Source organism: Rutidosis leptorrhynchoides, chromosome 7 (assembly GCF_046630445.1).
Source record: "Rutidosis leptorrhynchoides isolate AG116_Rl617_1_P2 chromosome 7, CSIRO_AGI_Rlap_v1, whole genome shotgun sequence".
Taxonomy (NCBI): domain Eukaryota; kingdom Viridiplantae; phylum Streptophyta; class Magnoliopsida; order Asterales; family Asteraceae; genus Rutidosis; species Rutidosis leptorrhynchoides.
In genome coordinates this window covers 12,490,436-12,551,383 of record NC_092339.1, presented here as the reverse complement: position 1 = coordinate 12,551,383, position 60,948 = coordinate 12,490,436, and the positions used below count along the sequence as shown (strand labels likewise).

Here is a 60,948-nt window from a genome sequence, read left to right as displayed (position 1 = left end):
ATATAAATGGTAATTATTAAATTAAATTAATAAGTTTTAAATACAAATTCTAATAATTAAGGAAATTTCGAGTGCATTAAATGCACCTTAACGTATACCCCGTGACATACGTTAGCAAAATCCTTTTTTAAATCATTGTTGTAATTATTGTCATTTAACACTAATAAAAATGAAACTTATCTAATAAGATACTCTCATTAATAATTAAATCAATGCATAAAACAATTTTACACTAAGTTGGTATATGGAACTTATTTTCAAGAACTGATTTTCACTCTTATTAAACATGAAAACGAAACTCAAATGAGGTCCCTTTGAAATTCAAATTCCATCAAGTCAATTAAGCATTCTTGTAAAATTCCATGATACAAAAATTTGAAATCGTGCAAATGATTTCCATGGAAGTGAACTCTGCTTGTTTGGCCAAAGTGTTGTATTCATTTAGAGATCGCTCTATGCCTCTATACCACCAGGAGTAACCATCATCGTAAACATATCAAGGGCGATAGTATTCTTATAAACTTGATCATCAATACTACCGCTATAATCATTTTCATGGTCACGCAATATTGCTTCCACCACTACCACCTTCCCACCGTCTTGTAGCGCTGTCCAACAGTTCTTTAGAAGCTTGATGCAATAGATGTCATTCCAATCGTGAAGTATCCACTAATAAAAACAAAATTCATCGTATATTATATTATATTATAGAGTAAACTATATCGTTACCGAGTATAATTTACTACTCGTATATTATAAGATGCTAATTAACCTTATAATGTACTAACCTTCATGAAAATAACATCACCTTCCGGAACACTCTTAAACATATCACCTCCAGCTTCACACCTATAGAAAATAACGTACATATAGACCAATATTTTTATAAAAAAAAAAAGTCTGCGCGAATTAGTTGAATTGAATACCTGGAAATGGAGGTGCATCTTTGATGACGTGGGGTAGGTCAAAATTGATTCCCTATTTCCCTTAATGTTAGGATACTTGGAAACAATAAGCTGAAGGTTTGCTCCTAATCACCACCTACATCAACTAACTGTTTTGCTCCTTCAAATCCTCTGTACTTGTCATGAATGATCTTCATCACTATCATCGTATGGTTATACATGCTCGTGTTGAATTTCTCACCAAAACTCTTGTCTTTTGCACAGTATTCAAATAGACTCATCCCATGGGCCCTTTCAAATGGGATCCCACCCTCAACTATTGCATCTTTCATATGATACCTATATATAATATATATAAATATAATTAAATCATAGGCGTCTTCGGGTATGGCCAATATGGTCAACCGCCCATGGCATAAATGTTTAGCAGAGCCCGAAACTTTGAATACATATATATTTTTCGCAAAGTAGTTAAGTAAATTAAATTAAAATTGTCAAATAAACTCAATAAAAACTAGAAGCTTCTTGGAATAAAACACTTTGATACGGCTGTGTTGAGAACTTTTTTCATAGTGGTAAATTTTAGTATTATCTTTTTATATGTATTAACGAAATTTTTCGTGTATAAAGGCGAATTATTATTTTCGCACAGTGCCTTGTAAATTGTTGAGACGACCCTAAATTGAATAAATAATCATAAGTAAAATGGTGGTAATGCAAATAGCAAGATATATAGAAGATGGATGGATAACGTCAAGTACTCACCAACAATCGACAACTACTATATCGTAGCAAACAATAAGTGATGAAGCCAAAGATGTCACATCTTCATTTTGGACAAAGTAATTGGAAACCTCATTCATGCCATATAACTTGATACATTTTCCATCTTCATCGGTTACAACATTCGATGTAAGAATCGATTGACTAGCAAGAAAACGGAGAATACGTTCAATTAAAACAGGGGTTTCAGGGGATTGTTTAGAGAGACTAGAAGCAAGATCATAACAAGAGAATTGACCACCTGGTTTCTTTGCCATTATCTCAAACAGATCAAGTTCAACCGTGGTTTTTATCACCATCGTAACAAGTATTTGATGGAAAAATGATCACAACGGGCAATCTACAAAACGGAAACAAACATCCGTTTGACAAGCATTTCCCGACCCATATGAACCTGTGAGAAAACTAACAAATAAGGTATACCACAATCACCACAAATCAGCCCCAATTCTGTCCCAAATCAGCAAATACAAAATAATTGAGCACACACAATACACACGAGACTTTTTACGTGGAAAACCTCTCAAAATCGAGAGTAAAAACCACGGGACTCGTAAGCCACTTAATGTTTCACTATCATCAACAAAGAGAACAATACAATAGGTCTTCTCTAGATCATATAGAGGTATACAACATCATCATACTCTTGAACTACAACAATCAACAAGTATATAAACAACCTAAAAAGACAAAAGAGGAATTATCTCACCCAAAAATCTGCTCTCTGTTCCAGCAGCAAGAACACGACCTACAGACCTTATTAGACAAATTCAACAGTTGAAAATGTTGGCACTGATGTCAGGAAGACACAGTCCAAACAGTGTGAAGATTCAACGGTCGGATCTCCGGGGATCGAAGGTTTTCTGGCCTGCTGTCACTGTAGACGGGAATTGGGGTTTTGACTCTTTTTCTTGATCTCTCTTGCACTCTTGATAATGAAAACAGCTGCAACTTGATGTTTTAAGATGCCCTCCTATGCTTGACCAAGTCAACCAAGCAATGGGCCTAATTTTGTTGGGCTTGGGCTTGTTAATACTTACTCATATTTGGAAACCCAATAACAAAACCCAACAAATCTCCCCCTTTCCAATTATGAGGAAGGAATCGCCATCCCGGCGATCGAGCAACATACCTTGAGCTTCTCACTTGCTAAAGCCTTTGTGAACATGTCGGAACCATTATCATCGGTGTGAACTTTATCAAGTTTAAACGAACCATCTTCAAGACGTTCTCTAATCCAATGATACCGCACATCTATATGTTTTGTCCGCTTATGATACATAGAATTTCTAGCCAAATGAATCGCACTCTCATTATCACAAAGAACCACATATCGTGATTGCTTAAACCCAAGGTCTTGTAGAAACCTTTTCATCCACAATAGTTCTTTGCACGCTTCTGTTGCTGCCATATACTCAGCCTCGGTTGTAGACAATGCAACACACTTTTGTAACCTTGATTGCCATGAAACTGCTCCCCCTGCGAAAGTCATCAAATATCCAGAAGTGGATTTCATGTTATCTTTGTTTCCTGCCATATCTGAGTCTGTATAACCAACAAGCACCGGCTCTCCATTTCCGAATGTGATACCTAACTTTGAAGTACCTCGTAAGTATCTCATAATCCATTTAACCGCTTCCCAATGCTTCTTACCCGGATTTGACATAAACCGACTAACAACACTTACCGCATGAGCTATATCTGGCCTAGTACACACCATAGCATACATCAAGCTACCAACTGCTGACGCATATGGAACTATATCCATCTCCTCAACATCCTCCTTTGAAGTAGGACAATCTCTTTCTGTTAGCTTAAAGTTGTTTGTAAGAGGGGAACTAACCACTTTAGCATTCTTCATGTTGAATCTACTTAGCACCTTTTCAATGTATTGCTCTTGTGATATATGTAACGTCTTAGCACCTCTATCTCTAGAAATCCGAATGCCAAGAATCTGTTTTGCTGGCCCCAAGTCTTTCATAGCAAAAGACTTGCTCAATTCTCGCTTCAACTGCGCAATTCTTTTAATATTTTTACCAACAATTAACATATCATCAACGTATAACAACAATATGATGAAATCATCATCACCAAACCTCTGAAAGAAAACACAATGATCTGAAGTTGTCTTTCGGTAGCCTTGCTTTCCTATAACCGACTCAAACTTCTTATACCACTGTCTCGGTGCTTGCTTCAACCCATATAAACTTTTCTGAAGTCTACAAACATAATTTTCTTTACCCTTAACCCGAAAACCTTCAGGTTGCATCATGTAGATTTCCTTATCCAAATCACCATGAAGAAAAGCAGTCTTGACATCCATCTGTTCAACCTCAAGATCAAGACTAGCAGCTAATCCAAGAACCACTCGAATAGATCCCATCTTCACAACCGGTGAGAAAATCTCATCAAAATCAATACCCTTTTTCTGGCTGAATCCTTTAACGACTAACCTAGCTTTGTACCTTGGTTGTGAAGTAAGTGAAGGTTTTTCGCATGCCCGAGAGACATATTAAATTAACGTGGCTAATATGTTTTGATCCAAGTCGGGTCATACCCAATAACAAGCTTACCGACACCTTATTTGTATTTGATTTTAACGATTGGTTCATTAATCAAATACGCGACACTTGAACTTTAAGAAAAATGGTTTTCTTAAATATTACTTGATGTGTATTTATATAAATTATGGAATAATTTATATAATATGGATTTAATTATTTATAGGTAAATAATTAATAAGTTTATGTTACATTTTATATAAATGGATTATATATATTAAGATGTACATAAATAAAATGGAAGTTTATAAAAGAATGTTATAAAATAAACTAATTCTTTTATAAAACATATTCTATAATATGTGTTGAGTAAGTGGCATTGGAGTCTAAAATACATCCACTTTGACTAGCCATTTGAATGGATACTTGCATTTTCAAGAAGCATAAGTATCTAGGACTTCTTGGAGACTCAACACACTTTGAATACACATCAAAACACTTCAAAAAAAACTGCATAAACTCTCACAAAATACAGCTGCAGGCCGTGGGGTATTAAGGGGTTTAGAGGCTTCATAATTTGATTTTTGTAAGCCATATTCAAGTGTTATTAAATCCTAACCAAAGTACAAGGTGTTGGTTACAAGTTTGGGGTATAATCTCTTGAGGTTTCATCCATTTGAAGCTCCATTCAACATCATCATCTTCATCACTTTCAACTAGCTTGGAATAGGTATAACATCTTATTCTTGCTTGTAGTTTGTAAGCTTATTTCTCAACTTGATCCTTTTTCTTGGGATTTAACTTTTATATGGTTAAAGATATACAAGTTTCAATTGGTAATTTTACATGCTTCCGCTTTGAATGATTCTTAAAAGGTTTTAAGTATTATGAAACTTGTTAAATCCCAACAATGGTATCTAGAGCCGAAGTTGTTGAAATATGCTTCGAGATGATCTATTAAACCCACTATATTTTTGCATTTTATGAACATGCATGATAGTAGAATGCAAAAATTTTCGGGTTTGGGTGGGGTTCATATTATGGCCGAATTATTGAGTCCCAAAAATGGGTTTTGGGCTCTTTTATTTGGTCTATATTTTGTTCATAAGTTGTTGTTCACAATCATAGCCAAGACCTTGTGGTTGTATGAATGTTTGTTTGGTTGATTTATTAAATTTCAATATGGTTGTGATTATTCATGCAATTTGGTTTGTAATAATATTCATTTGGTTATGTAATTTATTTTATATTTGGTATGTAAAATAGATTAGGTTGTATTTTCATTTTCTAGACAAAATGTATTAGGATATATTTTGTAAAATGATGAAGATGATGAAGACTTGAAGAACACATGAAGAAGCATTTGGATGCAAGATTAAGTGGGAGATTTTAAAATCTCCTACTTTGTGTTATTACCCTTAACCGGTGGCATTTGTTTTCGGCTAAACAAATGTCTACCAAAAATGGCTTGATTGTGAACATATGATTTTGCATGCGTGGTTGTTTTGTATGATTATGTGGATTGTATGTTTGTATGCTACAAGTTAATCACACAAGTTAACAACAAACTAAAATGGCAATTTAAATTGGTTAAAATTGACATTATTAATGACATGCAAAACGTCAATTTAAATGGTTAAATTAAAAACGGCTAAAAGGACACTAATAATCGGTTATTAAGAACATGATAAGGATCATACATATAAAATGGTTTATATCAAAGTAATAAAATTGGCTTTATTACATAACATGAAAATGGATTTTCAAATAAACCATACACTAAATGCATGTTGGTGTATGGTGCAAAAGTTTTCTCAAACTAGAATTAATGAAAACTTAAAATCCCTTATTAACAAGGCAAACAAGTTAAACGCCATCCTTTTGTGGAAACACTTAGACGTATTAGGAAACTCTTGATGGGATAAAGGTCACCTAACCGTCATGAGCGAACTAATATGAATAAGGTACACTTCGCATACATGTGGGATAAAGGTCACCTAACCACTTGTATGTTAAGTCTACATGTTTACACAAGTAGGACGACTTGATTTGGGAATCATGAACTTAGGGTCACCGAAGCATGATGAACAAATAGGCGTTGATGGGATAAATATGCCATGCAAAAGGATTGCATGATCCCATAACTTAGAAGTTGCAAAAGGATTGCAATTGTCATATAATGACTACCTAGCTAAATCAAATAACGGGATAAAGGTCACCTAACCGAAATTTGATTTACCGTTGGATTCTAATATTTAATAAGTCAAATAAAATTTAAAAGGGTATTGAATGTTAAATTAAAATCGATACTTAAACGAACTTTGTTAATTTTGTAGATGGCCGCCAATAACAACAACAACATTCCAAACGCACCACTTAACCTGAACCACCTATCATTAAGGTCTCTCTTAGAGAAAGACAAACTCAACCATACAAACTTTATGGATTGGTTCCGCAATCTTCGGATTGTCCTCAAACAAGAGGATAAAATGTATGTGCTTGAGGATCCCATTCCCGATCAACCGGATGAGAATGATGTGGAGGCAATGGCCTCTTACGATAAGTATTGCCACGACTCCCTTCAAGTCTCATGCTTAATGCTTGGGACTATGATACCCGAACTCCAAAAGGATTTCGAGCACCATAGTGCATACGACATGATAACGCAATTGAAGGAGATGTTCCTCCAACAAGCGCGTGTCGAGCGCTTCGAAACAGTTCGGGCGCTACATGCTTGTCGTATGGACGATACCCAATCGGTTTCATCTTATGTACTCAAGATGAAAAGCCTTATCGATCGTGCTAACCGACTTAACCTAAACATATCCAATGAGTTAGCCACCGATCTTATCCTTAACTCCCTATCAAAAAGGTTTGATCAATTTGTAATTAATTACAATATGAATGGGATGGATAAGAGCATAGGTGAGCTTCACGGTATGCTTAGAACGGCGGAAACTAGCATGGGTAAAAGGGCTTTACCCGTGTTAGCAATCGATCAAGGTGGGTCCAAAAGTAAGACCTCTAAGCCAAAGGTGGCTAAGAGAAAAGGACCCGCCTATCAGGGCAAAGGGAAAGGGAAGATGGTTACCCCAACCATCAACAAGGCTAAGAAGCAAAAGGTAGCCGAGAAGGCAAACCCCAAGGAAGACCCATGTTTCGGTTGCGGTGAGATGGGTCATTGGAAACAAAACTGTCCGGTTTATCTTAAGGAGTTGAAGGACAAGAGGGATGCAGGGCAAACCTCAGGTAATATATATATGGTATATATAGAGCTTAGTATTACTTCTTCTAATACATGGGTATTAGACACTGGATGTGGAACTCATATTTGCAATTCATTGCAGGGGTTCAAAAGAAGTAGCAAGCAAACGGGAACATCAAGTCTCTACATGGGTAATGGAGCCAAAGTGCCAGTGAAGGCTCAAGGAGACTTTATGTTAAAGCTTCCAAGTGGTTTGGAACTTATTTTGAAAGATGTTTTGTATGCACCCGATTTATGTCGAAACATTATTTCCATTTCTCGTTTGAAACAATGTGGTTTTAATCTTAATTTTGTTAATGATGATATCCATATTTATTTAGATAATGTATTCTATTTCAAGGCTTCACCTTCAAATGGAATTTATGAATTGGTTCATGATGACACATCATCTAGTAGCTCAATGTACCATACAAGCACCAAGAAACTCAAAAGGGATTTGAGTGATTCCTACTTATGGCATTGTCGCCTTGGTCACATAAACAAGAACCGAATACATACACTTCAAAAGAATGGACTTTTGAAATCAAATGAAATGGATTCGTTTGAAGTATGTGAATCTTGTTTACAAGGCAAGATGACTAAAGCACCTTTCAAAGGGACCTATGAAAGGGCTAAAGATTTATTGGGATTAATACATTCGGATGTATGTGGACCCTTTAAACCCATGACTAGGAATGGTGAAAGATACTTTGTTACTTTCATTGATGACTTTAGTCGTTTCGGATATGTCTACTTATTAAGACACAAGGACGAAACGTTTGAAGCATTCAAAGAATATCAAAACGAAGTACAAAATCAACTCAATAGGACAATTAAGGTACTTCGTACCGATAGAGGAGGTGAATACCTAAGCGATGCCTTCCAAGATCATCTTAGGAGTTGTGGGATTATCTCACAACTTACTCCACCCGGAACACCCCAACTTAATGGAGTTTCCGAAAGGAGGAACCGAACCCTAATGGATATGGTTCGATCTATGATGGCAAGAAGCTCGTTGTCTCTATCATTTTGGGGTTATTGTCTAAGCTCCGCGGCTCGTATTTTAAATATGGCCCCAACCAAGAAAGTGGAACGAACTCCTCACGAGATGTGGTTTGGTAAACCTCCATCTCTATCATACTTAAAGGTATGGGGATGTGAAGCTTATCCTAAGCGTTACGTCCCTAATAAGTTGAATGCTCGATCCACGAAGTGTATCTTCATAGGATATCCCAAGGATGATATGGGATACTATTTCTATGATCCATCCGAGCAGAATGTATTTGTTGCTCGGAAGGCGGAATTCCTTGAAACTAAGTTCCTAATGGAAGGAAATAGTGAAAGGAAGATAGATCTTGAAGAGGTTCAAGATCAAGTAGATGATACACAATTGGTTGACACTAGCACTCAACATGAAAATGTTGATAGTGATCAAATAGATGATCAAAATACACAAGACATTCGTAGATCTGGTAGGATTAGCAATCCTCCTGAGAGATATGGGTTTCTCATAGATGGTTGCTATACGGTTGATTTGGATGAACCAACAAACTACCAAGATGCTTTATCAAGGATTGATAAAGATAAATGGCAGGAAGCCATGAACGCCGAGATGCAATCCATGTATGAAAACCAAGTGTGGGAACTTGTTGAGCAACCTCCTAGCTCTAAGCTAGTTGATTGCAAATGGCTTTTCAAAATGAAAACCGACATACATGGAAACTTGGATACATATAAAGCTAGACTTGTAGCAAAAGGTTTCACTCAAACTCAAGGGGTTGATTATGATGAAACTTTCTCGCCAGTGGCAATGCTAAAGTCTATTAGGATATTATTTGCCATTGCTGCTCACTATGACTATGAAATATGGCAAATGGATGTCAAAACCGCTTTCCTAAATGGATATCTTGAGGAAGATGTTTATATGGTACAGCCCGAAGGTTTTGTTGATCCGAAAAATCCTAAAAAGGTATGCAAGTTAAAGAAATCAATCTACGGATTGAAACAAGCATCTAGAATGTGGAATCATCGTTTTAATGAAGAGGCAAAGAAATTTGGCTTCATTAAAAATGGTGATGAAGCTTGTGTATACAAGAAGGCTAGTGGGAGCTCTAGAATGTTCCTTGTGCTATATGTGGATGATATATTATTATTTGGGAATGATATAACCACAATGCAAGATGTCAAAACTTGGCTAAAGAGTTGCTTCGCCATTAAGGATCTTGGAGAAGCACAATACATTTTGGGGATAGGGATCTATAGGAATAGATCCAAGAGATTGATAGGTTTAAGTCAAAGTACATACATTGATAAAATCTTGAAAAGGTTCAAGATGGAAAACTCCAAGAGAGGTTTGGTACCTATTCAAAAGGGAACCGTTCTCAGTTCATCTCAGTGTCCTACCACAAAAGATGAACAAGAAAGAATGAAGAAAGTCCCATACGCATCTGCTATTGGGTCTATCATGTATGCAATGATATGTACTAGACCGGATGTGTCATGTGCTCTAAGCTTGACAAGTAGATACCAGAACAACCCAGGAAACAGTCATTGGATTGCTGTTAAAAGTATATTGAAATACCTTAGGAGAACTAAGGATATGTTTCTAATATATGGGTCTGGTGAGGAGGAACTCGCTGTAAAAGGTTACGTGGATGCGAGTTTCCAAACTGATCGAGATGATTCTCGATCACAATCCGGTTATGTCTTCACGTTAAATGGAGGTGCGGTCTCTTGGAAGAGTTCGAAACAGGAGGTTGTTGCGTTATCCACTACAGAGTCGGAGTACATTGCCGCCTCACTGGCAGCTCAGGAAGCTGCATGGATGAAGAAATTCATCGACGACTTAGGAGTGGTCCCTTCCATTCAGGATCCTCTTGAGATCTTTTGTGACAACGAGGGTGCGATTGCTCAAATCAAGGAACCTCGTGCCCATCAAAAGACTCGTCACATTGAGCGGAGATTCAACTACATAAGGGATGAAGTTGAAAAAGGAAAGATATGTATTCGCAAAGTTCATACAGATCATAATGTTGCGGATCCACTCACGAAGCTTTTACATGGGCCAAAACATGAGGGACATGTTTGTGCATTAGGGCTTCGATATTCTAGTGATTGGATATGATCTATTTTATGTATTGTACCGGAACGAAATTATTCAAACTCATTAATATAACTATGGTGTTAATTTATTTGAGTTATGTTCCTATTTTGCATATTTCATCCATGAATAAGCAATTATTCTAAAATTCCGTAGTCGATCACATTTGTGGGAACAAGTGTGAGGTTTAGACTATTATGAACTCGGATTGGTATACATTCATAGGTTGAATGTGGGGCAAGGTTGCAACCAAAGTTCATATATATTTGTGGGAAACAAATATTGGAAGACCCGCTCTCAAGAATTACTGTATAGAGCCTTTGTGGTTGATCACATGTAATCTTGAGTAAAGGCGAATGTATTGTATCCTCTGACCTGAGATACATATTGGGTTCTAATATTCACCAAGTATTATGCCTTGATTCTTTCCTTCGCTATTCTGAAATATGGTAGTACATAAGGAAGAACTCAGGTATATTACAAAGTGTATATCTAGGACGTATGTAGTCAAGATGGAATTTGTCCCTCTTATTCGTTGAGAGTCAGATGTCTAAGGCCTGAAAAGTTAAATCTATAAGAGAGTGATCACTCTGTATCTCTTGGATTTAACATGACATCTAGGATGAAAGGATATAATGAAAGATTCACCTACATATATCAGTTCGAGTAGGGAGCTCGAAAGGGATGATGTTATTGAATGGCACAAAGTCATAACATATTAGGGGTGATGGACGGTGTGTTAGGCTGTATCCATCACTTGCATTAATTTCTTATGTTTCTCGTGCAAGTGGGAGATTGAAGGTTTTTCGTATGCCCGAGAGACATATTAAATTAACGTGGCTAATATGTTTTGATCCAAGTCGGGTCATACCCAATAACAAGCTTACCGACACCTTATTTGTATTTGATTTTAACGATTGGTTCATTAATCAAATACGCGACACTTGAACTTTAAGAAAAATGGTTTTCTTAAATATTACTTGATGTGTATTTATATAAATTATGGAATAATTTATATAATATGGATTTAATTATTTATAGGTAAATAATTAATAAGTTTATGTTACATTTTATATAAATGGATTATATATATTAAGATGTACATAAATAAAATGGAAGTTTATAAAAGAATGTTATAAAATAAACTAATTCTTTTATAAAACATATTCTATAATATGTGTTGAGTAAGTGGCATTGGAGTCTAAAATACATCCACTTTGACTAGCCATTTGAATGGATACTTGCATTTTCAAGAAGCATAAGTATCTAGGACTTCTTGGAGACTCAACACACTTTGAATACACATCAAAACACTTCAAAAAAAACTGCATAAACTCTCACAAAATACAGCTGCAGGCCGTGGGGTATTAAGGGGTTTAGAGGCTTCATAATTTGATTTTTGTAAGCCATATTCAAGTGTTATTAAATCCTAACCAAAGTACAAGGTGTTGGTTACAAGTTTGGGGTATAATCTCTTGAGGTTTCATCCATTTGAAGCTCCATTCAACATCATCATCTTCATCACTTTCAACTAGCTTGGAATAGGTATAACATCTTATTCTTGCTTGTAGTTTGTAAGCTTATTTCTCAACTTGATCCTTTTTCTTGGGATTTAACTTTTATATGGTTAAAGATATACAAGTTTCAATTGGTAATTTTACATGTTTCCGCTTTGAATGATTCTTAAAAGGTTTTAAGTATTATGAAACTTGTTAAATCCCAACAGTAAGCTCATCTGTCTTCACTTTGAATACCCATTTGTTTCTCAAAGCTCTCTTTCCTTTAGGTAACTTCACCAGCTCATAAGTATTGTTCTCATGCAAGGAATTCATCTCATCTTGCATAGCTTCACCCCACTCTTTCTTATGCTCATCTTTCATTGCTTCTGAATAACATTCTGGCTCTCCCCCATCAGTAACTAATACATACTCATCAGCAGAATATCTAACAGAAGGATGACGGTCTCGGGTAGACTGCCTAAGTGGGACAAATGGGGGCACATCTGGTACTGGAATCTCTACCTGCTCCGGAGCATAATCATCATCAGTACCATGTTCATCATTATGAACATCATCTCCAACATGTTGTGGAGTAACTGGATCCAAATCAACAAGATCAGCACTAGTTTGAGGAACTGAATCTGTCTTCTCAACATCTTTTAACATCTGATCTTCTGTAAAAACAACATCTCGGCTTCGTACAAGTTTCTTCTGAACTGGATCATATAACCTGTACCCAAAATCATCTTCACCATAGCCGAGGAATACACATGGCTTAGTCTTCATATCAAGCTTTGACCTCTCATCTTTGGGAACATGAACAAAAGCTTTACATCCAAAAACTCGTAAATGACGGTAAGAAACATCTTTGCCGCTCCAAACCCTGTTAGGAACATCAAAACGCAAAGGAACACAGGGGGTTAGATTAATAATATGAACTGCCGTATTTAAAGCCTCACCCCAAAAGGAATCGGACAACCCTGCATGTGAAAGCAAACATCTAACTCTCTCAACCAAAGTTCTGTTCATCCTCTCTGCTAAGCCATTCAACTGAGGTGTCTTTGGTGGAGTCTTTTGATGCCGAATACCATTCTCCTTACAGTAAGCATCAAATCTGCCAATGTATTCACCGCCATTATCAGTCAGAATACACTTGAGTTTCTTTCCCGTTTGCCTTTCAACTAGTGTATGAAATTCTTTAAACTTTTCAAATACTTGATCCTTTGACTTTAAGGTATAAACCCACACCTTCCTGGAATGATCATCGATGAATGTAACAAAGTAGGAACATCCACCAAGTGTCCTAGTCTTCATAGGCCCACAAACATCCGAATGAACTAGATCAAGTATGTTCTCCATTCGAAAAGGAGAATGACTCTTAAACGCAACTCTGGTCTGTTTCCCTGCCAAACAGTGAGAACACTTACTCAAATCAATACCACTAACACCCGACAACACATTCTTCTTGAACAAGATAGACATCCCCTTTTCACTCATGTGGCCAAGTCTTTTATGCCACAACTCATTAGAATCAACATTGTCCACTGCGTTAACAATGTTCTGGATGATCTTCGGACGCGTGATGTATAATCTTGAGTCTTTCTTGCCTCTTCCCACTATCATAGAACCAAGAGTTAGTTTCTAAATACCATTACCAAAACCGTTATAATAACCATCATCATCAAGAATGCCTGTTGAAATAACATTAAGTCTCATATCCGGAACATGTTTTACATTATGCAAAACTAACTCCATTCCCGTGTCAAATTTCAAACAAACATCTCCAATACCAACGATCTTTGATAACCCGGCATTACCCATCCTAGCAAATCCATAGTCACCTGGAGTGTAAGATGAGAAGTGATCTCTACAAATTGCAACATGACATGTAGCACCACTATCAACAATCCAACTCGTGTCATCATGAGTAAGATTGATCATATCATAATCAATACAAACAAAGAACTCATCTGTGATAGCGTTAACTTCAACCTTATCATCATCACCACCATCACTTTTCTTTTGTTTATTCTTGTCATATGCCTTTTTCTTCTCATTCTTCAACTTTGGACAATACCACTTTGTGTGCCCCTTTTCATGACAATTATAACACTCAACGTTAGCAAATTTGCCTTTGCGTGAGCTGCTACGATGATTGCCTCTTTTACCCTGACCTCTACTATGACTTCTCCCCCGCGTTTCTGTGACCAAGATATCTGACTGTGAAGAGGAACCTTGTGACTTTCTTCTCATCTCTTCATTCAAAATACTACCCTTAGCCAATTCCATGGTGATAGTACCATTCGGTGCAGAGTTGGACAAAGATGTCCTAAAAGTCTCCCAAGAGTCCGGTAATGTACCAAGTAACCAGAGACCCTGAATCTCATCCTCAAACTTGATACCCATACCTGCAAGCTGATTTATAATACCCTGATATGCATTTAGGTGATCTGTAATAGGAGTCCCATCATGGTACTTCAAAGCCATCATCTGCTTAATTAAGAACAACTTGTTATTCTCAGTCTTTCGTTCATATAACTGCTCAAGCTTTTTCCATAAGGCTTTAGCATCAGTCTCCCCAGTAATATGATTCACAACATTATCATCAACCCACTGCCGAATATACCCACATACTTGTCTATGCAAAATTTTCCATTGAGCATCAGATTTTTCCTCAGGTTTATCCTCAGTAAAAACAGGCAAATAATAATCTTTCACATAAAGAAGATCCTCCATTTTACCTTTCCAAACATGATAATTTGAACCATTTAAACTAATCATTTTACTTGTATTAGCTTCCATCTTTCACACAAGTCAAATCAAATAACCTAGCTCTAGATACCAATTTGATGGGAAAATGATCACAACGGGCAATCTACAAAACGGAAACAAACATCCGTTTGACAAGCATTTCCCGACCCATATGAACCTGTGAGAAAACTAACAAATAAGGTATACCACAATCACCACAAATCAGCCCCAATTCTGTCCCAAATCAGCAAATACAAAATAATTGAGCACACACAATACACACGAGACTTTTTACGTGGAAAACCTCTCAAAATCGAGAGTAAAAATCACGGGACTCGTAAGCCACTTAATGTTCCACTATCATCAACAAAGAGAACAATACAATAGGTCTTCTCTAGATCATATAGAGGTATACAACATCATCATACTCTTGAACTACAACAATCAACAAGTATATGAACAACCTAAAAAGACAAAAGAGGAATTATCTCACCCAAAAATCTGCTCTCTGTTCCAGCAGCAAGAACACGACCTACAGACCTTATTAGACGAATTCAACGGTTGAAAATGTTGGCACTGATGTCAGGAAGACACAGTCCAAAAATTGTGAAGATTCAACGGTCGGATCTCCGGGGATCGAAGGTTTTCTGGCCTGCTGTCACTGTAGACGGGAATTGGGGTTTTGACTCTTTTTCTTGATCTCTCTTGCACTCTTGATAATGAAAACAGCTGCAACTTGATGTTTTAAGATGCCCTCCTATGCTTGACCAAGTCAACCAAGCAATGGGCCTAATTTTGTTGGGCTTGGGCTTGTTAATACTTACTCATATTTGGAAACCCAATAACAAAACCCAACAGTATTCCCCCATTTATTTGACTCACCCTTAGTAACCCTTCTTCTTCTTTACACATCTTATCTTCCTTTTCTAAGGACCCCACTATTGAACAACTCATGTTCAATGCTAAATACTTTAGCTTTCAATCGTGAATTAATATTGGGAAGGATCCATTGCTTATTGTTATATGGAAATGTGATTCCGATACATCGGTAATTACAGTTCATGTTAATTATCCCTGACTTTCTGCCAGGCCGGTGGGTGGCTCTTCTTTTAAGATTAACACTTCATTTTGATTTTCTACTAATAAACAATTACTCCAACTTGCTTAATTTTTGTAACAGAACAAAAATGTTTGATTTTAGACACATGAAACAGTCATTCAACACAACAAAAACAAAAATGTTGCCCTCTAACTGTCACTAACTTAATAACTTCTACAGCTCGGAAAACTAGTTTAATATTCCAGTCAGTCATAAAGGTTTTTTGCAGACTTGGTTCTCAATGTCTTGCTTTCGTTCTTCTCAACCTTCGTTGCAGACTTTTCATTTTGAGAGACAGCTTTTGCGATGGCCTTTTGCTTTCTAATATTCTTAGTTCGCTTCATTTGTACTCCCTTCTTCACCTTTCTGTTCACACAAATAGATGGAGATAAGTTTACATACATAAGTCCTTTATAAAGATGATAAAAAACGTATGACAAGTAAAAAAAAAATGACGGAAGTTTAACAGGATATGAAAGTTTAAAATTAAGATCAATTCAGATAGAAGTATGATTCTTGATAACCATATCATACTAATAAATTGTCAAGGATCAAATGAACTCGGCAGATAACATCAAACATGATGACAAAGCAAGTAGACGTTATCAAACATGTGCCATTTGATCAATGATAATAAAACTTAGAAAGGCATAACCACACTTTCAGCATCAGGGCTATTGTGTGCAAATTTCAAAATTTTCAATTTTAAGTTCCATGGTAGATGCAGATGCTGTTGAATGCTAGTACCATTTATTACTGTTCGGCTATATATAATGGTTTCCGACTTTATATCAAATCATCAGTAAACTCATAGAGAACCTAATGTTAATTTCTGACCTGCTAATTTGAGACCGAGTAGAAGCAACAGTTTCTGAAGTATCCATCGCTGTAACTGCAATTGAGAATTCATTAATTACTACATAAATTAAAATTAAGCAATTAACTGATTAGTTGTAAACATGTGAGAAACAACGCACTCGTAAACAAATTGTATTTATGTACATGTGTAGATATAAATAGGTACATACCTTGAGGTGAAACAACGGTGGTTTCATCGGTGTTCATAGCCGTTGAAGCAGTTTTCTTACTCCTCTTCCTGTTCTTCGCCATTATTACAGGAGAAAAGGGTTCGAAAGCGTGAAAAGGTTTGAAACCCTAGCTTTAAACTTCAAATCTGGATGCAACTAATGGGCTAGTCTGGATAGACTGGGCCGGAATGGGCTGGGCTGGGCTGGGCTGGGCAGAGCAGAATGGACTTCTGGTATTGAATGACCTTTTTTAGTCTCTTCAGCTTAATAACAGCCATTGATTTTGAGTTTGAATTTTGAACTTCAAACTTTGAAGGCAGTTTACCGGAATCTCTAATGATGGGATTAATTTCATTTTTCTTTCCTTTTTGCGACACAGTAAATATGTTTTAAGTGATAAAAATTTATATAAGAGGTCATAAAAATCCGAATTAATCTAATCTAGGATGCTTTTTACATCACTCACTCTAAGTGGTGACTTGGAGTCATTTTTATGTTTATTTTAATAAGATAACTGTAACGTGACTGTTTTTTTCGGGCACAATGGTAAACGTTATGGCTAGTGCTTATGATCAAATTTTTTTTAATCATGATCGAAAAATTTCTGGTCTTGATCGAAAATTTTATGGTGGCAGCCGAAAATCTTACGTAGTCACAAGCAAAAAATCGGGCCACCACCACAAAATTTCTGATCGCGACCTAAATTTTTTCCATCATGACCAAAGATTAGGCTACTCACAAATCCACAAGTGACTTTTGCGATTTGTAAAGGCATTTAGGTTAGTCGATTTTTAACGGCGTTTTGTAAGAGTTAGTTACTCCATTAATTATGGAACTCCTATCATCGTAAACTTCCGATCACTTTATTAAACTAATAGCCGGTTCATCATTCTACCGTATGCAGGGCCGGTCTTGTGTAATCTTGTGCCCTGGGCAAGTCCAGGAAAAACACCCTTTCACAAACAAATTACACATTATGATTAGAGTTTGGAGTCTAGTCAAGCTAGACGAAATCCTCATGCCAATGTAATTATCAGATTAAAGTTTTACAATGTGAGGAGATCAACTCCGAGTTACAATTTGATACATCACCTACTCCGAGTTACAATCTGATACATCAACTCCGAGTCTAGTGTCAAGCTAGACGAAATCCTCACGCCAATGTAATTATCAGATTAAAGTTTTACAATATGAGGACATCAAGTCCGAGTTACAATTTGATACATCACGTACAACGATGTCTTTGTGTATTTTTCCAAAAAAAAAAAAAAAATCAACAATTAATTTGTCATATTTAACAGAAGTTATAAAAGTCATAAATTTGGTTCACCAATGTTTGATTTACCAGAAGAAAATCATAATGAAAATGAGGATGTCCTTTTTATTATAAAATAGTCAAAGTTCTAACACTAAATTTTTCAAAACACATTAGAGTTGAAATGAATATTGTAAATGTGATTATTGTAAATAAAAAAAAAAATTAGAATTTAAGTACATGTGATTTTTAGTCATTTTGCCTTGATGATCAGTTTAGTCTACACCTTAGAGTTTAGGCAACACAAGTACACAGCCAATTTAATATATATAGCAATGATAATTAATTTACACATATCACATCCCAACTCATAATTTACAAGAATAATGGTCACATAACTTAAGCACCAGGCACAAACTTGGTAGCATAGACCCATGCATTGTTATTCACAGGTAGGGATAGCAATGGATCGGATATGGATCGGGTGATGCCGTATCCATATTCATATCCATTTAGTTTTTATTCATCCATATCCATTTAATTTCAGGTCATCCATCCATATCCATATCCAATGGATTAAGCGGGTTAATGGATATCCATTGGATATTCAAATAATGTTATATTATTTTCTAATATGCGATAGAAATAAAAACGTTGTATAGCAGAAATAAATATAGCATGATATAATTAAAGTCTATCCAAAAGAAAATGTAATCTTCGTCGAAGATAGAACACAATTTATTAAATTTACTATTAAAAATAGATTATGAAAAATTAAATATGTAATTTGTATGATTATTTTGTTAGATATATGCGTGTTTTATTATAATACATCATAGTTATTTGATTATTTTGATTATAAGATTGAAAGCAAAATGTAAATATAACGGTAAATGAATTAGTAATGGTAAATACGTAAGCATATATCTATATATATGTATTTGTATATGTATTTCGGGTGTAAATGGATATATCCATGGATGAAAATTTTCATCCATATCCGTATCCATTTAGGTTCATCCATATTCGTATCCATATTCATTTAAGTTTATCCATATCCATCACGAAACGGGTGGATCGGATGGATATCCACCGAATCGGGTGACCATTGCCATCCCTAGCCACAGGGTTGTCCAAATGGTCCAAAAGGTTCTCTAATGGTCCTTTCCCTGTTACAATTGCTTGCACAAAGAATCCAAACATTAAAAACATTGCTAGTCTTCCATTCTTGATTTCTTTCACTTTCAACTCTGCAAAGGTTGTCGGGTCATCCGCAAGCCCCAACGGGTCAAAGTATTGACCTCCCGGGTAAAGGTTGTTACCATCTCCAACACCCTCAAGTCCATGAATGCGGAACCCTTCGACGAGGCCCATTAGGATCACTTGAAAACCGAGCACTGCTAATATGCTTTGGGCATGGACTAAGTTGGGGTTACCCAAGTAGTCTAGTCCACCTTCTGAGAAGATTTGGGCTCCGGCTTTGAACCAAACGAATAAGTGTGACAAGTTGATTCAAAATAAATGTATCTTTATATAGAGAAAGATAGATTAATACCATTGTGAACTTGCCATTGACTATAGTAACAGAATCTCTAAGTGAGTTGACATTGGAGCTTCTGGTTTGACCCAAGAATGGTGTGGCTTTAACCACAGTGATGGAGCTACCAGAAGTTGCAGCCATGGATGTTATTATTGATAGATATGGAAGCTTCTTCAAAGAGTTTGAGAATGAAGGTGTGCAAATGGGCAGTATGTATAGGCATATTGAATATGCATATTTGTGGTTCATATTGTATTGTGGTTTGGTGAAAAATAGCAATTTCAGATGAACCAATCAGTTCACTCCAAAATATTCTCATATCTCCATTTCATATTCTTTCTATCTATATCTATATTTTATCCTGTATTCCTGTGCTTTAGTATTTATCATAAAAAATCAAAGATTTGTCTTTATAAAAGTAATAATTCAGCAGCTCTTTTTCTATCTATATTTTATCCTGTGCTTTATTATTCAAAGAACAAAGATTTGTCTTTATAAAAGTAAATAATTCAGGACTCAGGAGCTCTTTTAAGCTTAAAAAGACAATAAAATGCGGTGTGTATAGGCATATTGAATATGCATATTTGTGGTTCATATTGTATTGTGGTTTGGTGAAAAATAGCAATTTCAGATGAACCAATCAGTTCACTCCAAAATATTCTCATATCTCCATTTCATATTCTTTCTATCTATATCTATATTTTATCCTGTATTCCTGTGCTTTAGTATTTATCATAAAAAATCAAAGATTTGTCTTTATAAAAGTAATAATTCAGCAGCTCTTTTTCTATCTATATTTTATCCTGTGCTTTATTATTCAAAGAACAAAGATTTGTCTTTATAAAAGTAAATAATTCAGGACTCAGGAGCTCTTTTAAGCTTAAAAAGACAATAAAATGCGGTGTGTATAGGCATATTGAATATGCATATTTGTGGTTCATATTGTATTGTGGTTTGGTGAAAAATAGCAATTTCAGATGAACCAATCAGTTCACTCCAAAATATTCTCATATCTCCATTTCATATTCTTTCTATCTATATCTATATTTTATCCTGTATTCCTGTGCTTTAGTATTTATCATAAAAAATCAAAGATTTGTCTTTATAAAAGTAATAATTCAGCAGCTCTTTTTCTATCTATATTTTATCCTGTGCTTTATTATTCAAAGAACAAAGATTTGTCTTTATAAAAGTAAATAATTCAGGACTCAGGAGCTCTTTTAAGCTTAAAAAGACAATAAAATGCGGTGAAGGTAGATCGAACACCTGACCTTCAGATCTTCAGTCTGACGCTCTCCCAACTGAGCTATCCCCGCAACACGTTTTAATGTTACCAAAATTTCATAATATGGTATTATTATATCTTATTTTTGTCACTAAGATATTTTTGAGAATTATTTTACAAATTACTATTACGTTACTATACATACATATTATTATATTAATAGCTAATTCAATATTTAATATAATAATTAATACGATGAAAACTCTAAGGCTTAATTTAAAAAATATATCTTATTTATTTTATATATATCCTTAATAAAAGTATGATATACTAGTGAACAATAAAATATCAAACATTAGCAATATATTTATATTTTAATTTCATTGGTATATATATATATACTAGTTAATGATCCGTGATTACACGGGTTTGATAAAAAAATTTTTTTATGTAAGATAAAATGTCACCGAGTTGCAATATTAGTAATTTTTTGTAATAAATCCAATTTCAGGTGCAACTTTCAAGTCGAAGTAAGTAGCAATTGACCTGATGATATGAATTTAGAAGATGGTAAAGAGATTCGAACAAATTATACATGAATCTAAGAAGAAACAAATATAGAATGTCATTTCTTATATCAATAATAAATCCGTCGAAGAGGGACACATATGTGATATAGAACAAAACATCTATGTAAGTCTTTACGTCTTCTCTTCGGATCTTTCTATCTCTCCCATCTTCAGACCCCAACTATCACTCTTGATCAAACTATAATTTTCAAAGTGACCAAAACCACGAATTTGGTCAAACTGCATAAATACTGAAAATTCAAGCAAATCACAACATGTCCACCCAAAACTTTGAAAAATCAACATGTCCTAACCAAAATATTCTCACATCACAAACGTGACCAAACTACCATAACAATCACATATCACCCCAACATCATTTTAATATACCATAACAATCACATATCACCCCAACATCATTTTAATATAAACTGCACGCATACATACAACACATGCCATGTTCAATACCTGAAGAAAGAATAGCAGTTAAGAATTCAAATTTTTAATCAAATGAATCAACCCGTAACAAATTTTTTATTTTGGGTCATTATCAGAACTGCTTTTCTAAATTGTTTTTGGATTCTAAAAACAGATTATGGGTCAAAATTGTATATTTAAACTAAATCTATTCTAAACTAAATTCAAAAAGTGTATATAAAATTTAAGAATATTTTTACCCATTTGAGCTTTTAGAATTCATAAGGATTAGTCCATCTTGAAAACTTCATATGACTAAAACGCCACTACATCCATCACTATTTTTAAGACTTATAGTTTTAAATTTTCTATAATAATGAAATTATAAATTGTAATGTATATAGTATTGAATTCCAAATAAAGGAAAATAAAATCATAGTTTTGAATAAACCAACAATATAAAACTCTAACATCAACTATAAATATCATTACAGCAAACAAATTTGATAATTGTAAATGTAGGTTCAAATTGCTCTAATATACCAATGAAATAGTTACTCAACGGAAAGGAAACTCATCGGAATGTAGTCACATACTAACCCAAATCTCACCATCACTCTTGTAGTCACATAGCTCTTCTAAGATTCTAGTAGCAAGTCCAAAATCAGCTACTTTGGCGTTTCTTCAAACAATCAATATGCATGCAATACAGACTCATAACAAATGATCAAAATGAAAAGCAATGTTAGAAGTAATGTTCAATGGCCCATACGTTGACCTATTTTAAGAAGACAACTTAAAGTTTATATCTTTTGTTCTACTTTGTTGACCCAAGATAATCACAAACCTAAACTCGAAAAAGAAAAAAGATTAAAACAAATAAGTTGTAAGAATATAAGAACATAGAGAGATATGCGATAGTTACCTTTAACTTTAACGGCTATTAATAAGTTTTCGATCATCTTCATCATCATCTCTAAAGCATAAACTTTTCATCATGATTCTAAATATAGAAAAATTCGGGTTTAAAATAGTTGAACATCTAATTAGTATACATTAAACAAATAACAAAATCTCCATTCAAGCGTGTGACCCACTTCATATGTTCATGTTTCCTGTTTAAAAACCGCCACCAAAAATCAGATCAAATCCAACAAAAAAGGTTAAGTGTAACTTATATTAATTAGAATAAAGCAAAAAAAAAAAAAAACAAACAAAGATATGGCTATGCTCTCAATTACTTTGAACACAATATGCTCTCAATTACTTAGAAACAGATCCATGATCTTGTTAAACACATCACACGGTTCATATCAATTCAAAATCGTAGTCAAAAATCTTCTTATTTCGGCTCAACATTTAAATATCTTGCAGCCACTGCCACAAATCATTTTCTTAACCATGTTACTGCATCAAGACTGTTGGTGAAACAAACAAAAATATGAAAACAAATAAAAAAAAGCATACAATAACATATACTCCGTACCTTTTCATCCATGACGATCATTTGCAGTTCGTACACAGTCTTCCAAATGCTAAGAACCCTAACTTTCAATTTCCATGAGCCTTTGACATTGTCAATCTCTGAAATGTAATCGTATTTCTCAACTTACATCGAGTAAGAGCAAAAAACAGAAGTAATTGAATAGATATGGTTTAGAGGATGGTGGTGGAGATGAGAGTTTAGGTTAGTAAATATGAACGGATTGATTTGAACTGAAAATATTCATGGCCGTTTGGTTTTTCTAAGGTTTATTTTTATTTTGTGTTTTGGGGGGGGGGCTTCGGTATCCTTTTTATCTGTCTTTTAATTAACCGATGCCTATAAAGGAGGAATTGTTTTAATATTTGATTTTAAATTTAATAATTAATAATTATAATTATTAATTATTACTACGTAATAAATTTTAAAACGTAAAATGAGTCCTTTTGAATGGAAAGAAGTCTGGCAAGTGTTTAAAGTAACACCAGTGGGAAACCGATAGTAAGTTGAAACGGTGGCAAATAACAATCCGGGAGACAGAGTTCCCGAACAAGTGTGACTAATGAAGTCGTCGTCATCCATACGTGTATGAATCATGAATTTACGTGTATTACCAAAAAGTGGCGGAATACGAGTTCGTATGATGAAGGTTGGGTACCATTAAAAAGTTTGCCTAAGAATGGTTCAAGTATAATGCACAAGTAGTCAAGTAAGTGCTATCTATAGCAAATGTATATCAGAATGCAAATGCTAACTATCCGGTTGTAGTCTAGACTCACTAATGCGTCCTAACGACTCTGTTAGACACACTAATGCACATCCTAGTTCCCTACAACCAACGCTCTGATACCACTAGTAGCGACCCGACCAAAACCGTTATTGACGGCGTCGTTAACTTAGGTCCCGTTGCGTGGTCGTAGTCCCTATATGAGACTCGTTTGACCAAAATTATGTCGCGTTCATTTGAAAGGTACAAAGTTTAGTTTAACAACGGATCGACAATAAGTTTAAGTTTACAAAGTTATAAAGTATGAATGAAATAACTTGCGACATAATTAGTTTGAAACCACAGTTGCTATAAATAGCGTAAGTAAGTGGACAAAAGTTTGATTCCAAAAATGCTATCCCTAGCGTATGCATGCATGGTAGACTCCAATCAAGTAATCAAAGAGTGCGGAAGCATGTAACAAATAGCCATGTGAAAACCTGAGAAAACATAGAAGAATCTGTCAACGCAAAAACGTTGGTGAAATCATAGGTTTAAGTAAGTGAGTAAAAGTAAAGTAAGTCGAACCACAAGATTTGCAAAGTTGAAATAATAGTAGTACATTCTAAAAGTTAATATTCACGAGCACCCAATTATCAAAGCTTAACGTTCCGTCCGTTGAATACCCCATCAATTAGTGCTAGAACAACACTGTTCCCGAAAATATATTTCATCCGTAGACGGTAGCGAACCGTCAAGGATGAGGGTTGTCAACCCAATATGGCCATATAACATAAGTTCTCGCTTACACCATCTGATGTAACTAATGATAATCGGATTGAGGATTTTTGTTCTAAACTCGTATGTAGAATGTTTGTTTTCCCGTTCTTGTGTTCACTTAGTTCAAAAGAATCGTTTATGTTTTCTCATCCCAAAAGTAAGTTCAAAAGAGTAAAAAGTGGGACTATGATCTCACCTCGAGTGCACGAGTATAAAGGTACTTCAACAAGTAAACGTGTGCATGAAAGTTGCTTAGCCTTGACCTAAACAAGTAAGTTATATCAATTAACCGGTTACGACACAAGGTCGGGTGAAATGTGTTCAATTAGTCCTATGGCTCGTTACGACTCGATTAAGTATAGCATGTGAATCACGTTGTCAAGTTTCATACAAGAAACAAGTATAAAAGCATGTTAGAATGATTGTATAAAAGTTTGGTTAAGTTTGACTAAAAGTCAAACTTGGTCAAAGTCAACGAAAAAGTCAACACGTTCGGGTTCGGTCCCGAACTATTTTTCTGAGGTTTTTATTCATATATAAGCATATTAGAACAAGTTCCATGTGAATCGGAGGTCGATAGCTAGTCAAACATTTCGCGTGAAATGCGCCAAAGTGAGCAGAATCTGGCCAGGCGATTCTGCGCGCCGCGCGGGTATGTGGCGCGCCGCGCCACTACCTGGCCAGAGAATTCTGGTCAGTTTTCAAAGTATGCACGAACCAAAACACAAACAATCACATTTTATGATCCGCAACCAATTAGAACATGTATTTTATATCATCGGAAAGCTATTTCGACAAGGAATACAACTAACCACATATCATTAATCAAAAACATCATTTACAATAACCGAAAACTCGTCAATTGGTCAAGAAAGGTTTATTTTCAAAGTTTCAAGTTCGTAAAACGTATTTTATGATTCGGGAATCCAATTTACACATACGATATGCCGTTTTGAAGGTAATGAAGCATACATTACAACTAAACACTTACTAATAACATTTCATGGCATTCGAAACATCAAAAGCTCGTTTTAAGTCTATCAAACCCTAACCAAAATCCGCAAAAATCAATATTCATGTTTTTGAAGTTTCCTTAATCAACCTACACATCCAAATGTGGCTAATGATACTAGTAACACAATTAAAACATGCACTTTAACAATCTAACAACATTAACTCATCCAAAATCAAGGATTAAGCAAACCCATTTCAAAAACTCAAACTAGTTACTCCAAACCACAAATCGAGCAAACAAAACATATATTCATGTTACACACGAGCCATAGACACTAACTAACACAATTTCAAGTCGAAAACACGAATTTAGAGAAATCTAGAGTTTTAGAAATGTTACCCAAACGAGATGAAGTTGGTATCAAATTGTAGAGGATGAAGAGAGGATTCCAAATATGTAATTTGTTTTGAAGTTTGCTTCCAATCCCGAATTTAGATGATGATTCTATGAAGTTGCGGTTTGTGTGTGTTCTTGCTAGAGAGAAAGAGAGAGATGGAGGGATTGAATGGTGGTGATTGGGGTGGACTAGTTGACCTAGTCAACTAGTTTGCCCCGTGTCAATTTTAGTCCCTCGAGTTTAGAAGCGGGTGCGGGATTTAACCAAACGAGTATTTTAAAAACGCTCGAGTAGACGAGTGATGTTATAATTAAATAACGAGAATATTATAAACGTTAGTCAACGGAAATTGGGAATTTAAATAGCGAAAGATATTATTTAAAAAAAAAAAAGACGGTGTTAAAAATAAATTTAACGGAAAAAAAATGCGGGATGTTACATTATCCACACCTCAAAAGAAATTTCGTCCCGAAATTTAGTTGGAAGTAGTAGTTGTTGAATCTTCCTCGAGATTTTGTGTTGCCAATTCTACGAATGAGGGAGAAGTACGTTCTAGGGTATTTCAACGAATTTTGACGGTCGGGATCATATGTTGTTTTAAGGTTTGGCTTCACGATTTATGGTTTCAACCGGTCCTCCTAGGAAGTGAGGGTTATCTTCAATAGTGAGTTCATCAAAGGAGATAACAAGTTCTCGTTTCGCAAAACACGTCTTTGAGTTGATACATCGAATGTAGGATAAACGGAGACCCAAAATGAGTCGGAAAAGTCTAAACGGCTAGCGACGGGTCCAAAACACCCCAAGAATTTAAAGGATCAAAATATCGCGGATTTAGCTTCCTACGTTTCCCGAAATGGATTGCACCTTTCCAAGGTGCGACTTCTAACGTGACGCGGTTTCCCACGTGGAATTTGAAATGTTTACGTCTAACATCGGCGTAGCTCTTGGTGATTACGAGTCGCGTAGGGTTTTACCTGAATATGAATAAATTTTCTCGGTTGTTCATGAATAAACTCGGCCCCGGTGAATTGATCATCGTTTACTTTGTTCGACAAAAGAGAATGACGTTTCCGGTCACATGTGGTTTCAAAAGGTGTGACGTTAAGAATCGAATGATAACTATCGTGGTAAGAGATTCTGGTTAAAGGCAAGACTTTTCTCAAGTGGTTTGAAGTTGGTAACACAAATTCGTATTACGGTTTCCAAGGTTTGAATCGTATGTTTGTTCGGTCCGTCGGGTTGTGGATGGTACGCGGTACTCATGTCTAAACGCGGTCCCGAGGCTTTTTGTAAGGTACTCCAAAATCTAGAAGTGAAACGAGGATCTCGATCCGAAACGGGGTACATTTCCCTAAGGCATATTGAACAAGTTTGCTAGGAATGGAAAACGTTAGCTAGGAAAAGTTTCTCAAGACATTCGCGTCGCGGAAGATTCATCGATTTCCAAAAACGTTCGTCGGGGCAAGTTCTTATCGGGTTTTGAAAACGATTGTTAGGACTATCCACCCTCGCGGCGAATACTTGTATGACGTGAAGAGTCGCTCTCCATTGAGAATTTAGAATAATGACCTCCTGAACCGGAAGTACGAGGGTGATGCAAAAGAAGTTTCCGCCCCGATGTGAGCATAACGAGTAAATTGTAGTTAGTCAATAAGACTGCGCGAGGACGAGCTAGTATACCCGTGTGACATACGGTTGTAGTCGAATGGAATCGGTAATTCATTCGGAAGCATAAATATAATTTGACAATAATTGAAGGTGTGTCCCCGGTATGGTTGTTATAAATATTCTCGGAGTTTTCGGATGTCCAAACCTGAAAAGATGAAGTCATGTACATGGCACATGGTGGTGTTTAGGTTGATCGAGTCTAACCACCATCACGTGTCACTAGAACTTTGGTATGTCTTACCGTAATATAACCACGTTGATCGAGTGTCGTTATATTACGCTAACTCATACCTCCATTCCCACATCACTCTATAGATTCAAGTTCGTGTCATCGCGAAAATCTAAAATGAACAAAATGTAACGACGTCTCAAACGTGACTCGTATTAAATCGAAATAATTTCTACAACTCTAAAGAAGTGTTTCCCCGCGGGAAGTGTATAAATGATTGTTAACGTCAAATCGGTTCGATTCAAACAATAATGTATTTCGGTATGAAAAGAGTAACGAGTCATGATAACGAGTAGCACGCAACCGTAGTGATAAATGTTGATGACGATACTCACCTAGAGTAGTGATGGTAGTAACACCAAAAAGTAGATAGTAAGAAACACCAGTGGGAAACCGATAGTAAGTTGAAACGGTGGCAAATAACAATCCGGGAGACAGAGTTCCCGAACAAGTGTGACTAATGAAGTCGTCGTCATCCATACGTGTATGAATCATGAATTTACGTGTATTACCAAAAAGTGGCGGAATACGAGTTCGTATGATGAAGGTTGGGTACCATTAAAAAGTTTGCCTAAGAATGGTTCAAGTATAATGCACAAGTAGTCAAGTAAGTGCTATCTATAGCAAATGTATATCAGAATGCAAATGCTAACTATCCGGTTGTAGTCTAGACTCACTAATGCGTCCTAACGACTCTGTTAGACACACTAATGCACATCCTAGTTCCCTACAACCAACGCTCTGATACCACTAGTAGCGACCCGACCAAAACCGTTATTGACGGCGTCGTTAACTTAGGTCCCGTTGCGTGGTCGTAGTCCCTATATGAGACTCGTTTGACCAAAATTATGTCGCGTTCATTTGAAAGGTACAAAGTTTAGTTTAACAACGGATCGACAATAAGTTTAAGTTTACAAAGTTATAAAGTATGAATGAAATAACTTGCGACATAATTAGTTTGAAACCACAGTTGCTATAAATAGCGTAAGTAAGTGGACAAAAGTTTGATTCCAAAAATGCTATCCCTAGCGTATGCATGCATGGTAGACTCCAATCAAGTAATCAAAGAGTGCGGAAGCATGTAACAAATAGCCATGTGAAAACCTGAGAAAACATAGAAGAATCTGTCAACGCAAAAACGTTGGTGAAATCATAGGTTTAAGTAAGTGAGTAAAAGTAAAGTAAGTCGAACCACAAGATTTGCAAAGTTGAAATAATAGTAGTACATTCTAAAAGTTAATATTCACGAGCACCCAATTATCAAAGCTTAACGTTCCGTCCGTTGAATACCCCATCAATTAGTGCTAGAACAACACTGTTCCCGAAAATATATTTCATCCGTAGACGGTAGCGAACCGTCAAGGATGAGGGTTGTCAACCCAATATGGCCATATAACATAAGTTCTCGCTTACACCATCTGATGTAACTAATGATAATCGGATTGAGGATTTTTGTTCTAAACTCGTATGTAGAATGTTTGTTTTCCCGTTCTTGTGTTCACTTAGTTCAAAAGAATCGTTTATGTTTTCTCATCCCAAAAGTAAGTTCAAAAGAGTAAAAAGTGGGACTATGATCTCACCTCGAGTGCACGAGTATAAAGGTACTTCAACAAGTAAACGTGTGCATGAAAGTTGCTTAGCCTTGACCTAAACAAGTAAGTTATATCAATTAACCGGTTACGACACAAGGTCGGGTGAAATGTGTTCAATTAGTCCTATGGCTCGTTACGACTCGATTAAGTATAGCATGTGAATCACGTTGTCAAGTTTCATACAAGAAACAAGTATAAAAGCATGTTAGAATGATTGTATAAAAGTTTGGTTAAGTTTGACTAAAAGTCAAACTTGGTCAAAGTCAACGAAAAAGTCAACACGTTCGGGTTCGGTCCCGAACTATTTTTCTGAGGTTTTTATTCATATATAAGCATATTAGAACAAGTTCCATGTGAATCGGAGGTCGATAGCTAGTCAAACATTTCGCGTGAAATGCGCCAAAGTGAGCAGAATCTGGCCAGGCGATTCTGCGCGCCGCGCGGGTATGTGGCGCGCCGCGCCACTACCTGGCCAGAGAATTCTGGTCAGTTTTCAAAGTATGCACGAACCAAAACACAAACAATCACATTTTATGATCCGCAACCAATTAGAACATGTATTTTATATCATCGGAAAGCTATTTCGACAAGGAATACAACTAACCACATATCATTAATCAAAAACATCATTTACAATAACCGAAAACTCGTCAATTGGTCAAGAAAGGTTTATTTTCAAAGTTTCAAGTTCGTAAAACGTATTTTATGATTCGGGAATCCAATTTACACATACGATATGCCGTTTTGAAGGTAATGAAGCATACATTACAACTAAACACTTACTAATAACATTTCATGGCATTCGAAACATCAAAAGCTCGTTTTAAGTCTATCAAACCCTAACCAAAATCTGCAAAAATCAATATTCATGTTTTTGAAGTTTCCTTAATCAACCTACACATCCAAATGTGGCTAATGATACTAGTAACACAATTAAAACATGCACTTTAACAATCTAACAACATTAACTCATCCAAAATCAAGGATTAAGCAAACCCATTTCAAAAACTCAAACTAGTTACTCCAAACCACAAATCGAGCAAACAAAACATATATTCATGTTACACACGAGCCATAGACACTAACTAACACAATTTCAAGTCGAAAACACGAATTTAGAGAAATCTAGAGTTTTAGAAATGTTACCCAAACGAGATGAAGTTGGTATCAAATTGTAGAGGATGAAGAGAGGATTCCAAATATGTAATTTGTTTTGAAGTTTGCTTCCAATCCCGAATTTAGATGATGATTCTATGAAGTTGGGGTTTGTGTGTGTTCTTGCTAGAGAGAAAGAGAGAGATGGAGGGATTGAATGGTGGTGATTGGGGTGGACTAGTTGACCTAGTCAACTAGTTTGCCCCGTGTCAATTTTAGTCCCTCGAGTTTAGAAGCGGGTGCGGGATTTAACCAAACGAGTATTTTAAAAACGCTCGAGTAGACGAGTGATGTTATAATTAAATAACGAGAATATTATAAACGTTAGTCAACGGAAATTGGGAATTTAAATAGCGAAAGATATTATTTAAAAAAAAAAGACGGTGTTAAAAATAAATTTAACGGAAAAAAAACGCGGGATGTTACATCACGAGCCTATATCATTTGCATACATATTAACACCTATAATTGTAATCGAACAAGTTTATGTATTATTCTTAGTAACATAAATTCTATATTTAATACTTTATAGGTTGCATTAATAATTTAGTTACATATTTTTACTTTATTTAACTTTAGATAAATAATTATTATTTATTATAAAATTACTAATATAGTTATATTATATGTATAAAATAGATTTTGATATAATTAATATTTATTTGTTATAATATTAATAATAAAAATAATATTAATAATAATGATACTTACAATAATAATAATAATAATAATAATAATAATAATAATAATAATAATAATTAAATTACTAATAATAATGTTAATATTGATAATAAAAATGATAATAAAATATATAAAATTTATAATAATGTTAGTAATAATAATAAAATAAAAAGGTTGCATTATTTTTTACAATAAAAACACTGATTTTGATAAAAAATTCTTAATACTACTAATACTTAAAAATAATACTTGTTAATAAATATATTAATGTTCATAATAGTAATAAAAATAATGACAATTCTAATAATAATAATAATAGTTTTTAATGGTAATGAAATGATAGTTTTAATAAAACTAATAATAATAATGATTTTAGAATACAACCTTTGAAGATAAGCTTAAAAATAAACGCCATTTCCTGGGCTCGAACCCACGACCTCTAGCAAATCCCGCAACACTCCAGACCAATGATCCATTTCTGGTTTTTCTAATCTATACACGTAACTATTTCCTTTTTACATATTTTCTGTGATCATCTTCTTCCTTAAAAATCAAAACCCATTTACAACTTTGATACATCTATCATCTATACTATCATCATTCATCTTATATCACATAGAATCATAATCATAACAACATCCTCCTAATCATCTCATCATCAATTCATCATTCATCCATCGTAGGCTTCATCATCATTCTTCATCATGTAGTCCTCATTTTCATCTTCGAACCAACATCATCAATAGTCATCTATCATCCTTGTTTGATCGTTCTTTCTCAACGTAACTAAATTACCATCATCACCTATATCGTATACATATACATCATCATCACTGTCATCCTTTCAAGCCAACATGCAAGCCCTAGCTGCATCTCGACCTAACAATAATCTTCGGCCCAACTAGAAATTTAATAGGTTCAAGTATCATGGCCTAATATGCTCATCATTGTGGTTCTCTAACATGCTTACGACCCAAGACTTAAACTATGATTCTCGGCCCAAAATTAAAATAGGGAATGATATGATCGAGCATAGGCCATCAGGCATGTTCGTTTCTTTTTTTTTTTTTTTTTTTTATATATAAAACATTGAATCAAGGTCCCCACATAATACCATATAGGCTTCCAATTTACGTAATATTTCTTCAAGACAAAAGAAGCATCAGACAAAATAAGTGGAGCACGTTATGGTGGGATACTACCGAAATAAAATAAGCTTTTATGTGAATCTTTATGACCTCAATTCAAAAGTCTCTAATAAATCAAGCTTTATCGTTCTCTGTATAATCCCACTAGTGAGAGTGTTGTCAAGTGGGGTCTTCTTTGTTTAATAATTTTCGATAATAAGAAAGCAAGTAAAAGCAAATATACTAGTTCATGGTTCGTTTTTGTTTTAAAAGAAACAGGAGAACTCAAGTGTGTTAGCAACTAGCAATAAATTTCAAGTATTAGAAATGAAACAGGAAACAGAATCTGTAGCTATGGTGGTGTGTGTAGGCTGTGAATGGTGGTGGAAAAATAGTGGAACGACTGCTGTAGCAGTAGCAGATCGAGCATAGCAGGTTCGAATGTATATCATTCGTTTTGGTTATCGATGGTTTTTGGGTCGAGATTTGATGTAAAACAGAAGAGAACATTAGTTGTTGAGGGTTTACGGTTTGGTTTAATGAAGAGGGTGGTTTATTGTAGTAGTAAAGGTGGTTCTATATTGGCCATGGAAGATGAAGGTGATCTAGTGGTGGTGATTTCAAGTGGGTTGTTTTAACATGATAACAAAGAATACAACGTAGGTGATGAGTTGAAGGTGATTCTCGTTTTGTGTTTTGTACGAAGATGATGGTAGGGTGGTGATTTAAATGGGTTTAAGGGTGATGAAAACGAATGGATTTTTCAAAGTCAAAGAAGGTCGATCGTTATATAGCAGAAGTACTTGACAAGGAATAAATAAGACAATAATGAAGACAAAAAAAAATTGAAGGCTGGAATGGACTTCTAACAGAGTTTGTTGTTATTGTAAATGAGTCTCGATCGAATATTTTTCACAAGGACAGAAATAATAATAAAAATATAATTGAATAGATGGCTAACAGAATTCGTACTCTTTAAACTGTGTTGATTGTTATCAGAATCCAAAATTACTAAAAGTTGAAAGGAACTTGAAATGGATTCTGATTCCCATATCTAACTTTACGATTTTATATAGATAATATTCATAATTAATAATTATAATTATATTAAGATTAAACAAAGTACTAATAATAATAATAACATTAATATACCAAATTACATGTATTAGATAATAATATTCAAAGTTCTAATATTTATATTAATATTAATATTTATTTCTAATGAAAGTAATAATAACATTATTAATATAATAACTATATTTTACTTGTAATTACTTTTGATATAGTAATATTGTAATTTTATTAATTATGTAATATTTAATAATTATATAATGTATATATACTGTCATATATTTAATATTTATTTTTAATATATTTTATTTATATATAGAGATATATTTTAAATAATAATTATTATAATATCCTATTTTTATTTTATTAATTTTTAATAACAACAACATATAATACTTCAAATTATATTTTGAATTATTATTTATATATACATACACACATATTTATTTACAATTAATTATTCGTGAATCGTCGAGAGCAGTCGAAGGGTAATTGATTACATGAATATAAATTTCAAAGTTTTAGAGACTCAACATTACAGATTTTGCTTATCGTGTCGGAAACATATAAAGATTAAAGTTTAAATTTGATCGGAAATTTCCGGGTCATCACAAAGACTAGCTTTGTCTTTGCACGCGTTACTTGTTGAAGTACTTTATTACTCTTGCACTCAAGGTGAGATCATAGTCCCACTTTTTACTCTTTGAACTTACTTTTGGGATGAGAAAACATAAACGCTTCTTTTAACTAAGTGAACACAAGTACATGAAAACAAACATTCTACATACGAGTTTAGAACAAAATCCTCAATTCGATTATCATTAGTTACTCTTGCAGTGTGTAAGTGTAGGCGTGAACTTATGTTGTATGGCTATATGGGTTTGACAAACCCTCATCTCGGACGGTTCGCTACCGTCCACAGATAAAATATATTTTCGAGAAACAGTGTTGTTCTAGCACTATTAATGGGGTTCAACGGACGGAATGTTAAGCCTTGATAATTGGGTGCTCGTGAATATTAACTTTTAGAATGTACTACTATTTTATCAATGTTGCAAATCTTGTGGTTCGACTTACTTTTACTCACTTACTTACTTAAACCTATGATTTCACCAACGTTTTCGTTAACATATTTCTATGTTTTTCTCAGGTCTCTGAACGCTATGTGAAACATGCTTCCGCTCATTATTTGATACTTGCATTGGATGTCGAGTGTACATGCATTTCATGGAGCGTCTTTTGACTTTCTTTAAAACTGTGTCGCATAGGTTTCACATGTAACTATAACTTTGTAACGTAACTTTTGGATGAACAATTCTTATAAACTTTGAAACAATCTTTATTTTATGAAAGGAATGCGACATATCTTTGGTCAAACGTCACGTTAAAGACCTATGACCACGCAACGGGACCTAAGTAGTCGACGCCGTCAATTGACGATTTAACGGGGTCGCTACACTTTTTACCATAAAACTTACAATTATATCCTCACATTTATCTTGGGAGTTGAACCACTATTATTGTAAATAAGGACATATTAGTAAATTAGGTTTGTATGGATCAAAAACTGGTGTGTGAGTATCATCTCCCAATTATTAATTGTAATTTTAATTTTAATGATAATTAATTTTAATAATGACATCACCACATAAATTTTAAAAAAGACACGTGGAAGATTAACTTATTTCTTGATTTGTTTAGGCATTTTAATGATGTCATTACAATTGTCTTTTATAAGAGATTATTATTATTATTATTATTATATATATATATATATATATATATATATATATATATATATATATATATATATATATATATATATAAGTGAACGACCAAAGAGAATCTCATAATCCAAAACTAAACCCTTATTTTAAGATGATAAACAAATGTATTATCACTTAGGTCCCCACAGAATCAAGTGAAGTACATTTTCAGCCTTCTCAAGTTCCCTAATTCTCTTCTGATCTCTTTTTTCCGGTTTCAACTCATCCGAAGGTCGTCCAGTAGCATTTGCCAACGACATCTGTTGCTGCTTTTTCATCTGAACCGCATCGAACGCGGCTCGATATTTACATTCTCCATGGTCACCACCACTACACATTTTTTTATGTATATGAACGTACAATGATATTAAATAAATAAACAACCAATGGATAGTTGGATACTAAGCTTCCTTAAATAATTTGGTAATAAAAAGTGGGTTGTGCTTATTTAGAGAAGAAGCATGAGTTAAAGCAAAATATATAGGAATAAGATTAGGCAGTTGGAATGAAAAAACAAGGGTCTGTTTGTTAGGCAGAAACCAGGAGTTTGGGTGAATGGATTTAGGAGGGACCATGGTTTACGTCGTACCTTTTTTATTATCTTTAAATAAATACTAATACAAATACAATTTCAATTTCAATTGTATTCCAACTTTTTTAGTTATGTAAATAACACTTACTAATATTGTTAAAAAAAACGTTAATAATTCATATTCATATTCATATTCATATTATCACTAACTATCAATATATATAACGGCTGACAGCAATGAACAGTACCGCTACAGTACCCGCTAGAGTAAAATCGCTACAGTACTTTTTTTTTTTAACAAACTTCGTTTAGTAGCAAATTTTCTGGCCCAACGAAGTGGGCCAACGGCCACTTACTAGTTATCAATATATACTACTAGAAAAAGTTGGGGTACTATTATTGATGAATAGTACCCCCTTCAAAACTTTAAACACTTGTACATTGACCTTTAAAAGTTGTACCCACAAGGGATACTTCTACGCTATAGAGATTTTTTTTTTTACATCCCCTTACTTGCCCTACAACTTTTCCTAAAGACCCGCACAACAACGCTATCTCGATTTTTTTTACACTATTTTTTCTCACAAAAAATGTAACCTATATTACTTTTTTTTTACTTTTATTATTCCTAAACATTCTAAGCTGTGTCATTTCATGTCACTATCAAATTGGCTCACATTCGACCTTCTCATTGTTAAAACCGAATACCATAAACGGTATAACTAAATCGTGACTAATTTATAAAAAAACTTTATTCTTAAATGTCAGCTTCGTAGTCGCTCAAAGCCCGCAGCGAAGCGCGACGGCACACAACTAGTACTTTACTAATGTGACGTTAAAAACTAAACTTTTTTAAATATTATATCAGCGTCATATATTTTTATCACTAATGCTTTAAGACCAAGCCAAGACTGAACATTGACTATCATCATTATTGAAATTTTAACTTCTTAGCACCAAATAAAAAATTTTAAATCTTTTAACTAATATAAAGATATTACTACATATATGATAAAATAAAATAGATTTATAATTTATAATTATATTATATTATATTTAAAATAAAAAATATTAAATAAGCTTATACATTTAAGCATATTTAAGTTGGCCCAACTAAATTTTACTCAGTAATATCTTAAAATTGAAAATTGAATATAATAATACGTTTTTACAATGGGGAATGATTCTCACACACACTTTTTTAATCCTCACACACTAATTGAGTATTATTAGAAGAGTAAAAGGTTAAAATAGGTGTGTGAGGATCAAAAAAGTGTGTGTGAGAATCATCCCCTTTTACAATTGAATATGACGTTTTGTGGCCTTCAAGAAATTTTTTAAAATGACATGTGTGCGATTTTCCAGAAATATCGATCATGATTGGAAATGTCACAATCGGGATTTCTCATGACACTTGTACAAATACATTAGAAAAGAATTATGGTGACCGGAGACAACTGTGTATGACACAGTTGTCCTTCAGTGGATCCGTCGTTATACAAATATGTTGGAAAAACTTGATAAAAATTTATGTTTTCTCCAAAATTTGGACAAAAATAATTATACGTTCGAGTAACATATAATTGTAACTATTTAGTGAGTTTTGTTGTCCCTGACGAAGGTTTTAATATGAGTTAAAGAGTGTCCAAAACGGTTTAAATGTGAATGATATATCGAATATCAAAGTTCCTAGTTTGGTGCAAAATTTATAAGTTTTAGTATTTTGTCCCACTCGGTTGTGGGAACAAACCTAAGACTATGGTCTTCACTATAAATAAAGGCCTTATGCTTTGAATAAAGGGACATTAAAAATCATATAAGCATTCTTATATGACTAGAGTTTCCTCCTAGCCGCAACAAGGTCTTCCCGTTAAATTTGGGTGGAGGGGCATTTTCGTCCATTCACTGCATATTTTTTTACACCTACACTCAAACCCTCGTTCATTCCTCATTCCACTCTTCTCATTCTACTCGTTCACTCTCTCATTCTCAATCGCCATTCTAGAGTTTCTCTTCTATCACGATCATCTAAATCGCCATCAACAATCAAATCAATTCATTAGCTTATAACATTCATCAGTAATTGATCTATCATCAATGGCGAAATCAAAGGATTCTTCGATTTCAAAATCTTCTTCGACTAAAAAACCTTCTTCGGCTAAAAAGCAAACTAAGGCTGAAAAACAAGCTCCGGTCAAAGCTACGGGTAATTTTACTATGTTTTATTGAATAATCAATCAAGTGTTTGTTCTATTCCTTTGTTTTTTTTTTTTTAATTTTTTTAGGGTTTTAGTGATATATGCTTCGTTTGTTGTTTCTCAAATCACATGTGATTTGTTTGTGATCATTGTATGTGTATTATTTATCAATATATGAGTTGCATTTGTTGTTGTTGAAAAATCAGTATACAATTTTTTCATCATAATGTATTTGTTAGGGTTTTTAATCACCTGTGATTTTTACGAAAATCAGTTGGTTGTATCATTTAGATGTTACCAAATGCCATCACATGTGATTGTTTTTGTTTTAATGTAACATTTAGGGTTTTTTGTATACAATATTTATCAGCAGATTGTAATTTCTATGGTTTCAATCACTTGTGATTATACAATGAAATTACTTGAAAGTCGCTATTAGATGTTAACATGTAGTTTTGTTGTTGTTGAAATTACTTAGATGTTAACAAATGCCATTACTTGTGATTCTGCATTACCAATCACTTGTGATTTTGCATTACCAATCACTTTGTGGTTTCAATCACATGTGATTACAAATAGATGTTAACAATCGACCTCATATGTGATTTGTTTGGTTTAGATATATTGCTTCGTGTGTGTTTCTACAATCACATGTGATTTGTTTGTGCTTTCTATATTTTATTCAGCAATCAATCAACTGTTTGTTTTATTTCAGTGTTTTCTAATTTTTTTTTTTTGGGTTTTTAGAGATATAGTGCTTTGTGTTCATGTGATTTGTTTGTGATTATTTTATGTGTGTTATTTACCTGTATTAGTTACATTTGTTGTTGAAAAGTTCACTATACAATTTTTGCCATCATAACGTAATTGTTAGGTTTTTAATCACATGTGATTTTTACAAAAATACCAAATTTCATCAGATTGTAATTGTTAGTGTTTTTAATCACATGTGATGCTTCTGTTTTAATGTACCTTTTAGGGTTTTTGTAATCAGTTTTTTAAAGTTTTAATGTTTTAATCACATGTGATTGGCAAAGCAGAATCACTTGTGATTGGCCAAAGCAGAATTACCTGTGATGTTTTTGTTTTAATGTACCATTTAAGCAGAATCACCTGTAATCAGTTTTTCATTGTTTTAATGTTTACCAAATGCCAACACAAGTGATTGTTTTTTGTTTTAATGTGCAATTTAGGGGTTCTGTAATCAGATTGTAATTTTTGTCATCAGAATGTAATCGTTAGGTTTTCAATCACATAGTGCCATCACATGTGATTGTTCTTTGTTTTAATGTGCAATTTAGTGAAATTACTTCAAAGTCACAACTAGATGTTAACATGCAGTTTTTCACTGTTTTAATATTTTACAGTTAAACAAACTCGCAAACGCAAGGCTCCGGTTGAAAAGGCTGATTCGAAGCCTAAATGTAACACCGACCTTTTTTTTTTATTTATTAAAACACAGCGGAAGACTTTTATATTAAAATCACAATATTTAATACATCACAGCAGAAATCCACATAGTTAAGCTTAAGTTTACATGGTGCGGATGAAAATGTTCCGTTCTTAAGTTTATCAAATATAGGTGATTGGTTCAAAACGTTAATATCATTGTTGGAACCCGTCATCCCAAAAAAAACATGTGAAATCCAAAAGTCATATGAAGCAATTGCTTCAAGCATAAGGGTCGGTTTCTTGTGATCATCCAGAGTGTATTGTCCTTTTAAAGCAACAGGACAATTCCTCCATTCCCAGTGCATACAATCTATACTCCCGAGCATACCCCTAAAACCATGTATCTCCTCGTGTGCAATATATAATCTAGCAACATCATGTGCATTCGGAGATCGCATGTATTCACTTTTGTACAAAGTAATAACACACATACAAAAGTAATCTAGACATAGTATTGATGTTTGCTCACTCATTTGCAAATATTCATCCCACATATCGGGAGCGGTTCCATAAGTCAATTGGCGTATAGCCGACGTACATTTTTGTAATGTAGGCATACCGATAGCCTCAAAACGTTGAGAAATGTAACTAAAATATTCTGGCATATTATCAGTTTGGAAATTAGTTATACCTTGCACTATGCGGAGAAATAATTGTATCCGCATACGGAAACGCCTTTTAAATTTTTTGTGTGGATATTTTGGCACCTCACAAAAATAATCATTCCACAAACATTCTGCAGCAACCTCACGTTCTCCAGGAATGTAACCTCTAACTCTCGGAATAGACGGTGCCAATTCGACTTCGGAGTCATCTTCTTCTATTTCTTAAATTAAGTGAACGATCCGCAAATCTTCGGAGTCGGAATTAGGCCCCCGTATGAAAGGACTCGTTCATATACATTATAAACGATTCACAATAGTTGATTACATCGCGAGGTATTTGACCTCTGAGTGATACATTTTACAAACATTGCATTCGTTTTTAAAAGATAAACTTTCATTTCGACGAAAGTTGACAGACATGCATACTATCTCATAATATATCCAAACTATGAATGACTTATTATCAATCTTGATGAACTCAACGACTCGAATGCAACGTCTTTTGAAATATGCCATGAATGACTCCAAGTAATATCTTTAAAATGAGAAAATGCACAGCGGAAGATTTTCTTAATACATGAGAATAAACATGCTTTAAAGTGTCAACTAAAAGGTTGGTGAGTTCATTAGTTTATCATAATCGATCATTTCCATAATTTTAATAGACCACAAGATTTTCATTTCCATTTCTCATAAATATACATCCCATACATAGAGACAAAAATTATTCATATGGATTGAACACCTGGTAACCGACATTAACAAAATGCATCTAGAATATTCCCAAACATATAAACATCGAAGTACTAAAGCAGTTCAAATTCTCTGACTGAGGCGTGTCAAAGCCCATAGATCTATCTTTAGGATTCGCGTCAATTGGTGGCAATTATAATAAACACCAATTCTTAGGCTAACAAGTTCAACAAGGGCGATATCCGGTATAACAATTCAACCATAGAATGTAGTTTCGATTACTTGTGTCTATTTCGTAAAACATTTATAAAAGTGCATGTATTCTCAGTCCCAAAAATATATATTGCAAAACCATTTAAAAAGGGAGCAAATGAAACTCACAATACTGTATTTCGTAGTAAAAATACATATGACGATACTGAACAATGCAGGGTTGGCCTCGGATTCACGAACCTATATCATTTATATATTTATTAATACACATAATCGTAATCGAACAAATTTATTTATTATATCATAATTTATGCATTATATATTTAATTTGTGTATATATTTAATATGATTAATATCTATATAATTATATTAATATATTTATATACATTATTGTTTAGTGTTATATTAAAATTTAATAGTTTGTTATATGTACGTATTTAAATAAATAATATTAGTAAGTTTGATTTATTTAGTTATGTGAAATATTAATAATTATAGTATATGTAATAAGTATATTTTATGTACAAAATATTTATCTGTTTAAAAGGATAGTTTTTGATAATAATAATAATGATGTACCTATAATAATAATGATAATTTTATTAATAATAATACTACTAATTAGTAAATCACTTAAATTATAATTTTATCCATAATTTTTAAATCCATACATTTATATATATTCCTAATCTTAATGGTAATATCTTTAAAACTTTTATTGTCATAATCATTGTAAGACCCGAATATTTATTTTGTATACTTGTTTATAAAAGACATACGAGAACGGGCTTCGTTTAATATTTATATTTAGTTAAAAAGCAAAAGAACCTGAAACTGACTACTTGCGCGCCGCGCGGGTCTGGTGCGCGCCGCGCCGAATCGCGCTGACAGAATCCTTTGTTTTTAATTATTTTAAATGAAGGGTAATTTGGTAAATTCACTTGGGGCCGGATTTGTGAGCCATATCAGTTGGTTTAGATCTAACTTTGGATCATTTCACATCCATTCATCATCTTCATCCATTCTTAGAGAGAGAGAGAGAGAGGTCTAGAGAGAGATTTGAGGTTTTGGTGAAGAAGAAGCTCGAATCGTTCAAAGTCTCAGGTTTTAAAGTCGTTCCTTTCGTTCCTAGCTACGTTGTGGTGGTATTGGTAAGCTCAAACTCCGAATTTCATTTATTTGATTTGATATTCAAGTTAGGGTTTTGAGTTAAATTGTTGTGTAACCCTTTTAGGTGATGAAATGGATTTATGGTGACTAGTTATTCTTGTCACTTAGCGGGTTTTGGGTTGGATGATGATTTGGCCTTGATTAGGCTTTGGTTTGGAGTTTAATCACTAGGTATAGTGATTATTGAAGTATTGGAACCCATTTAGGTTATTTTGTTGACTAACTTTGACTTTGGGTCAAATTAGGGTTTGGTGGTGATTATGACCCAATTGGCGATTTAATGCGGTTTATAAACTTAAAATGGATTAAGTTGAAGTATAGAACCGAGTTAAATGTGTTTAGGTGTCAAAACTTGTAAAGGATGAGATTTTGACCTTTATGGGTCAAAATTAGGGTTTAAGTGTCAAAATGGGTATGACACGTGTTTAACACTTGAGTTCGAGTTTAATTGACATATTGGGACCATTCTCACTTGTGTTAGTGATTATGGGTTAGTTTGGGCACGGTTTGTGCTTGGAAGTGCATTTGGGTCGAAATTGCACTAATGGTTGAATTGGGTTGAATTGTGAATCCACTCTAAGTGTAATGTTGTAATTGTGATAACGGATTAGGTACTTTCCATTGGCGAGTTGCGGATTACTTGGAAGCACTCTTCAAGACTTCAAGGTGAGTGATAATATCCTATGTTCATATGTATGTGTAGGATGGGTGCGGGTCGGGTGAAGTGATTCTCGGCTATAGAGCTCACTTCACATATAGATGGATTTGATAGACTTGCGTTTAGATCCAATTGGCACGGTTGTGCGTTTTGGTTAACCACCTTTGGCGTGGTACACGTTTTGTGTGTACACTATCACACGTGGTTGTGATGTGGATGATATAACCCCAATGGCGAAGGGTTTTGAGTTGGAGAAGTGAATCGCGTGTAGTTCGGATTCACGATGACGCGTGTAGTTCGGTCATCTTATCAAAAATGAATCTCGTGTAGTTCGGATTCATGGTGACTCGTGTAGTTCGGTCATCTTATTGAGGTAGTAATCTCGTGTGGTTTCGGATTACTAAGGCTCGTGTAGTTCGGCCAACCTCCATGTTGTGAAGATAGTAATCTCGTGTGGTTTCAGATTACTAAGGCTCGTGTAGTTCGGCCAATCTTCATTGTGGTATTTGGTTCTCGGTATTGGGTTAAGGTGTTAACCTTGTTCGTTTATATTGTTATATATTAATGTATTGTTGTGTTGTAGCTAACCCTCCGGGTGTATCTATTTGGCGTTGTTCACATCGTCGTTGGTGAACTTATATTGTTATTGTATCTTTAGCTCGTTGCTTAGAGATCGTACGGTATGCTTAGTGTAGTGCCTTATATGGATGCCTCGGTATGCGGTATTTGTTATTTTGTGGCGTGTCCATTTTATACATATATATGTATGTAGTATATTATCATTCACTAAGCATTAGCTTACCCTCTCGTTGTTGACTCTTTTTATAGATTGCATGCGGATGGTGGCTCGGATAAGCGTGAGGATTAGAGGACTTGCATAGTTTGCGTAGAAGGCTTGCTTTTGGATTTATTAGGATTGGGTAGCGTATCCCCAATCGCCATGCTCGGCTTTGTTTTGTATTAAAAGTCTTATGGTCGAAAATTGTATTTCGATACTTAAAGGGTAATTTGGGTCGATGTGGGCCCCGCTTCGTAAACATAATTTTATTAATGGAACGCGCTAGTTTTATTATATTGAACATGCGGTTAAAAGCGTTTTGTCTAAATACGCCGGGAACTAGTCAAACATTTTCGCATTTAAAGACTTTCCGGACAGTCAGGCTTGGCGCGCCGCGCGGCCTATATGGCGCGCCGCGCCAGGTGGCAGTTCAGCAATTTTTTTTTTTTGTTTGTAATTTTACACGGTTTAATCGCGGGTTGGTTTGGGTTGTTACAAGTGGTATCAGAGCATGGTCTAAGGGATTTAGGTGACTTGAGATAGGTGCCTAGACTTAGACTTGTGTGTGCTTAAATTGTTGCGGGACTTGTAGGATTACGGGTCGGAATGGGTTTAGTTAGTGCCTTGTTTATAGGTTGACTAACATTTATATTAGTAATGCGGATATTATTAATATGCTATTGTGCTGTGATAATAATTCTCGCGTGTGTTTGTACCGCGTAGAATTTTGGTTGTGTTTGTGTATATCATCGAGCGAGACGGTCGTTGTACTAACGAGTCGATGCGGCATGTGTGCGTAATAAGAACTTGCAAACCTTATTACGGGTGCAAATCGTGTCTAACAAGTGATGTACGATGAGTGTTTAGCAAGATGGGGCTGTGTCGTGCGTACGGTTTTACACGTTCGTGGACTAATCGTTTTGCATTCTTTAGAATGACGACGCGAAACGAGACCGAGGCGAATGACGCGAAGTTTAACACTAGGGTTGCGGTCGCCGTTGCGGAGCAAATGGGTGCGTTAGAAGAAAGAATGGAAAGGAGGTATTCCGAACTTCAAAGTAGTGGTGAAATGGAGCGTTATCTTAAGAGCTTCATGAGGACTAAACCCCCGATGTATGACGGAAAGCCGGATCCTTTGATAAGCACAACTTGGATTTCGGACGTCGAAGGGTGTTTCCGTACTATCGATTGCCCTCCCGAGAGAAAGACGAGACTCGCTACGAGTTTGTTGCGGGGTAGGGCAAGGGATTGGTTGGATGGTAAGATTGATCTTGTCGGTGGCGAGATGTTTATGGCTTTATCGTGGGACGACTTTAAGGAGGAATTCTTCGAGGAGTTCCGGACTTCGGCCGATTTATGGGAATTGCGTAATGAGTTGCGAAATTTGCGACAAGGATCTATGGATTTGAGTACTCTCAAGACGACCTTTATGGCGAAGGCTCGTTTTTGTCCGGAGTATTTGGGGAATGATCGTTTGTTGATGGGAGATTTCTATCGGACCTTGAATGATGACTTGAAAAGTAAAATTAGCCGGGGTCAAGCGAAATCGTTTTCGGAATTATTCGACTTGGCTAGAGGTTTCGAGTCGTATTCACGATTGAAAAAGGGTGAACCTTCAAGTGAGCGAAGGGTCGTTTCTTATGGTGCTCCGAGTAAGAGGGCTAAGGGTCCGAGTGTGAGCACGGGTGGTACGCGAACGGGTATGTCGGATTCTAGTGCGGCTAGATGTTACAATTGTGGCGTGAGGGGTCACAAGTCTTGGGAATGTTCGGTACCAAAGGGTGATGGTATGGTGTGCTTGAATTGCCAAAAAGAAGGACATCGTAAGTCGGAATGTCCCAAGTTAGCGGGGACGGGTGCGGCCAGGAGACGTTAAGGTACGTTTAATTTTGATAAATATGTCTTTTGATTATTTATTAAATGTCGTTTGAGTTGAGTAGCGTGCCTTTGTTGTGCATGTTATGCTATGGGTGACGTTCCTAATGGAAGTACCCTATGTTGATGATTGATTGACGAGCGAAGGGCGTAAGACTTGGTGCAACCAAGCATTCCTTAGTATTTGCGAAACATTTCTACCAAGCCACGGAAATGGTTTTGGTGTTTGGTTGTTAAGCGCATGTTCGCTTTGATGTTGAAGTGACGAATCATGAGGTTCGTCGGTTGGTTGGAACCCTTGTGATCGAGTGTTTTAAATCTCGATGTGTGTTGGTAATGGAGTCTTTATGACGCGACATTAGGTGCCTCTTTTATACCTACTAGCGTGGTGTTCGACTCCGATTGTGTTGCGGTACACTTTTCGTACAAAGTGTTTAAGGGTTGGTTAAAATCCTTCGTGTGCTCAAGGTTGGAGCAAGATGTGGTAATGGGTCGTGTGAGCCCAATCGTTGGTAAAGTCTACATGTGGTAGCATTGTGCGGTTGTACGAGTTTTGGATATGGAACGTGGTTCCAAGTGGGGGAGTTACACTCCCGCACGAGGAAGTGTTAGTGTGAGATTTTGGATGATGCTTTTGGTAGATCCGGAAGATGTTGTCGAGACCTGGTTTCGGTCGATCTGTGGTAGAGTACAATTTCGGATAAATTGTACTTATGGTTTGGATTTGAATTATTACCGAGGTGGTAATGTGGTAAATCTCGTTGAGAGATAATGGACGTGTTTGGTAAGCAAGGTGAAATCCCTCGGTTAAGGGATGTGTGTGTCGGATTCTCTTTTAGAGAATTATTGTTTTGTACCTATGTTTGGTATAGGTGGTTCTTGCTCGATTATGGTATGGTTGTTTGATGAAGCATGATCTTTAGGGTCCGCTGACTTCATCATGGGAATACGTGATTGGTGGAGCATGACTTTCGGGGTCCGCTGACTTCATCATGAGCGTGGTGTTATATCGGTGAAGCATGATCTTCGGGTCCGCTGACTTCATCCGGTGTTGTGATCGGTGAAGCATGATCTTCGGGTCCGCTGACTTCATCCGGTGTTGTGATTGGTGGAGCATGACCTTCGGGGTCCGCTGACTTCATCAAGGGAGTAGTGTTATGTCGGTATGGTGTAACACTATCGGGAAATGCGAGTACCGGTGGGAAATGCGAGTACCATTCCTATGTTGAGATTGTGAATCGCGTGTGGTTTCGGATTCACGATGACGCGTGTAGTTCGGTCATCTTATTGGAATGAATCTCGTGTAGTTCGGATTCATGGTGACTCGTGTAGTTCGGTCATCTTATTGAGGTAGTAATCTCGTGTGGTTTCAGATTACTAAGGCTCGTGTAGTTCGGCCAACCTCGATGTTGTGGAAGTGAATCTCGTGTAGTTCGGATTCACGAATGACTCGTGTGGTTTCGGTCATTGTATTGAGGAGTGAATCTCGTGTAGTTCGGATTCACAATTGACTCGTGTAGTTCGGTCATTCCTCTGGGATAGTGACTCTCGTGTAGTTCGGATTCACTATGGCGCGTGTAGTTCGGCCATTCCCGATTGTGTTGTGGTGAAGGTAGTGAGTCGCGTGTAGTTCGGATTCACTAAGGCGCGTGTGTTTTCGGCCAGCCTTCGTGTGGTGTGATCTATTGGTTGTTTTATGCACCAACGGTGGGGTCGTAAGGACCATGTTGTGGGAACTATCGGTTGTTTATACACCGATGGTGGGGTCGTGAGGACCATGTTGTATGATTTAGTGATGCGATAGCCGTGTTTCGCTCACATGTTGTTACGGGTGTGACGATAGTCGATTTTGTACACCTTGGGATCTAGCGTTGCCATGATCGTTTTGGGCGCTATCGGTTTTGACCGTTTGTTATGATGTTACGGTAGTTGCGTATTGGTCGTATTGCGCACTACAAGGGATGTTTAGTGATTGGTGTTATCCGTAAGGATTCGTTTGGTTCGGTCTTCATCATTTCGGGTTGTTGACCTTAGGTCGATATTTGGTTGTTTTTAGCATTGTACTTAGAAAGGGTACACTATAGGGTTGATATCTCGGTTCGAGATTGATTGAGTTTCCCGATGTGAGGGATTGAACATGGTTTTAGTGCTCGGATTGTGATTTGTTAAATCGCATGTGACGATTTTGGTTGTTAGAGGTGATTCATTGGGAAGAGTTGCCTAGGAAAGTCGGATTGGAACTTATGTCTAGGACCGTAAGTGGGGTCCGTTTGGTTAAGTGACGAGGATCACGAGGACGTGATCGAGTTTAAGTGGGGGAGAGTTGTAAGACCCGAATATTTATTTTGTATACTTGTTTATAAAAGACATACGAGAACGGGCTTCGTTTAATATTTATATTTAGTTAAAAAGCAAAAGAACCTGAAACTGACTACTTGCGCGCCGCGCGGGTCTGGTGCGCGCCGCGCCGAATCGCGCTGACAAAATCTTTTGTTTTTAATTATTTTAAATGAAGGGTAATTTGGTAAATTTACTTGGGGCCGGATTTGTGAGCCATATCAGTTGGTTTAGATCTAACTTTGGATCATTTCACATCCATTCATCATCTTCATCCATTCTTAGAGAGAGAGAGAGAGAGAGAGAGGTCTAGAGAGAGATATGAGGTTTTGGTGAAGAAGAAGCTCGAATCGTTCAAAGTCTCAGGTTTTAAAGTCGTTCCTTTCGTTCCTAGCTACGTTGTGGTGGTATTGGTAAGCTCAAACTCCGAATTTCATTTATTTGATTTGATATTCAAGTTAGGGTTTTGAGTTAAATTGTTGTGTAACCCTTTTAGGTGATGAAATGGATTTATGGTGACTAGTTATTCTTGTCACTTAGCGGGTTTTGGGTTGGATGACGATTTGGCCTTGATTAGGCTTTGGTTTGGAGTTTAATCACTAGGTATAGTGATTATTGAAGTATTGGAACCCATTTAGGTTATTTTGTTGACTAACTTTGACTTTGGGTCAAATTAGGGTTTGATGGTGATTATGACCCAATTGGCGATTTAATGCGGTTTATAAACTTAAAATGGATTAAGTTGAAGTATAGAACCGAGTTAAATGTGTTTAGGTGTCAAAACTTGTAAAGGATGAGATTTTGACCTTTATGGGTCAAAATTAGGGTTTAAGTGTCAAAATGGGTATGACACGTGTTTAACACTTGAGTTCGAGTTTAATTGACATATTGGGACCATTCTCACTTGTGTTAGTGATTATGGGTTAGTTTGGGCACGGTTTGTGCTTGGAAGTGCATTTGGGTCGAAATTGCACTAATGGTTGAATTGGGTTGAATTGTGAATCCACTCTAAGTGTAATGTTGTAATTGTGATAATGGATTAGGTACTTTCCATTGGCGATTTGCGGATTACTTGGAAGCACTCTTCAAGACTTCAAGGTGAGTGATAATATCCTATGTGCATATGTATGTGTAGGATGGGTGCGGGTCGGGTGAAGTGATTCTCGGCTATAGAGCTCACTTCACATATAGATGGATTTGATAGACTTGCGTTTAGATCCAATTGGCACGGTTGTGCGTTTTGGTTGACCACCTTTGGCGTGGTACATGTTTTGTGTGTACACTATCACACGTGGTTGTGATGTGGATGATATAACCCCAATGGCGAAGGGTTTTGAGTTGGAGAAGTGAATCGCGTGTAGTTCGGATTCACGATGACGCGTGTAGTTCGGTCATCTTATCAAAAATGAATCTCGTGTAGTTCGGATTCATGGTGACTCGTGTAGTTCGGTCATCTTATTGAGGTAGTAATCTCGTGTGGTTTCGGATTACTAAGGCTCGTGTAGTTCGGCCAACCTCGATGTTGTGAAGATAGTAATCTCGTGTGGTTTCGGATTACTAAGGCTCGTGTAGTTCGGCCAATCTTCATTGTGGTATTTGGTTCTCGGTATTGGGTTAAGGTGTTAACCTTGTTCGTTTATATTGTTATATATTAATGTATTGTTGTGTTGTAGCTAACCCTCCGGGTGTAGCTATTTGGCGTTGTTCACATCGTTGTTGGTGAACTTATATTGTTATTGTATCTTTAGCTCGTTGCTTAGAGATCGTACGGTATGCTTAGTGTAGTGCCTTATATGGATGCCTCGGAATGCGGTATTTGTTATTTTGTGGCGTGTCCATTTTATACATATATATGTATGTAGTATATTATCATTCACTAAGCATTAGCTTACCCTCTCGTTGTTGACTCTTTTTATAGATTGCATGCGGATGGTGGCTCAGATAAGCGTGAGGATTAGAGGACTTGCATAGTTTGCGTAGAAGGCTTGCTTTTGGATTTATTAGGATTGGGTAGCGTATCCCCAATCGCCATGCTCGGCTTTGTTTTGTATTAAAAGTCTTATGGTCGAAAATTGTATTTCGATACTTAAAGGGTAATTTGGGTCGATGTGGGCCCCGCTTCATAAACATAATTTTATTAATGGAACGCGCTAGTTTTATTATATTGAACATGCGGTTAAAAGCGTTTTGTCTAAATATGCCGGGAACTAGTCAAACATTTTCGCATTTAAAGACTTTCCGGACAGTCAGGTTTGGCGCGCCGCGCCAGGTGGCAGTTCAGCAAATTTTTTTTTTTGTTTGTAATTTTACACGGTTTAATCGCGGGTTGGTTTGGGTTGTTATAATCATAATACTATTATTAAAACCATTATATTCCTACTCATAATAATCATAATCTTCGTGTTAAATTTCTATACTAATGCCTATAGCTTCTTAACATTAATTTGTAACTATAATCATAATTTTTACATGTATTCGTATAATTATAACTAGTTTCTAAAATCTTTATCATATCATCTTTTATTATATATTTTTGTTATTAACATTTTTAATATCCTTTAAAATCATAATAATAATACTAACAATAATAATACAGTAGTAATAATATTAATAATAAGTATGATATTAATAATGATAATGCTAATTAATTTACAAATAATAATACTAGTAATAATATTGATAATAATATTAATAATAATACTAATTATATTATTAATCTTAATATGTATAATAACAATTGTAATTATTAATAATAGCAATAACAATAACAATATAATAATAATAATAATAATAATAATAATAATAATAATAATAATAATAATAATAATAATAATAATCATAAATTTTAAAAGGAAAGCTACCTTTAAAAGTCTTTAATAAAAAGAATGCACCAAGTGAGGATCGAACCCGAGACCTCTCAGTTACACACAAACACACCCAACCATCGACCCATCTGTTACTTTTCTATTTTATATCATAGATTAAAAGCTTTATACACTGTATCCGTATTTCCTTCTTCTTCTTCAAATTTTCAAGTCGACTAGGGAATCTTAAATTGTAATAAGCTATAATTTATTTGTTTTGATAATTATAAACGAAACAGAAAACGAGTTGTAATTGTGAAATTAATTTAACAGGAAAAAAAATTTAAACCCGTCTGCTGTTAGCGAAGAGCAAAACAACTCTAATATTGATTTTTGATTTTTAATCGGTTTCAGACAAAGGTTGCAACATGAATTAGGTTCTAAATCGTTCATATAAACTGTATGAATCCTTAATTTGAAACAAAATCATTAAAACGAACCTGAATTTCACGAAGAACAAAATTGTTGACTTTTGAAGATTAAAATTTGACTTCGAAATTAGAACTCAATATAAGGAATTGACTTTTGAAACTTTGCAGATAGAATCAAAACATGAATTGGATCCTTTCTGCATTTTTAGTTTTTGAAATTAGTTGTGAAATCGAACGTTTGGAAAGATGAACCAGGAACAGGGCAGGCGAGCTGTAAGTTGTTATTTTTTTTTTTGTTTTTCATTCACAATTGCAGTAATCTACATATATAAAGTGATAATCAATAATTACTACAGTATTAGGAATCGTTCTCATTTGTTTTATAGCTCAGATTGGATCGACATTACAGATTCGTTCAGTACAACAAAATAAATAAAAAATATAAAAGTAGATCGTAATTGAATATAAATTGGTACGCTTGATACCGATGTGAAACGGATTGGAGACACAAAACAAAAATTACAACAGCTCAATTGTGATGGTAAACAGATTTTACGCGTAATTGTTTTTTAATTATCTTTAATCAATATTAACAATTAATTAATACTAATAATATTAATATTATTATAAAAATACTAATAATAATAATAATATCAAAATAAATTCAATAACAATAAGTCTAATGATAAAAGTAATAATAATAAAAATTTATAAAGTTTATTAATAATTATGATAGTAATCATAATAATAATAATAATTATAATTTTTCTATTAATTATCATAATAATGATATTAACAATGTTAACAATATTATTAATAATAATGGTACTATAACAAATAATGTATCAAAATTTGATATTATAAACTTTATTAATATTTATAGTACAAGTATTGATATTAATAATAATAATGAATGTAATAATAATATAACAACTTATACGTACTAAAGTTTATATCGATATATAATAATGTTCATAATACTGATATTAGTTTTACATTAATATTTATTTTAATATTGAATGTAATAATAACAATATTTATATAATAATTATATTCTAACTTTTAATTACCTTTAATACATATATTATAATTTATTTAACTATGTAATTTTATATCATATAATATATGATAACATTTATTAAATATTTAATATTAATATATATATATATATATATATATACATATATATATATATACATATATATATATATATATATATATATATATATATATATATATATATATATATATATATATATATATATATATATATATGTATGTATATATGAGTTCTATTGATAATTATTATTGAATTGTAATATATATGTATATGTATATATGAGTTCTATTGATAATTATTATTAAATTGTAATATATATATATATATATATATATATATATATATATATATATATATATATATATATATATATATAGATTCATAATAATATCACTTGTATAACCATATATACTTATCTCAATAGTAACTTAATTAGTCTGTTTATTATTTTATATTTTTAATTCTAGTGAATAATTTTGTATTTTATTATTTCACATTATTATATATAATTATATATATATATATATATATATATATATATATACACATTTATTTGTAAACAATTGTTCGTGAGTCGTCAGGCATAGTTAAAGGGTAATTGATTACATGAATATCATTCCAAAACTTTTTAAGACTCACTATTACAGACTTTGCTTATCGTGTCGGGACATATAAAGATCAAGTTTAAATTTGGTCAGAAATTTCCGGGTCGTCACTGTAGTGACCCGAACTTTTCCATGTTTATATATATTAATTGAGATTGATATTTACATGATTAAATGTTTCCAACATGTTAAGCAATCAAACTTGTTAAAACTTGATTAATTGAAATATGTTTCATATAGACAATTGACCACCCAAGTTGACCGGTGATTCACGAACGTTAAAACTTGTAAAAACTATATGATGACATATATATGAATATATATATATATATATATATATATATATATATATATATATATATATATATATATATATATATATATATATATATATATATATAATTAACATGATACTATGATAAGTAAACATATCATTAAGTATATTAACAATGAACTACATATGTAAAAACAAGACTACTAACTTAATGATTTTTAAACGAGACATATATGTAACGATTATCGTTGTAAAGACATTTAATGTATATATATCATATTAAGAGATATTCATACATGATAATATCATGATAATATAATAATTTAAAATCTCATTTGATATTATAAACATTGGGTTAACAATATTTAACAAGATCGTTAACCTAAAGGTTTCAAAACTACACTTACATGTAACGACTAACGATGACTTAACGACTCAGTTAAAATGTATATACATGTAGTGTTTTAATATGTATTTATACACTTTTGAAAGACTTCAATACACTTATCAAAATACTTCTACTTAACAAAAATGCTTACAATTACATCCTCGTTCAGTTTCATCAACAATTCTACTCGTATGCACCCGTATTCGTACTCATACAATACACAGCTTTTAGATGTATGTACTATTGGTATATACACTCAAATGATCAGCTCTTAGCAGCCCATGTGAGTCACCTAACACATGTGGGAACCATCATTTGGCAACTAGCATGAAATATCTCATAAAATTACAAAAATATGAGTAATCATTCATGACTTATTTACATGAAAACAAAATTACATATCCTTTATATCTAATCCATACACCAACGACCAAAAACACCTACAAACACTTTCATTCTTCAATTTTCTTCATCTAATTGATCTCTCTCAAGTTCTATCTTCAAGTTCTAAGTGTTCTTCATAAATTCTACAAGTTCTAGTTACATAAAATCAAGAATACTTTCAAGTTTGCTAGCTCACTTCCAATCTTGTAAGGTGATCATCCAACCTCAAGAAATCTTTGTTTCTTACAGTAGGTTATAATTCTAATACAAGGTAATAATCATATTCAAACTTTGGTTCAATTTCTAAAATTATAACAATCTTATTTCAAGTGATGATCTTACTTGAACTTGTTTTCGTGTCATGATTCTGCTTCAAGAACTTCGAGCCATCTAAGGATCCGTTGAAGCTAGATCCATTTTTATCTTTTCCAGTAGGTTTATCCAAGGAACTTAAGGTAGTAATGATGTTCATAACATCATTCAATTCATACATATAAAGCTATCTTATTCGAAAGTTTAAACTTGTAATCACTAGAACATAGTTTAGTTAATTCTAAACTTGTTCTTAAACAAAAGTTAATCCTTCTAACTTGACTTTTAAAATCAACTAAACACATGTTCTATATCTATATGATATGCTAACTTAATGATTTAAAACCTGGAAACACGAAAAACACCGTAAAACCGGATTTACGCCGTCGTAGTAAAACCGCGGGCTGTTTTGGGTTAGTTAATTAAAAACTATGATAAACTTTGATTTAAAAGTTGTTATTCTGAGAAAATGATTTTTATTATGAACATGAAACTATATCCAAAAATTATGGTTAAACTCAAAGTGGAAGTATGTTTTCTAAAATGGTCATCTAGACGTCGTTCTTTCGACTGAAATGACTACCTTTACAAAAATGACTTTTAACTTATTTTTCCGACTATAAACCTATACTTTTTCTGTTTAGATTCATAAAATAGAGTTCAATATGAAACTATAGCAATTTGATTCACTCAAAACGGATTTAAAATGTAGAAGTAATGGGTAAAACAAGATTGGATAATTTTTCTCATTTTAGCTACGTGAAAATTGGTAACAAATCTATTCCAACCATAACTTAATCAACTTGTATTGTATATTATGTAATCTTGAGATACCATAGACACGTATACAATGTTTCGACCTATCATGTCGACACATCTATATATATTTCGGAACAACCATAGACACTCTATATGTGAATGTTGGAGTTAGCTATACAGGGTTGAGGTTGATTCCAAAATATATATAGTTTGAGTTGTGATCAATACTGAGATACGTATACACTGGGTCGTGGATTGATTCAAGATAATATTTATCGATTTATTTCTGTACATCTAACTGTGGACAACTAGTTGTAGGTTACTAACGAGGACAGCTGACTTAATAAACTTAAAACATCAAAATATATTAAAAGTGTTGTAAATATATTTTGAACATACTTTGATATATATGTATATATTGTTATAGGTTCGTGAATCAACCAGTGGCCAAGTCTTACTTCCCGACGAAGTAAAAATCTGTGAAAGTGAGTTATAGTCCCACTTTTAAAATCTAATATTTTTGGGATGAGAATACATGCAGGTTTTATAAATGATTTACAAAATAGACACAAGTACGTGAAACTACATTCTATGGTTGAATTATCGAAATCGAATATGCCCCTTTTTATTAAGTCTGGTAATCTAAGAATTAGGGAACAGACACCCTAATTGACGCGAATCCTAAAGATAGATCTATTGGGCCTAACAAACCCCATCCAAAGTACCGGATGCTTTAGTACTTCGAAATTTATATCATATCCGAAGGGTGTCCCGGAATGATGGGGATATTCTTAAATATGCATCTTGTTAATGTCGGTTACCAGGTGTTCACCATATGAATGATTTTTATCTCTATGTATGGGATGTGTATTGAAATATGAAATCTTGTGGTCTATTATTATGATTTGATATATATAGGTTAAACCTATAACTCACCAACATTTTTGTTGACGTTTTAAGCATGTTTATTCTCAGGTGATTATTAAGAGCTTCCGCTGTCGCATACTTGAATAAGAACGAGATTTGGAGTCCATGCTTGTATGATATTGTGTAAAAACTGCATTCAAGAAACTTATTTTGTTGTAACATATTTGTATTGTAAACCATTATGTAATGGTCGTGTGTAAACAGGATATTTTAGATTATCATTATTTGATAATCTACATAAAGCTTTTTAAACCTTTATTGATGAAATAAAGGTTATGGTTTGTTTTAAAATGAATGCAGTCTTTGAAAAACATCTCATATAGAGGTCAAAACCTCGCAACGAAATCAATTAATATGGAACGTTTTTAATCAATAAGAACGGGACATTTCAGTTGGTATCCGAGCGTTGGTCTTAGAGAACCAGAATTTTGCATTAGTGTGTCTTATCGAGTTTGTTAGGATGCATTAGTGAGTCTGGACTTCGACCGTGTTTACTTGAAAAATGATTGCTTAACAAATTTTGTTGGAAACTATATATTTTTAACATGTGAATATTATGTGATATATTAATCTCTTAACGCGTTTGATATTATGTGATAGATGTCTACCTCTAGAACAAGTCCCATTGACTCACCTAATAATAATGAAGAGTCAAATGTAAATTGGAATGATTCGTGGACTGATTCACAAGTTCCCGAAGAGGAACCGGAAGAAGAGTCGGAACCGGAAGAGTCGGAACCGGAAGAAGAATCGGAACCGGATGAAGAAATAGAACCGGTGGGGGAAATAATAAAACGGTTAAGTAAAAGAAAATCCTCAACCAGCCGACCAAGGTTAATTATGGTCAATGGTGTTTCCGCCAAGGAAGCAAAATATTGGGAGGATTACCAATTCTCCGATGAATCGGATTCCGACGAGAATTCCGATGATGTTATAGAAATTACCCCAACTGAATTTAAAAAGGCAAAAGAAAATAATAAGGGAAAGGGCATAAAAATAGAGAAATCTAATTCCAATCCCGATGAACTTTATATGTATCGTCAACCCCCGAAGTCCTTAAGTTGTAACAATGACCCGGGAACCTCTAAACCACCAGGTTTTTCTAAACCAATGTGGAAAACGACGGCTCGTATTAGGGGAACATCATATATCCCTAGAAACTTGGCAAAACGAACCAAAACCGAAGAAGAAGAAACAAGCGAGTTGGAATAAGATAGTTGTATTCGTGTGGTGTAATATATGTAATATAGTGTGCTTATGCTTTATGATATATGTAAAAATTGCTTGTATTAATAAGTATTTTTTTTATGAATCTAACCCTTGTCTATTTTACAGTATAAAAACACAAAATGGATAGACAACCCAATATTTTAAGAGACCTACCCGGAGACATGATTGATGAAATCTTGTCTAGAGTCGGTCAGAATTCTTCGGCACAACTATTTAAGGCGAGATCAGTTTGTAAGACATTCGAAGAACGTTCCAAGAATGCCTTGGTTTATAAAAGGCTTTCGTTCGAAAGATGGGGGATATCACATTGGGAAATCCATAAGTTACGATGTGTTTACTTTGACGCATATATTGCGGGGAACCCAAATGCTATTTTACGCAATGGGTTAAGAAATTATTTTGACTCAATATATCCGAATATTGGACTTCGTGATTTAGAAAAAGTGGCTAACATGCAACATAAAGAAGCATGTTATGCTTACGGATTAGTAATGTTCGCTTCTCACCAAAGTGAGAACAAGAACATCGGGCTACAACTATTAAACAAAACGTTTCCACAAGTGACGAAGTCGGTAATTGGGGTAAGAAATGAGGTTTTTAGATTGTTACGGGACTGTTGGACATTACGTAACCCTCGTCCCTTTGACGACGTTACAACACGCTGTCTTATCAATGGCCATAACGGTTATGTTCCACAAGACCAAGGATGGGAAGTAATCCTAGTAAAACCAGAATGCATGACTTGTTTCTGGACGTATGAATTACGTGTCTTTATTACCTTTGCTGAACGACTTGTGTACTAGCTAGAATTATCTTCACAACCATCTTGTATCAAATTTATTGTGTGCTATATTTCATGCTATATGTAAAATAAGCGGTATTGTAAGTTTGTAAAATATTGTGTAAAAGTTTGAACGCGAAATATTATTATAATCAGTTTTTCATATAGAATTGTAGTAGTTGAATTGTATATTAGCTACTAAGTATGAACTTAACGGGTAGGTACTACCCGAATTTAAACTTATAAAACGCTAATATGAAGAAAAAGCTTTTATAAATGAGTTCATATTATGCTACGAAATACTATTAACTACTCTTAATATTCTGTATGATTAACTTGTTCCATTTGACTATTTTGAAGGAAATGGCACCGACTACTCGACACACCGTGAATATTAATGAAGAGGAATTCTGTACTTTTCTAGCTTCAAACATAGCCGCAGTACAGGCTGCGCTACATACCAACAATAACCTTGGATCTAGCAGTACAGGACATTGTGTAGGATGCACATACAAAGAATTCACTGCCTGCAAACCTTTGGAATTTGATGGAACCGAAGGACAGATCGGATTGAAACGGTGGACCGAGAAGGTCAAATCAGTGTTTGCCATAAGTAAGTGTACTGAAGAGGACAAAGTGAAGTACGCTACGCATACCTTCACAGGTTCTGCGTTAACATGGTGGAATACCTATCTAGAGCAAGTGGGACAAGACGATGCGTACGCACTACCTGTAGCGACCCGTCCAAATCGTCATTGACGGCGCCGCTAACTTAGGTCCCGTTACGTGGTCGTAGTCCCTATATGAGACTCGTTTGACCAAAACTATGTCGCATTCATTTGAAAAGTACAAGACTTGCAAAGTTTAGTTTACCAAACGGATCGACAACAAGTTTAAGTTTACAAAAGTAGTAATGTAAAAATGAAATAACTTGCGACATAATTAGTTGAAAATCACAGTTGCTATAAATAGCGTAAGTATGTATGTATGCTTGACTCCAAGCAAGAAATCAGAGTGTATGCATGTATGCTCGACCTCAAGCAAGTATGAAAGTACGCGGAAGCATGTATCAAATAGCCATGTATGAACCTGAGAAACATATAGAAAACTGTCAACGAAAAACGTTGGTGAAATCATAGGTGTTTTAGTAAACGTTGTATTTGAACCACAAGATTTAATATAAGATGATTATCAAAATCATTTGCATTCCAAAAGTTGTTATTTGTATCCCGGGCATCCAATTATCAAACTTAACTGTTTTGCACCCTTTGCGTAGTGTTAGAACATACACTAGACCCGAAAATATATTTCATCCGCTAACGGTAGCGAACCGTCCGAATGAGGCTCGTCAAGCCCATGTGATCACATAATATAAGTTCTCGTTTACACCCTGCAAGTGTAACTAATGATAATTGAATTGAGGCTTTTTGTTCAAACCCGCACGTGGAATGTTCGTTTCCGTACTTGTGTTCAAAGTGTAAAAGTATGTAGTATAAAACCGTATATGTTTCTCATCCCATGATTTAAAAGTATAAAAGTTGTTGAAAGATGGGACTATGATCTCACCTTTGATTGCAAGAGTAAATAAGTACTTCAACAAGTAATGTGCGCAAAGGACAACGCTAGCCTCGACCTAAACAAATAGGTTGTATCAATAACGATAGTCACGAAGGGTCAAAGTTGCTCAATTAGTCCTATGGCTCAACACGACTCGATTATGAAGCATGTGAAGCAAATAGTCAAGTTTCATGCAAGATACATGTATAGAAACAAGTTAGAAAGATTGCATAATCAATTGGTTAAGTTTGACAAAAAGTCAAACTTTAGTCGGTCAAAGTCAACGAAAAAGTCAACATGTTCGGGTCGGGTCCCGAACAAATTTTCTATGCTAATTATTCATATATAAGTATATTAAAACAAGTTTCATGTGAATCGGAGGTCGGTAGCTAGTCAAACATTTCACGTGAAATGGGACACGGAGGTCAGAATCTGTCCAGGTTGTTCTGCGCGCCGCGCGGGGTGAGGTGCGCGCCGCGCCACCTGCTGTTCAGCTATATTCCTGTTTTTCAAAGATATGCACGAACCAAAACCAATTCTAACACAACACTTGACCCGCAAATACTTATAACGCTTATCATACATCGTTGGAAAGGTGTTTTGACGAGGAATGCAACTAAACACATATCATCAATCAAACTTCCACTTATAACAACCAAAAACCGCAATTAATGTTCCTCATTCAATGTATACAAGTCATAAATGCCATTTAATGATTCGGTAACCAAATTACATGAACAATATGCCGTTTCGAAGGTAATTAAGCATACAACACAACCTAACACTTACAATTAGCATTTCGTGTCATTTAAAGCATCAAAAGTCCATTTCTAGTTCATGAAACCCTAACTCAAATTCACCAAATTTCATAATCAAGTTTAGAAGGTTTCTTTAACCAAACCATACATTATAACGAAGCTAGTAACACTAGAAATAAGATTAAAACATGAACTCTTAGCATCAAACAACATATGAACACTCAAAACTCAAGATTAAGCATGTGAACTTTCAATATGAACTAGTTACATCAAAATAGCAAGAACAAACATACAAATCACATAATCATACTAGACTTGAGCCATAGACACTAATTAACAACCTTTTAACTCAAAAATCTCAAGAACACATAAAATTAGTGATTTTGGAAAGTTACCCAAATGCAATGAGATTGGTATGGAATCGAAGAGGAGATCACGAGGAGTTCAAATATGTAATTTGTTTGGCCCGAAGCTTGATCGATTGAATATGGATGAAGATTTGCTTTTTGATGAATTTAAAGAAAATATGAAAGTAGAGAATAAAAAGAGAAAAGAAAATGAAAAATGGAGGTGGAAGATGGTTGACTAGTCAAGTGCTAGTCACCATTTTGGGGTTTTGGCAAAACAAGTCCCTCAAGTCG

General features: G+C 34.6%; 2 protein-coding genes, 1 non-coding gene and 1 pseudogene across 3 annotated transcripts; all 4 read right to left on the bottom strand.

The window, feature by feature from the left end:
* Window positions 1-340: 340 nt before the first annotated feature.
* LOC139858948 (caffeic acid 3-O-methyltransferase-like) lies at window positions 341-1,999 on the bottom strand (annotated as a pseudogene).
* A 16,306-nt stretch (window positions 2,000-18,305) lies between these two features.
* On the bottom strand, window positions 18,306-19,846 carry LOC139858947 (chlorophyll a-b binding protein 3, chloroplastic-like). The gene is made up of 3 exons (XM_071847774.1): window positions 19,735-19,846; window positions 19,278-19,643; window positions 18,306-18,319 (listed from the first exon to the last, which is right to left on the bottom strand). The coding sequence occupies exons 1-3, from the start codon at window positions 19,844-19,846 to the stop codon at window positions 18,306-18,308; spliced, it is 492 nt and encodes a 163-aa protein (XP_071703875.1).
* A 1,102-nt stretch (window positions 19,847-20,948) lies between these two features.
* Window positions 20,949-21,021, bottom strand: TRNAF-GAA (transfer RNA phenylalanine (anticodon GAA)). Its single transcript has one exon. It is a non-coding gene; the product is annotated as a tRNA-Phe (tRNA).
* Window positions 21,022-39,728: 18,707 nt separating this feature from the next.
* Window positions 39,729-40,313, bottom strand: LOC139858945 (uncharacterized). Its single transcript, XM_071847773.1, has one exon. It carries the CDS (start codon window positions 40,311-40,313, stop codon window positions 39,729-39,731), a length of 585 nt encoding a protein of 194 aa, XP_071703874.1.
* Window positions 40,314-60,948: the final 20,635 nt, after the last annotated feature.

Bases quoted from the DNA above. Each gene is read 5' to 3' on its own strand.
- LOC139858947 (XM_071847774.1), bottom strand. From the start codon at position 19,846: ATGGCTGCAACTTCTGGTAGCTCCATCACTGTGGTTAAAGCCACACCA. The intron at 19,644-19,734 runs GCAAGTTCACAA...TTTGGTTCAAAG, and splicing joins TTCTGTTACTATAGTCAATG to CCGGAGCCCAAATCTTCTCA.
- LOC139858945 (XM_071847773.1), bottom strand. From the start codon at position 40,313: ATGCCAGAATATTTTAGTTACATTTCTCAACGTTTTGAGGCTATCGGT.